General features: G+C 35.0%; 1 protein-coding gene across 2 annotated transcripts; it reads left to right on the top strand.

Annotated features, from left to right (window-relative positions):
• The first annotated feature begins 12,055 nt into the window (after positions 1-12,055).
• On the top strand, positions 12,056-27,517 carry LOC141405778 (uncharacterized). 2 transcript variants are annotated; one of them, XM_073990474.1, is made up of 3 exons: positions 12,083-12,422; positions 26,786-27,201; positions 27,260-27,517. In XM_073990474.1, the coding sequence occupies exons 1-3, from the start codon at positions 12,399-12,401 to the stop codon at positions 27,270-27,272; spliced, it is 453 nt and encodes a 150-aa protein (XP_073846575.1). In that variant the 5' UTR covers positions 12,083-12,398; the 3' UTR covers positions 27,273-27,517. The 2 variants fall into 2 exon arrangements, with proteins under 2 accessions (XP_073846574.1, XP_073846575.1); XM_073990473.1 differs by having other exon boundaries at positions 12,056-12,422; positions 26,786-27,517.
• The last annotated feature ends 44,572 nt before the right edge of the window (positions 27,518-72,089 follow it).

Here is a 72,089-nt window from a genome sequence, read left to right on the forward strand (position 1 = left end):
TTGTAGACAATTATTGAATCTACAACTCTTACTTTAGCCGGCTAAGTCTTACCGTTTTTGAGAAAAATTAAAAAAAAACTGTATAATGCCTCCAAAAATGACCTTTGACCCCGAATAACTTGTTTTGCACACATGGGATCGATGGGGACTTTTAGGACGTTGCTTCTAATGGCTAACCCTAGCTCTCCACCAAAATTCAGGTTTGTGGGAATTTTTGCTATTTCCCCCTTATACGCATGTCTATTTTGACCGGACTATAAATAATATTTTTTGTAATGTTGGTAATTATTTAAGTTTTATGTCCTAGTGGTTTATAGGTATCCAAAATTCGAGCCGACTGAACTTAACGCCTATTCTACATTGTTGTTATACTCATATTGTATTGTTTATTAATAGCAAAAACTAACTTCAATGGATACTATTAAGGTGTAAATAATAATAGGCACGTAATATGATTAATGATGTTAAGAACAATACCCTTTAAACGAATCTTAACTAATTTCATACAAACGTATGTATGTATGAATGTGGAAGCACTGTTAGATTGGCAAAACTTTGCGTTGTTTGTTTTGTTATGGTTTCTTAATGATCCCCAAAATAATAGGCTAGAAACAATTGTATCGTTAAGCATAGATCAATGCTAACATTTAAGAAAAATACTATGTACTACGGATTTAACAATAAAACGGCTCGACCATGACCATTTTTAGCAGAGAACAGAATCAAGGTTCGAGTTCTATTTTCTTAAATTCAAAATAAATTGTGTGATTTCATTCAATAACCCTTCCCAGTTAATGATCATTAATAAATGTTAAGCTTTTATTTGCAAAAAGCTTTATTCATTCAAATTACAAATTTGTTAATTTAAAATTTTAAATTCAAAAGCTTTATTTTAATTTGCATAGAAATTGATGATGAATGATGTTAATGTTTCGTGCAGTTTATAGAGTGTTTTTATAATTTTAACTCAGCTAAAGCTTTCATTGAAGTTTTGTTTTTGGATTTAAATTGGTTACACCGGGCAACTCATTTTTATACCCAGCAGCATCGTACGGAGGGTATATTAAGTTTGTTTTTGTCTGTTTGTAACTCATCGAAATAATCATTTGCGACCCTATAACGTTTTTGTTCAGAATGTTTTCATATCGACACCGCACAGTGGCCAAATCTCCGAAAAACCTGGCCAAAAATCGAAAAAAAAAATATTTTATAAATTTACGCAAAATAGTGTCAAGTACTGTTTATAGGATTGCACTGCGTACTTTTATGAAAAAATATATACGTTTCTAGTTTATGGTCTGTTCCAGTACTGCAAGAATATACTAATTTCTACTATTTTTTTAAAGGAAAAAATGTTATCGTAGTAAAAAGTAGTAGCCTCTTGCAGGTTCTGGAACACAGCATTAGTGTTTATACCCAGGCAGGTCAAAGTGACCCTATTTAGAAAATTTTTTTCTCAATATGTAAGTTGTTTATTAAAATATTATATCCAAAATAAACGGCGGTTTTTAAATATTTTTTGGTGTAACTGTAATGAAAGGTGTGTGAAACAAATTTAAAATGGTCAGTGTTGTCAATAAAGTGCGCATATTTCTGGAGTTTAGGTAAGATATAGAGTTTTGGTGTATTCTAGGACCTATAGTAAAAATTGATGGCCAACATTACTATTTTGATCTGATACGATCACAGTTTAGAGGAGAAGGAACCAAAAAGACACTTTTAATGGCCGTCTGAGGGTTAAAAATATGAAAAATGAAACCAGCGACCCGGAAAACATAAGAACTCAAGGTTTTGTCTAAATCCATTAATTTTTTGAGTTTTGGCTAGGTTTTTCGTAAAATTGGCCACTGTGCAATGCCTAATGTTGCACACAGACAACTTTCAAATTTCAAAAAAATTTAACTACTGATTGGAACTGTAAATTGTAGGTTTGTTTTTTTATTTTATTAGACCAACATCTCACTTAGATTTTTCAAAAAATGTTGGCTGCAATTATTCAATTTGTTTGACATTTAACGGCATTTTATAAAATCACTAAAATATTTCATGTCCAAATTGTACACGACTACTTATACTTAACAAGCGGAAATTCGCCAATCTAGCTATTTATATAAAACTAATTTCCATATTTTTATTCTTGTGAAATCAACTACCGACACCCGTTTAGTATATATAAATATCTCAAACCGTGTGGGAAATACGCATACAGAAACATGCAAAATTGCCCACGGGCAACAAAGGGTTAATAAATGTAGGAACAATTTTTGCTCGGAGTCGGAGTCGAGCAATAACTCTTAGACTCCGGCTCCGACTCCGAAACCCTGGTTCTAACATAAAAAATATGTTGGTACCCAAACAAATAAAATTGAGATATGTAACAAAATGTTGCAAACAAATATAATTTGTTTGGATCCAAACATATGTATATTTGTTTACATCCAGTCCAAAACAAAAATTTGTTTGGATCCAAACATATTTCTAAAATATATTTTTCTTTCTTACTTGTTGTTAAGCTAGAGTGGGTACCGGAAAACGTTCTTACAAAAAAAAAAAACGAAGTCTGTCATATTAAAAAATGCCACAGTAGCTCGCCATTGTTTCCTTGAACAAATTTAATGAGAAATTGGTTTTTTAGGCTACATAAACGTTATTAACATAAACACGTTTGTTTAATTTTCTTCACAAACTCTTTACACACATTCCTGACCTAAAAGCCAAACTAAACCAAGAAAATTAGACAGTCCAACAAAAATAACATTCGACAAACTGCAAAGAATATTATTAATTTTCGAGGAAGTATGTAGACTTCTTTTCTTGGCTATGTTTACACTTTTTTTATTATTTTTGAAGCTCAACTCTTTATTGGAATCTCTACTTGTTTATTTTTATTATTGAGAAATATTGACGTTTTTTAAATAGATTTACGTTTCTTATTCATTCCCTACTCATTTACGAAGAATAAAATATATGTACGTATGTATGTATTTGTATGTATGCACGTTTGCGAGCTATTTATAAGTGGTGTTCATAATTCAAAGACATTTTATTATTAGTTTTATTTTTATTCCTTTTTTCTAACTCATTATGACAATATATAATTTACGTTTCAGAATTATTAACTATGTATGCTCACACGTTTTCAATGAATTTGTTTAAGCTTATGAAGTTAATGTTGTTGGAATTTGTTGCTGTTCTGGTCATGATTATGTATATTACTATTTAATGCAACAGCTTTAGCGTACATAATAGGATTACTAATTATTTTTAATTAGCAATGGGATTAATGTGTTAGTAGGCGACATGATAGTAAAAAATTTAAAATTAAAATGAATATTGTTTTTTTTTATTGAAAGCCTGTTTCTCCAATTCGATAAGAAACTGAGCACGAGCAAAAAACATCCAAACATTAGTTTTACTAATATTATTTTCATCATTTTTTGTTTTACTATAATACTAATAACAATGTTGAAAACACAGAGGAATTTGGAAGTTTTCCTTTTTTCGCATTTATTTTCGAATCGATATACAGAAAAGATTTGCAGAGTTTTAATTAAATCTATAAACAGTAAATAGTTGTACGGAAAGTCTGATCTACAGGATTTCTTTAGTGTAAAAAACATGGTTTAGTATTAGAAGACGTTGAGAGGTCTAAAAATTAAAAAATATATACATATGTATATTATTTCGATGAGTTGGAAATGGAATTTTAAACTCATAGTGGAGTTATAAAAATAATTATAGTCTTGTTTCTATAGTTTAAACATTTTCTATTCTTACATTCTTTTTGTTATTCTTTCCCCATATCTTCTCTTCTATTCTTACATTTACTGTTTTTGTATTTCTTTGGCATGTGTTTTCTAGAATGACGTTGATATTTTATGAGCCAGGTATTTCGACGTGATTGTATTGCCGTTGTTGTTGTTTTAATTAAGCATCCAATAATATGTTTGAACCATTCCAGACCGACAATTGTGATGTTTTTGATGATGATGTAATCATTATTTTTGGTGAGTGTATTTACAAATTTGTAATTTTTGTTATTGATGTCAGAACATCATAACTTTGTGTTATGATAAATGAAGATGGTAATTTTTCGGTATAACTACTTTATTAACGGAGAAAAAGGTAATTTGGATAAAGTAAAAAAGTAAGAATGTTGTATATTCCAAACAAAGACTATTTACCGAATTTTACCGATTTCTGTAGGATAATGTGGCTAAAAATTTGAAAACACCGAAAATCGGGAGGTACCGTTTTATAGGGGATACATCAGAACGTGAACCGATATAGCCCATTTTCAACACCAGACATCCTAGGAGTAATAGAAATTCGTTACCAAATTATAAAGATCAATCTTTAATATTGCGAGCTTATATCGACTTAGAATTTTATGCTGATCAAGAATATGTATACTTTTAGGTTGTTCGACGTACAAAGATTGAGGCCACCACCTTTAAACATCCTACCGAAATGGATGAAATGTTGGTATTTATTCATCGTTTGGGGAAGGTTTTCCACTAGAAATTCGTCGGTATAAATTTGTTCTCATATAACCCCCATAGAATGGTACATCCCAACTTTCAGTATTTTGAAGGTTGAGCCACAACCTTCAACAACACCCCACCGAAATGGCGGAAATTTGTTATTTAGTCTTTCCACCTGAAATTTCTCGGTATAGGTCCACGTCCTCGTATAGACGCCATAGAACGGTACCTTCCGATTTTCGGTATTTATATCCCATCGAAATGGCTGTGGCCTTCATATCCCACCGAAATGGCTGACATTTTTATTTGGACTTCCATGTCGGTATAAAATAGTCCAGAAGAGAATTATCAGTATAGGTCCACTATCAATGGGAAGTTCTTTTTAAGGATTAGTCTACTGTACACGGTGCGCCTTAACTAACTTTAAATGAAAGGTGCTTACGGCTGGGAAGTTTTTGAGGATTCTGACACTACAATGTTCATAGATGAGAAAAATCAAAAAACAAAAACAAGTGAGCAAGGGCTATAGTCGGGACGTGGCCGACCATGTGATACCCTACACCACTACCCCTGTGCATAAGCTTTTCACTGGAAAACATTTCTTTTTGGAAATATAATCCGACTGCCACCAAACATAATATGCCGATCAAAATTGCGAACTCTAGCGCGATTTCGAAAAAAAAAAAATTGAAAAATGGGATGTATTACCGACTATTGCTATATCTCCATTATCTGGCCACCTACGCCAACCTACTTTGCAATATTGTAAAAGTGGGATATTCTACTTTCAGAGTCAGGCTTTGCTTTTGGAAGTTCCCCATCCAAAGCCGTGATATTCGTCATTATAACTGAAATCGCAAAAATGAAAAGTTGGGTTGTATTAGCGACTATTGCGTTATCTTCGTTGTTTGACAACCTACGACAACCTACTATATATCGTTGTAAAGGTAATATTTCCTTTCATTGGCAGGTTTCGCTTCTGATATATCCCTTATATATGAGGAGATATTAGCTTTGAAATAAAACGTTTTTGCCCATTCGGACCCCTGAATATAATCCGACCATCAACCAACCAAAATTTAGTGACGATCGGATCAAAATTGCGACCTGTAGCGTGATTACAAGATTTAGATGGACAGACGGACGGACGGACGCACATAGCCAGATCGACTCAACTCATCGAGACATTCATTTTGGTATATGTAAGTATATGGGTGACCATTATTTCGATGCGTTACAAACTTTTTGGCCAAAACCATCTTTTAATACCCTCCCCACATAGAGCTTGAGTTTTCCAAGAAAAATCTTGAAAACCTAAAATAACCCTAAAAATGTGAAATTTGTCCGCGATTTATTTGAAAATCCCTCCGATTTTTCTCATTTATGAACATTGTAGTTTCAGAATCCGCAAAAACTTCCCAGGTGTAAACACCTTTCATTTAAAATTAGTTAAGGCGCACCGTGTGTACTGACTGTAACTTAGTATTACGGATTCTCAATGTGTAGAAAAGCTCCACGAAGGAAATGTTCAGATATGTTAATTTTTGAAGGTAACTCCAGATTTTAAGTATTTTACAGATTCTACACACATTGGCCCAATTGAATGACTGTAACGTGGTATTTCGGTATTAAACAATTTTTAAAAGAAAGCGATATTCTTCCGTTATTGTGGCGAACGAGCTTAGTACTTTCATAAACGAAAGGAAACAAATTGTTCCATTTTACCTCAATACAACTCATTTCTATTTGAATTTAGGCATCCATGGTCATAATATATTTCCACCTAAAATTGTGGTCAGGTAAGCAAACTAATTACATATTCCATTTTAGTTCTGAATATTTTATGGTGGAGGGTATAAAAAGTTCGGCCCGGCCGAACTGAAGACTGTAATTCACAGCTCAGAACTTATTCGAAGCAACATACATTATTAAAATACTAATTAAAAGATGAGCACAAATCTTCCTATTTAAAAACTGGAGCTATAATTCTATTTATATTTTTAAAATGAGATATTAGTACTTATTTTACTTCGTTGTGTTCTACGTAGTACAGAATTGCGTTTTCAGCACATCAATAAACAATTCAATAAATACTAATTACATCAAATTATTTATCACTTTGAATAATGAATGAACAATCTATAAATTGCTATTTAACCAATGAAGGCAATAACACCAAATAAAATATCTTAATAACCCTTAATGAATTTTACAATTAATCAATTATTTGTAAAAAAGCGATCATAAGACGTATATTTTAATAAGCACAATAACGTTATTAATTAGGTCAAGGACTTTTCTAGATAAAGTGTTTAGAAAACAGTAAGGTAATGAGGTAACCCTGGGTTTGCACACGAGAAGACAGTGGAATTCACGTTTAATTGTCAAAAAACTGAAAAATTGTTCTTGTGACGTAAAGAATTTAGTTTGATATTAGTTTCCAAAGGATTCAATGTTTAATCCATGTTTGTCGTCTTTTTTTTATACCGTTCCACCATGCTATGGGGGGTATATTAAGTTTGTCATTCCGTTTGTAACTACTCGAAATAATAACTTTAAACCGCCCAAACTATGTATATTCTTCATCAGCGTGTAATTCTATATCGATATAGGCATGTCTGTCCGTCTGTGGAAATCACTCTAGCGTCCGTACGGATTGAAGTAGGTCGATAAAATTTTGCTAAAATCTGTTGTATGTACGAAGGACTTTTGACATTGAAAACGCGCTATGTAGGTCCACGTTTTCGTATAGCCACCATACAAAGTGACGCGTAGTCGTTTTAGGAAGTTTTTAAGATATTTGTCCCATTTGACCACCAAATTGGTTGTAGTTTTGTGTCTCCAGAGGCTAAAAAACATTTCTACTAAAATTTGTTTATATACATAGGTCCACATTTTGGTATATATAGTACGCGTCACTTTAAGATATTTTGAATTTGACCACAGAATCGGTTGTAATTTAGTATTTTTTGTTTCAAGAGGCTAAGAAACATTATACAGGTCCACGATTTAATATAGCCCCCATAGGACGATATATCCCGATTTTCGGTATTTTATAGGTTTTAGCTATATTATCCTACCAAAGTGGCTGAAATTTCGTTCTTAGTCCTCCTTTGGGATACAAAACATTTTTACAAAAATTTATCGATATCGGTCTACGTCTTGATGTAGCCCCATAGAACGGTACATCCAAATTTTCTGTATTTTGAAGGTTTTAGCCTCATTATAACACCAAAACGGCTGGAATTTGGTATTTAGTCTTCGTTGAGAGTATACAACTTTCCACCTGAAAATTATCGGTATAGGTCCACGTCTTCATATAGCCCTTATAGACGGTGCCTCCCGATTTTTCGGTATTTAGAAGGATTTAGCCTCATAATCACAACAGAGTGGCTGAAATTGAGTATTTAGCCTTTTTCGGGGCTTCAAAACTTTTCCCCCAGAGATATATCGGTATAGGTCCACGTTTTGATATACCCCCATAGAACGGTACCACCCGATTTTCTGTATATTGAAGGTTTTGGCCTCATTATCACACCGAAGTGGTTGAAATTTTGTACTTAGTCTTCGTTGGAGGTATAAAACATTCTCCCAGAAATTTGTCGGTATAGGTCCACTCCTTCATATAGCCTATAGAACGGTACCCCTGATTTTCGGTATTTTGAAGGAAATGCCTGAAATTTGGTATTTATTCTTTGTTGGATGTAAAAGCTTTTCTGGCTGAAATTCGTCGGTATACATAGGTTCACGTTTCGATATAGCCCCCATAGAACGGTACCTCCCTATTTTCGTAATTCTGAAGGTTGTGATATCAATATCCCACCTAAAGACTGAAATTTGTTATTTAGTCTTCCATTGGTTATAAAATATTCCAGAAGAGAATTATTAGTATAGCTCCGCGGGTTTATAAAAGCGTACCTCTAGATTTTAGGTTTTTTGAAGGTTTTACCGAAATATCGGAAATTTGGCATTTAGTCTTCTTTGGGCCTAAACACTTTCCGCCAGAAATTTGTAGGTGTGGATCGACGATTTGATATAGCCCCATGGAACGGTACCTCTTGAATTTCGGTATTTTGAAGGTTAGCCACATTGCTTTACCGAACTTACTTATTCAATACAACTCGTGGGGGAGGGTATAACAAGTTCGGCCTGGCCGAACTTAACGCCGTTCTTACTAGTTTGAAATAGTCTTGTTTCCTACATAAAGACGTGGACATGTACAGACAAATTTTGGGTGGCAAGTTGTATATCCCCAATGAAGACTAAGTACCAAATTTCAGCCCTTCCGTTTTATGGGGGCTATATGAAGGCTTGGGCCTATACCGACATAATTTAAGTGGAAAGTTTTATGCCGCCAACGAAGACTAAAAACAAAATTCCAGATATTTGGGTGGGCTATTGAGGCCTCAACCTTCAAAATATATAAAAATGTGGACATATGTATATCGACAATTTTCAGATGTAAAGTTTTATACCCTCAACGAAGGCTAAATACTAAATATAAAAAATCTGAAAGTACCGCTATATCAAAACGTGGACCGTATAGGCCATTTTCAATACCGTACATACCTACATACTTTTGATTTTTTTCAGCAGGTTACCCTTGCTAGTCTATACTTTAGTCTATACTATAATGAAATAAAGGCCTAAAAGCTCCATGAAACGTCACCAACTAAAATAGCAAATCCGCAAAATAGCTCTCGCAGGGAGTTTCTGATTGATCCAAACTTTGTACATCGTATTTTTTTATTCAGTCATGTATAAGTTTGGAACATGGACTATAGCGGTTCCGTCCTTCGGGTACCATCTGGTAAAAGTGCAGTTTGAGATCTCGTCTCGTATCTGTTTGATAATTTTTGCAGCAGCTTGTTTTTACGGTCCCTATTACAATGGTGAATTCTTCTTTTCGCAGTAAGTTCATACTTCCCAAAAGCTTAAAAAACCTGCCGGCGCACAATGGTCCAGGAATCGATTTTCCTGGCCAAAAATTAAAATTTTGTTTTGTCAAAGATATTAAATTTCTACCCCTTTTTCAGATGTAATTCGAATTATTTTAATTGTAATTCGAGAATTCTATTTGTAATTTGTAACATTTCATTTGTAATTCGAGAATTCCATTTGTAATTCGAATTATTTCATTTGTAATTCGAATTATTGCATTTGTAATTCGAAATATTCCATTTGTAATTCGAATTATTCCATTTGAAATTTGAATTATTCCATATGTAATTCGAATTATTCCATTTGTAATTCGAATTATTCCATTTGATATTCGAATTATTCCATTTGTAATTCGAATTATACCATTTGTAATTTTTGAGGATTTAAGCTATATTTTTAGACCATTTATCAGCAGGAGTTGCAGCTAGTGGCAGCCAAAATTTGGTTATTCGGAATCTAGGAAGTCCAACTTAATTTGTTAAAAAAGACAAATGTATATAACATCTAACAAATGTATATAACACTAAAAACACAAGAGAAATAACAACTTTTGAAAATGTATTGCTATATAACTATGTATCTCCATGGCCAGTCTGCAAGATAGCTCTCAGAATTTTCTAAAAATTTCTTCCAAGCTAAGTTTAACGTAATTTAATATTTCATGCTACCAATGAATCAGAAGTTTGCTTACCAAAAATTGTTGGTATATGTCAATGACTGGGTATAACCCCACATTACGGTAACTACAGATTCCACGTATTTTAAAGCAAACTCTTGATACAATATCAATATATTTTATATACGACATAATTATTGTGTTTGTGTCTGTTTTGTTGTGCAGACGCTAAGGGTATATCTCCGTCAACATTGCTGACTGATACTTTCTTACTTGTAGTCCGGTCAAAATAGACATGCGTATAAGGGGGAAATAGCAAAAATTCCCACAAAGCTGAATTTTGGTGGAGAGCTAGGGTTGGCCATTAGAAGCAACGTCCTAAAAGTCCCCATCGATCCCATGTGTGCAAAACAAGTTATTCGAGGTCAAAGGTCATTTTTGGAGGCATTATTCAGTTTTTTAATTTTTATCAAAAACGGTAAGACCTAGCAAAAGCCGGCTAAAGTAAAAGTTGTAGATTCAATAATTGTCTACAAGAGTGTTCTTTATGATTCTTAAAAAGACTTACCATTTTCGAGATATCGCGCTCTAAAGGTCAAATAAAAAATTAGCCGCGTAAGTACATTGTGAGGCGAACCGGTTAAAGTAACGACACTGTGTGTTAGATACTTCCGTAAGCTTTTAAACGATATCCACTTTGCAGAAATTGGTTCAGTAGAACCGGGTCTAACCCGGTTTTTAAATTTGGCTTTTCTGGTCGAATAACCGGCGAACCGGATCCGCAACCGTTGAAAATTATACATTTCCGTAATCAGCGCAACAATCTCTACCTTCGCACAAAACTTGAAAAAATCGAATAACTCTACTAAACACGCTCCGATTTTGTAGGAATTTTTTTAGAAGATAGCTATAATTTCGCTCTTCAAGAAAATATATATTTTTTGGGGGACAGACCCGATTACTTCGCTTATTTTAGCCGGTTCGTCTGAATATGTGCATATTTCCCTTATAAGTGCATAAAACTTATGTGTCTTTCAGAACAACTATATCTCAAGAATGGTTCCTTCTAGGAAACAATTATAAAGCTCAAACTTGTAGGTAATTTTTCTGTCTACAATATTTACTTTAGTCACTTTTTGATTAAATCAACCGTTTTCAAAAAATAAATCCGAAAACCTAAAAACACTTAAAATTTGACCTTTGACCCCGAATAATTTTTTTTGCACACATGGGATCGATGGGGACTTTTAGGACATTGCTTCTAATGGCAAACCCTAGCTCTCCACCAAAATTCAGCTGTGTGGGAATTTTTGCTATTTCAATGTCTATTTTGACCGGACTATTGGTTTTGTTGAACAGTTAAGGAAAATCATATTGCTTGGAAATTAATTTTACAAAATATCACTTCGGACAGTTTCTGCAGTTTTTCAGTGCTAAAAAATAATTGTCAATTATAGCCATATTTTTCTTGTTAATATATCATTTGTATTGATTTTAATGACATTTCCTGATAATTTAAATGATTTATTTTGTGTACAAAAAGACAACAACAAAAGCGTCTTCATTTGAATTTGTTTTTAAAAAGCAAAAGTGGTTTTTACCATAAATTCGTATGACCCATTTGCAATGAGATATTGTCATCATTTGGTAAGTTTATTTTCGATTTCGCACTTTTTTGCGTTCTATTGAGAGAATTAGAAATGGTTGGAGATTACAAACAAAAACTATTAGCCACGCATTTTTCTAAAAAATTCTGGCGTATATAATTAATAATTTCTTTTTTTTTTGTGGTAACACATCCCCCCACTCCTCCCTTTTTGTGTTATTGTTAATGTTTTGGCTGTAATTTCGATTGTGTGTCAGTCAAGAAGTGGAATCTCAACAAACAACTGTGAGAACAACAATAGAAACGTTACAAACACCACATCGACTGCTACCGCTTTTATTGACGCAAAAAAGAACGGAGTATCTTAATAAAAAATATGTGTATGGCAAAATTGTATATTTTGTTTTCAGACAAAACTCATTATTTGTCATCGTTGACAAACGATAACAAAGTCGTCGTCGTCGTCGCTTTGATCAGATCAAAACGGCACATAAAACTTTATTTAGTGACTCGCAATCTGATCAGTCGTTAGTTAACTTTTCACTATTGATGTTGCTGCTGCTGGGCTGTTAAGAAGAAAATAATAAACCTTAAATTTCTAATAAAAGTTCTTAAAATACAATCTGTGTTATTTTAATTGACTGTGGCGGCGAAGGTGTTCATCCGTGTAACACGAAATTTATTAAGAAATTAAAAATAAAATAATCTTTCAAAATAATTGAAATTACTGCTTAACAAAAATCCCCCAATCATGTTCAACTGTCGAAAAATACGGGTGAGCTCATTATAACTAGGAACAAAAACCAATGGATATAAAATAAATATGAATGGAGAAGGTGGATTTGATATTTTTGTGATAAGCAAAAAACATCAATTAATGATGCAGGCCAGTACAGTTTCGAGTGTATTTGTGCTTCATGTGGATAACTAAAATTTATACGCTATGATATGGTTGAACTAACCAAGACTTCTTTGGTTGTATTGAAATGTACAGTACAAAGCAAAAGATGGCTACAATTTGTGAAATATAAGTTCTAAAAACATCAAATCCAGTATGCGGAAACTTCTTTGTCATTATTGAAAATACATTTTTTTGAGGCGACCGATTTTTTTAATGATTTGGGTACAAGTGTCTGCGGGAAATAATTTTCTTTAATTGTCTATAACAAAAATGCCTCTTTTGAGTTCTAGGTAAGGACTGCTGTGGAAATTTGGAGGACATCTCATAAAAGTTTTTTTTTTTAGAAATTGTTCACTAATAGAATTGTCACGTTACAAGAAGGTACTCGATTATTTTTCTATGAAAATGTGAAACGAAAAATATTGTTTGATAAATTTTTCATTTGTCTCCTTTAAATTATTTTTAAGCTGCATAGAATGGCTGGTGTCAATTAAAAAATTTAATTCTTCAAAATTGTCGTGTACTAATTAAAAGTGCATAAAAATCATTATTGATATTGGCTTTATACAAGAAATACCGTGTTCAATAACCCTTTTAGACCTTCAATCAATAGTTTATTTCTCATGATTAGGGATTCCGATCTTGTATGATTTCTGCCATACACTGATTCAATTTTTTTGCTGATAAAACCATTTTTGCAATTAGATATGCGATTCAACAATGGATTAAATTATTTGAAGGTGTGGGTGTGACGTGCTGCTGAATACAAATATTTTGTGTTATTTCATAAAGAACGTCGTTTGTGTAAATTTCAATAGAAAGAAATATTCAATTTTTGGGAAATTATTATAGCTCCCAGAACAAATGTATAAAGGAAAAAATAAAAAATAATTAAAAACAAGTGAGCCAAGGCTATAGTCGGGTCGGGGCCGACTATGTGATACCCTACACCATTACCCCTGTTCATAAGCTTTTGACTAATAAAATTCAAAATATTAAAATTGGTATAGCTTAGCGCCTTTGCTCTGAATGTCTTCATTAACACAGGTCATTTTTTTTGAAACGCATTAAGTGCATTCACAGTACAACCCAAATAAAAAATGGAAAAGTGGGATGTATGCCAACCATCAATAGGCTTCTTTCTCTGTTAGACCCCCATCAACCCCCAAAATTTCGTGAGGATCCGATCAAAATTTCGTAGTGTGATTGCACAAAAATGGAAAAAGATATGCATTACCGACTATAGCGATATCTCTGTTGCTTGACCACCAATGACAACCTACTTCACATCGTTGTAAAGGTGATATTTTCTACTTTCCTTGCCAGGTTTTGCTTTCGATATACCTCCTACAGAAGGGAGATATTAACTTTGAAATAAAACGTTGGTCTTTTTTCCAAATATTTTTTTGTCACATTCCGACCCCTGAATACTATCCGACCATTATCAAAAATCAAAAGGTTTTTTCCTCTGTGGGACCCCCAATAACACCCAAAATTTCGTGACGATCAAATTAAAATAGCGACCTGTAGCATGATTACAAAAAAAAAAAAATGAAAAAATGGGATGTATTGCCGACTATTGTGATATCTCCGTTATGTGGCCAACTACGCCAACCTACTTTGCATCATTGTAAAGAAGGGATTTTCTACTTTCATACTCAGACTTTGTTTTTGGAAGATCCCCAACCGAAGCTGTGATATTCGTCATTATTATTAAAATCGCAAAAATAAAAAGTTGGGTTCTATTAGCGGCTATTACGATATATTCGTTGTTTGATCACCTACGAGAACCCACTTCACATCGTTAGAAAGACGATATTTTCTACTTTCATGGCCAGGTTCTGCTTTTGGTATACTCCATATTGAAGCTGAGATATTCGCTTAGGAAAAAAACGCTGTCTTTTTCTCCAAATAAGTTTTTTGCGCATAAGGACCCCTAAATATTATCCGACCATCACCAAAATCAATAACCTTCTTCATCTGTGTGACCCCCATTAACCCTCAAAATTTCGTGACGATCCGATCAAAATTGAGACCTGTAGCGTGATTTCCAAAAAAGTGGAAAAATGGGATGTATTACCGGCTATTGCGATATCTCCGTTATTTGGTCACCTACGCCGACCTAGTTTACAACATTGTTAAGACGGGATCTTCTACTTTCATAGCCAGGCCATCACCAAATATTATCCGACCATCACCATCACCAAAATCAATAGGCTTCTTCCCCTCCGGGACCCCCATCAACACCCAAAATTTCGTGACGATCCGATCAAAATTGCGACCTGTAGCGTGATTACAAGGTTTAGATGGACAGACGGACGGACGGACGGACTGACGGACGGACACACATAGCCAGATCGGCTCAGCTCGTCGAACCAACTTATAATACCCTCCCCACATAGTGGTGTAGGGTATAAAAAGATACAGTGTTAAATTAAATTTTGTCAGCATTTTTAATTTAAATACGTTTTATTTGAGAGATTCCATCATGAAGAAGAATTTACTACTTGATGCTAAGCGAAAAATTATTTTCTAGCTTTTACTGCATTTATAAATAAAACATTGTATCTTCATTTTTTTAAATTATTTTTTTATTTTCCATAAACAAATTACAGACAATGTTGGCTGAAAGTGTGGATAAAAACTTTATAATGCCTGAAATCGGGTGGTGCCGTTAAATGGGGGCTATACAATAACCTTAGCCTATGTCGACAATTTTTGGTGGGGAAATATATTGGGAACTCCAAAAGCCAACTTACAGTCAATTCGGGCTGAGATAAAATCCTCAAAATACCTGAAATAATCGAGGATTTAAAAAAATAATATTTCAATTGTCATGAATTTTTGTAAAAAATAGTTTTCAATAATCGTGAATTTTTAAAAAACATTTTTTAATAATCGTGGATTTTTTAAAAATATTTTTCAATCATCGTGGATTAAAAAAACAACATTTTGTAATTATCACGGATTTTTTAATATAACTTTGTACTAATCGCGAATTTTTCAAACAAATATTTATCAATAAATATTTTTCAATGATCATCGTTTTTTTTTAATATTTTTCAATAATCGTGAATTTTTTAAAAAACATTTTTCAATAATCGTGGATTTTTAGAGAAATATTTTTTCAATAATTGTTGAGTTTTTAAAAAATATTTTTCAATAATCGTGGATTTTTTAAAAAAATATTTTGTAATTATCATGGATTTTTTAATATAACTTTGCAATAATCGCGAATTTTTCAAACAAATATTTATATATTTATATTTTTCAATGATCATCGGTTTTTAAAAATTTTTTTCACTAATCGTGGATTCTTTTAAAAAATATTTTTCAGTAATCGTTGATTTTTTAAAAAATATTTTTCAACAATCGTGAATTTTTTAGAACATATTTTTCAATAATCGTGGATTTTTTAAAAAATATTTTTTAATGAACGAGGATTTTTTAAATTTTTTTATCGTCGATTTTTCAAAATATGTTTTTTAACAACTGTGGATTTTTTAATAATCGTGAATTTTTTAAAAAATGTTTTTTAATAATCGTGTATATAAAAAAAAATTATAGTCGTGGATTTAAAAAAAAAGATTTTTTAATAATCGTGAATTTAAAAAAAAATATTTTTTTAATAGTGGATTTTTTAAAAAATGTTGTCTTTTATCGCGGATTTTTAAAAAAAATATTTTAATAATCGTGGAATTTTTAACAAAAAATTTAATAATCGTGGACTTTTTAAAAAATATTTTTTAATAAACGTGGATTTTTTAAAAAAAAATTGTTTTTAATGATTGTGGATTTTTTAAATTTTTTTATCGTGGATTTTTTAGTAAATAAATTTTTTTGACCACTGTGAACTCCATAAACAAATTATAGACAATGTTGGCCGAAAGTGTAGATAAAAACTTTATAATGCCTGAAATCGGGTGGTGCCGTTAAATGGGGGCTATACAATAACCTTAGCCTATGTCGACAATTTTTGGTGGGGAAATATATTGGGAACTCCAAAAGCCAACTTACAGTCAATTCGGGCTAAGATAAAATCCTCAAAATACCTGAAATAATCGAGGATTTGAAAAAATAATATTTCAATTGTCATGAATTTTTGTAAAAAATAGTTTTCAATAATCGTGAATTTTTAAAAAACATTTTTTAATAATCGTGGATTTTTTAAAAATATTTTTCAATCATCGTGGATTAAAAAAAAAACAACATTTTGTAATTATCACGAATTTTTTAATATAACTTTGTACTAATCGCGAATTTTTCAAACAAATATTTATCAATTTTAAATATTTTTCAATAATCGTGAATTTTTTAAAAAACATTTTTCAATAATCGCGGATTTTTAGAGAAATATTTTTTCAATAATTGTGGAGTTTTTAAAAAATATTTTTCAATCATAGTGGATTTTTTAAAAAAATATTTTGTAATTATCATGGATTTTTTAAAATAACTTTGCAATAATCGCGAATTTTTCAAACAAATATTTATCGATAAATATTTTTCAATGATCATCGGTTTTTAAAAAATTTTTTCACTAATCGTGGATTTTTTTAAAAAATATTTTTCAGTAATCGTTGATTTTTAAATGGTTTTAATTAGCTCACCCCGTTTGTTATACCCTCAGCCTTTAGGCTAAGGAGGGTATATACACTTTGATACGATGAAAATGTGCCTCATCGAAATAATGGTTTTAGACCCCAAGTATGTTTGGACGAAATGTGTTTCAGACAATTTGGAGTCGATCTAGCCATGTCCGTCCGTCTGTCTGTCCTGCTGGCTGGAGCGCACGATAACTCTCGAACGGATGAACCGATTCGGTTAAAAATTTGGCTTTCGTATTATTTTGGCCAAACTTAGTTTAAGTTCGAAGATGAGCTACATCGGTTCACTCCTTCCGGTACCTCCCCCACAAAAGTTCGAAAATGTTCGGAAAGTTTGTGCGCGCGATAACTCTTGAAGGGAGTGACCGATTTTGTCCATACTTTGTATAGCGTAAATTTTCTACCAGAGTAATATGAGGTTCCAATATGGTCTCAATACGTCCGCTCCTTCGGGTACCTCCCACACAAAATTTCGGAAAAGTTCAGTTTAGGGCCATCTCTCGAATCGTTTTGATTTTTGTTTTAGCAACTTGTATTCACTGCCCTCCATACTACGGTACAAGTTTCATCAGGGTCAAGTCCATACTTCCTGAGAAAATAGCATGAAACTTGCAAAAAAAACCCTATGACACCGTGTGAGTTGGTTGGATCGAAAGATAACTCTCAAACGGATCTGCCGATTCGGTCCAAAATATGTACTTAGTAATATTTTGTCCAAACATAGTTTAAGTTTGAACAGAACTCATATCGGTCCACTCCTTCAGGTACCTCCCCCACAAAATTTCAAACATGTTCGGAAAAATTGTTCGTACGGTAACTCTTGAAGGGAGTGGCCGAATTGGTCTATACTTTACACATCCTAATATATCTACCAGATATAGATCAGGTTGAAATATGGGCTATATTTGTCCACTCCATCCGTTACCTCCCACACAAAATTTCGGATAAGTTCACTTTAAGACCTGATATCGAATCACTTTGATTTTTGTTCAAGCAACTTGCATTCACTGCCTCAATTACGATGGCAAAAGTTTTTTAGTGGCAAGTCCATACTTCTTGAGCAAACAGCCCGAAGAGTGTAAAAACCCCCTATGGCGCCATATGTTTTGGCTGGAGATCCACCTCCTCCGCAAAACTTTTGATCTTTAATCCTAATCAACATTTTCGTCGGTTCAGACGCCCAAAATTTTTAAAACCCCCTAAATACATACGTATTTTTGGAAAATTTTTTTTTCAATATACACAGGCTGAGGGTATATCTCTGTCGGCAAAGCCGACTGATACTTTTTACTTGTTTTATTTATTATTTATTCTTGGGTCAAATTTAGTAATTCAAATTTCACCCTCTTCCTGTCAACCGATTAATCTGAAATTTTGTATACACTTTGGATTTTGGTGACAATACAATTATATTTATTCATTATCATTATAAATTCAAGATGGCGGCCGCTACAAAATCGGTATCAAATGAAACAGGCTCAACAACAATATACTATAAATATTTAAATCCAAGATGGCGGCCGCTACAAAATGGCGGATAACGTAGGTTTTATCAATACCATCAATATGGGTATCAAATGAAAGTGCTCAGCAAGCAGAATACAATATACTATAAAAAATTGTAATCCAAGATGGCGGCCGCTACAAAATGGCGGATAACGTAGGTTTTATCAATCCCATCAATATGGGTATCAAATGAAAGGGCTTAACAAGCAGAATACAATATACTATAAAAAATTTAAATCCAAGATGGCGGCCGCTACAAAATGGCGGATAACGTAGGTTTTATCAATACCATTAATATGGGTATCAAATGAAAGTGCTCAGCAAGCAGAATACAATATACTATAAAAAATTGTAATCCAAGATGGCGGCCGCTACAAAATGGCGGATAACGTAGGTTTTACCAATCCCATCAACATGGGTATCAAATGAAAGGGCTCAACAAGCAGAATACAATATACTATAAAAAATTTAAATCCAAGATGGCGGCCTCTACAAAATGGCGGATAACGTAGGTTTTATCAATCCCATCAATATGGGTATCAAATGAAAGGGCTCAACAAGCAGAATACAATATACTATAAAAAATTGTAAAAAACGTAGGTTTTATCAATCCCATCAATATGGGTGTCAAATGAAAGTGCTCAACCAGTAGAATACAATGTACTATATAAAATTAAAATCTAAGATGGCGGCCTCTACAAAATGGCGTATAACTTAGGTTTTATCAATCCCCTCACAATGGGTATCAAATGAAAGGTCTCAACAAGTAGAATACAATTTACTATGCAAAATTGAAATCTAAGATGGCCGCCGCTACCAAATGGCTGATAACAATTTTTTATCAATCCCACCAATATGGGTATCAAATAAAAGGGCTTGACAAGAAGAATACAGTGCACTATACAGTACATCTTATACACCCGAAAGCCATACAGTTTCCAGCTAAGTACAATTACGGGACGGCTGAAAGAAGAATGTTGCCTTTAATACTATCATGGGCTTCTACTATACATAAAATGCAGGGCAGCAATGTGGATCACGCAGTCGTATACTTAGGTGCGAAACTGTTTGAAGAAGGTCAAGCCTACGTGGCTCTTAGTGGAGTAAGATCTTTGCAGGGACTACGTATAGAGGAGTTGGACTGCAATAAACTAACGGGCAAGAAACCTTGCAATAATGAAGCACTAAACGAATTAAACAGAATGCGAAATAAAAACTAAAAACTAGAAAATAAAAATAGGTAAAAAAACTTTTTAAGTTAAACGGTTTTATGTTAAACATACATTGCAATGTTTAAGATAAATGTACTAAAAACCAAAAAATAATAAAATAGATACAGTCGTGAGAATTATAAACATATGCATAGACTAGACTAAAATAAAACCGTGGGGCACGTCAATTTTCAACAAATTATCGGCTTAATGTTCGATAGAAGAATCGTTTAATTCGTCGTTAGGCAGTTGGCCCGCAGACGGTGAGGAAATTACTTACTATTTTCTTGCTCATGGAAATTCCAATAGTTATACACTCCATGTAAATAAAAGAGATGTTGGAACTAGTTTATCGATGGACATTCACACTGCTGGCTGGCGAGGAATCGTTTCACTGTTCGTAGTTTGTCTTTAATCGACAAAGTACTACTCGATCACCACTATGAAACCCTAAAACTCGCTTATAATCGAGCTTGCTACCTTGTTTCCACATTCTAGCCCTACTTATCACACGTCCATCGTTGTCGGTTGAACAACTGCCTAATTATAGTGTAACATTACAAAACGAACATTTTAATCAACGATTGAAGACAATTGACGTACCCCACGGTTTTATTTTAGTCTAGTCTATGCATATGTTTATAATTCCCACGACTGTATCTATTTTATTATTTTTTGGTTTTTAGTACATTTATCTTAAACATTGCAATGTATGTTTAACATAAAACCGTTTAACTTCAATTTTTTTTACCTATTTTTATTAAAAAATATTTTTCAATCATTGTGGATTTAAAAAAAAAATACTTTTCAATTATCATGGATTTTTTAATATTATTTTGCAATAATCGCAAATTTTTCAAACAAATATTTATCAATAAATATTTTTCAATGTTCATCTTTTTTTTAAATATTTTTCAATAATCGTGAATTAAAAAAAAAAAACATTTTTCAATAATCGTGGATTTTTTAAAAAATATTTTGCAATAATCGTGAAGTTTTTAAAAAAATATTTTTCAATAATCGTGGATTTAAAAAAAAAAATATTTTTCAGTTATCATGGATTTTTTTCAAACAAATATTTATCAATAAATATTTTTTTTAAATAAGGTTAAATAATAATCGTGGTTTTTTCAATTTTTTAGTAATCGTAGAGTTCAAAAAAAAAAAAATATTTTTTTAAAATTCGTAGATTTTTTAACAAAATATTTGTTTAAAATTCGTGAATTTTTTAAAAATATTGTTTAATAATCGTGGTTTAAAAAACCTTTGTTTTAATAATCGTGAATTTTTTAAAAAATATTTTTTTAATAATTTTGATTTTGTAAAAATAATTTTTAATGACACTGTACAACAAAATTTAACTTTTTTTAAAATTACAAGAAACCCCGCACAGATTATGAAAGAGGACCGAAAAAAAAGAAGACACGTGTATCAGCGTTTTGAAAGTTTACGTCGAGAAGTAACCTAAATAGGCGTAGCAAGTTTCGCCCATTTCTACAGATTTTGAAATATTGGAATCCTTGCATTTTAGGTACAAAGTGTCTTTGGCAATATAACTGACAACAATGCGGGGTATCTTTTTATGAAAAAAATTAACCCTCATGTGAGTCACTAAAGGGGTCTTTTTGGTCCATTTTTCAAAAACGTTTAAAAACTCCTTTAATCTGATATCATATCAGATCAAAATATTCTACAAAATTATTTGTCATGAAATTTTACTATAGGCCCCCGAATACACCAAAACTCTAAATCGTACCTAAACGCCAGGAATATGCCAAAAGTAAAATCACGTTTTAGGGTTAATGTTGTACTTTATCTGAGTTTATTAAGTTTTGTCCCACAAAACTTCTTTCTAGATAGAAGACGTCATAGACAAAAATATTCTCCATCAAATTTCAATATAAGTCGCCGAATAAATGAAATATCTATTTGCAATATATATCAAGAAAATATATACATACATCAAATTTGCCAACAAAACACCCAAATACTTTTTTGAATAAATTAGTTTTGTTCTTTTTTCGGGTTGATGCATGAAAGTAACACGAAATTTAGTTTTAGACAAAAGTCTTTAAAAGAAGAAATATTCTACACAAAATTTCACTATAAGTCCCAGAGCAAACTATATATCTAAGTAAAACACTTTGTTAAGAAAATGACGTTACAAAATTAGATATTATAGGTAGAAATTATTTGTTAAACTTTTAGACTCTTAATTAAAATGTATTCCATACTGAGTCAAAATCTCCTAAAATATTTTACTTTTTGGGGATTGTGTCAAAAGAAGAAATGTTCCAAATCAAATTTCATTATGATTCTCTGAACAAAAGAAATTAGTAGCTATAATATTTATCATCTCCAGAAGCTTTCGATTTTTATATATGATTTAGGAACATATTCTACCGTTTTTGTTCACATTTTGGTTATCTGCGGTCACAAAATATATTTTATTGATGTTTTTTTCGTAATAAATTCTTTCAGAAGATTATTTGTGCTAGATCCAAACTGTTTTTGAATTTTTCTATGGTGACTACATCGTTGTTTTTGAACGTAGAAGATTGAAATTTTGCCAGAGCATGTATTTTAACATTATGTATCAGATTACGTCAAAAACCCAATTTCGATTTTCATATCGGTTACGTCTTCTGGCATTTATGGTGACGATATATAGGGAAAATATTGATAACCAGATAGAACTTTGAAAAATTACGTATTTTAGTACTATAAACTAAAATAACGTCATCATTAGTGATCAATTATAATTGATCACTAGTCACTAAAATAATTTAAAAATAATAGTGAATTAAAAAATACTTTTTGAACATCATTTTATATTAATAGTGGATTTAAAAACAAATAGTTTTTTATTAATAGTAAAGTTTCAAAATATCTTGTTTAAATTCGTGATTTTAAAATTGTTTTTTCAATAGTCGTAATTTTTTAAATAGTAATTGTGTATTATTTCTTTAGATATTTTCTCGATAATCGTGGATTTTTTAAATATATTTCAATAATCGTGGATTTTTTAAATATATTTCAATAATCGTGGATTTTTTAAATATATTTCAATAATCGTGGATTTTTTTAAATATAATTCAATAATCGTGGATTTTTTTTAATAATTTTTATAAACGTGGATATTTTTAATAATTTTTATAAACGTGGATTTTTTCAAAAATCTTTTTTAATAATCGTGAATTTTTAAAAAATTTTTTTAATAATCATGGATTATAATATTATTTAAAAAATATATATTATTAACTAGCGGACCCGGCGAACTTCGTCTCGCTATTAAGGAATAAAATTTCATACAAAAACTCAATTTTCGATTTTTCCAATTTTACGACTTTTCCAGAGAGATTTTCCAAAATTTTCTTCCGTAAAGACCTTCTCCTCGAAAATACGAATAACTGACAAAAAATTTTACAGAAATCGGCCTAGCCGTTCTCATTTTATGAATTACTATACATTTTTTACACCATTTTTATATATGTATATAGAAGATTGTGGACTATAACATTATTTAAAAATTATTTTTATACCCTCCACCATATGGAGGGTATAATTAAATTTGTCATTCCGTTTGTAACACATCGAAATATTCGTCGGAGACCCTATAAAGTATATATATTATTGATCAGCATAAAATTCTATGTCGATTTGACCATGTCCGTCTGTCCGTCCGTCCGTCCGTCTGTCTGTCTGTTGAAATCAAGATACAGCTCGCAATTTAAAAGATAGAGAGTCAAAATTTGGTACAGAAGTTTTTATTACTTGCAGGATGGTTGGTATTGAAACTGGGATATATCGGTCCACGTTTTGATATAGCCCCCATAGAACGGTACCTCCCGATTTTCGGTATTTTTAAGGTTTTAGCTTCATTATCCTACCAAAATGGCTGAAATTTGGTACGTAGTCTTCTTTAGGGGTATAAAACTTTCCCCCAGAATTTTGTCGGTATCGGTCCACACCTTCATATAGCCCCCATAGAACGGTACCTCCCGATTTTCGGTATTTTTAAGGTTTTAGCTTCATTATCCTACCAAAATGGCTAAAATTTGGTACGTAGTCTTCTTTAGGGGTATAAAACTTTCCCCCAGAATTTTGTCGGTATCGGTCCACACCTTCATATAGCCCCCATAGAACGGTACCTCCCGATTTTCGGTATTTTTAAGGTTTTATCTTCATTATCCTACCAAAATGGCTGAAATTTGGTACGTAGTCTTCTTTAGGGGTATAAAACTTTCCCTTAGAATTTTGTCGGTATCGGTCCACACCTTCATATAGCCACCATAGAACGGTACCTCCCGATTTTCGGTATTTTTAAGGTTTTATCTTCATTATCCTACCAAAATGGCTGAAATTTGGTACGCAGTCTTCTTTAGGTGTACAAAACTATTCCCCAGAATTTCGGTATCGGTCCACACCTTCATATAGCCCCCATAGAACGGTACCTCCCGATTTTCGGTATTTTGAAGGTTTTAGCTACATTATCACACCGAAATGGCTGAAATTTGGTACTTAGTCTACGTTGGTGGTATAAAACTTTCCCCCGGAACTTCATATAGCCCCCATAGAAGGGTACCTCCCGATTTTCGGTATTTTGAACGTTGTGACCTGAATATTCCACCGAAATGTCTGAAACTTGGTATTTAGACTTCGTTGGGGGTACTCAAACTTCCCCTTTATATTTGTCGGTATCGGTCTACGCCTATATATAGCCCCCATGGAAAGGTATCTCCCGATTTTTCGTATTTTGAAGGTTATGTCTTTAATATTCCACATAAGATGGCTGAAATTTGGTATTTAGTCTTCAATGTATATCGGTCCACGTTTTGATATAGCCCCCATAGAACGGTACCTCCCGATTTTCGGTATTTTTAAGGTTTTAGCTTCATTATCCTACCAAAATGGCTGAAATTTGGTACGTAGTCTTCTTTAGGGGTATAAAACTTTCCCCCAGAATTTTGTCGGTATCGGTCCACACCTTCATATAGCCCCCATAGAACGGTACCTCCCGATTTTCGGTACTTTTAAGGTTTTAGCTTCATTATCCTACCAAAATGGCTAAAATTTGGTACGTAGTCTTCTTTAGGGGTATAAAACTTTCCCCCAGAATTTTGTCGGTATCGGTCCACACCTTCATATAGCCCCCATAGAACGGTACCTCCCGATTTTCGGTATTTTTAAGGTTTTAGCTTCATTATCCTACCAAAATGGCTGAAATTTGGTACGTAGTCTTCTTTAGGGGTATAAAACTTTCCCTTAGAATTTTGTCGGTATCGGTCCACACCTTCATATAGCCACCATAGAACGGTACCTCCCGATTTTCGGTATTTTAAAGGTTTTAGCTTAATTATCCTACCAAAATGGCTGAAATTTGGTACGCAGTCTTCTTTAGGTGTACAAAACTATTCCCCAGAATTTCGGTATCGGTCCACACCTTCATATAGCCCCCATAGAACGGTACCTCCCGATTTTCGGTATTTTGAAGGTTTTAGCTACATTATCACACCGAAATGGCTGAAATTTGGTACTTAGTCTACGTTGGTGGTATAAAACTTTCCCCCGGAACTTCATATAGCCCCCATAGAAGGGTACCTCCCGATTTTCGGTATTTTGAACGTTGTGACCTGAATATTCCACCGAAATGTCTGAAACTTGGTATTTAGACTTCGTTGGGGGTACTCAAACTTCCCCTTTACATTTGTCGGTATCGGTCTACGCCTATATATAGCCCCCATGGAAAGGTATCTCCCGATTTTTCGTATTTTGAAGGTTGTGTCTTTAATATTCCACATAAAATGGCTGAAATTTGGTATTTAGTCTTCAATGTGATATAAAACTGTTCACCAGAAATATGTCTGCACAGGTCCACGCTTTCATATTGCCCCATTTCTGACTACAATTCGTCGGTATAGGTCCACGTTTCGATATAGCCCCCATATAACGGTACATCCCGATTTTCGTAATACTGAAGAGTGTGACGTCAATATCCAACCGAAATGGCTGAAATTCGTTATTTCTTCTTCCAAGAGTTATAAAATATTCCAGAAGAGTATTATCAGTATAGGTCCACGTCTTCCTATATCCCCATAGAAGCGTACTTCTTGATTCTCTTACCGAAATATAGGAAATTTGGTATTTAGTGTTCTTTGAGCCATAGAATGGTGCATCACATTGTTTTACCGAAATTGCTGAAATTTAGTATTAAGCCTTCTTCATACACGAAAGGAAACTAGTTATTCCATTTTACTTCAATACAACTTGTGGTGGAGGGTATAACACGTTCGGCCCGGCCGAACTTAACGCCGTTCTTACTTGTTTAATAATCTTATTTTTTAGTATTCGTGGATTATTACAAATACTTTTTAATTATTAATAGTGGATTATAAAAAGATATATTTTAATTTATTTTAGGAAAGAATCGGTTCAGATTTTGATATTGGTCACATATATGTTTTCGCTCGATTTTAGCATTTGGTGCACGAATCACGCTACGTATGTGTAATTTTGATGAAATTTGAAATGTGTAACGGAATTTTTTCTAGAAACAAATTTTGACAAATTATATTGAAATCAGTTCTGACTTGGATGTAGTTCCCTTGTGTATTTTTTTGGAAACACAAGGTTACAGTCAAAATATAATGCTAAATTCCATTATACTCTGGGCATTCTGGGAAAATGTGTTTCAAAACAATAGTTTTATGCCACTAGTTTCTATGAAATTAAAAATCAAAATAACCTGAAACTCGTTTGAAAACCTCACATAACATTTCTCCATTAGAAGTTTACATTCTTCTGCAATAGACTGTAGATAATTACCAAATGATTTATTACTTTACCCCCTACCAGACCAAAGAACAACCCAAAAATAACCATCTGTGTTTTTTTTTTCATCTCCATTTTGTTACAGCCACTGTTCATGCTTGTGTTGCTTAGCATCACCATTCAAAATCACAAGTCATTGGCATTGCCGGTAGCTGAGGCAGAAGCAGAAGTTGTAGCTTCTAAAAACATCAATGATCCCGCCAAGCTGTTGGTCATAACAGAAGATGTGATACCCGATAAAGTAGAAATGGATCAAAAGAAGGTGATACGTGTGAATCCCCTTGACTTGCCGCCCATCAGAGAAGATCCCAATAAAATGAGCGAAGATTCCTCACTGTACAAAATCCAATCGATAAAACCCTACAAGGGAAAACGTAAATATGCCAATTCGCAAAATATGCGTAAAACTAAAGAACCCAATAGTGAAGCGACGCCAAATAATGGTCCATTGGCTGGAGGAGATTCACCCATAATACGAGGATTGCCATCCACCGAACAAAAGTTTGTAAAACCAAAACATCAGCCAAAAAAGAAACACTTACATTTTCTTTACAATCAGGACGATTTGTTAGGTGACATAGTGTCGAAGTCAATGCGTGTCCATACAGCACCGGGAGCCTATCCAGTGTTTTATGCCGTGGCCAAGACTAATGGACATTTTGGTAAATATCCATTGAAGAATTTCAGTAGTCCCCAGGAATTTAGAAAGTATTTGCAAAAGAATAAAGTTGAAGATGTAGCTTTAGTAGAAACTGTTTATGATAAGGAATTAATTTGAATAAATTCATCCGGCTTCTCTGTAGTCTTAAGCTGTAAATAAGGATATTTAGTTGTATGTATGTAATTCTTGTAAGTATTTAAATATTTATCTTAGTCCGTAATATTCTTTTCTACATTTTTATACATTTATTTTGTGTATTTTTTCTTTGTTTGTGAAATGTACAAAACAATTCTACGAAACGAACAATAAAACATAATGAGAAAAAATTTATTTTTATTTTTTTCTGGCACTGTTTGTTGATGATGTTCTTAGCTTTGTGTTAACTTTCAAAAGCCTCTTTGTTGTTGGTGCGATTTACAAAAATGATTTTTTTTTGCATTTCTTCTAATGAAGTTTTCTTTGTTTAAGTATTCCTTTTATCTTAGCTGTTTTTTTTTTTTTTTGAGAAATTTTAATCGTGTTGCTGTTGTTGTTAGCTATTGATTTATGTTTTTGTTAAACAATTTTCACAGATAATCGATTATTAACATTTTAAAGCAAAGCGTTTAGCTTCTCCCTTTCCTTTCCTTCTCGAAAGAATCGCGTATATGTTTTGGACATAATTAGAAATCTGTGTTTAAAAAAAAATTTAAAAAATATTAAGAAGTATTTTTATATAATTCTTAATGACGCTAATTGGACATCTGTTTAGTTTGTTAATTTAAAACATGTTTATAGTGAATAAAATCACATTGACTAATTACAGAATAAAAATATCGAAAGGTAATAAATCAGAATGTAATTATCGTTGACACAAAATCAACGTTAATGACAGTTGGAATTTCAAAATCCATAGTTGTCTATAACGAATTAAAATATATAATTAATTAACGTTGTTTCTTCATGTTAATAAGCGCTAAAATTCTAAAATTATATTAAATATTAATTTGATTGTTTAGAACATATACATTTTGTGTCTTCTTATTATTGGCAATATATTAATTATAATTAATTAATTAGTTACATAATTATGTAATCAATGTAATTGTAATTGTAATTGATCTCCTCCGCCGCACAATGCACACTGGTCCCAACCTCCGACAAAAATCGAAAAATCGATATCAGCAATTCTCTGCGACAATTCAGCAAATTGTCTCTAAACAATTATATTTTAATATTCCAGCACTGTTTTTGTAATTTATAACGGTACTTAACAAAACAAAACAGAAGAAGTTGACATTTACTTATGATCTCTTAAAAACTTTAAAAATATCAGTAAGGTTGTGACTTCTTACAAGGCAAGTAACTCAAAATTGAAAGGATAATTTTTTTCGAAATGGAAGTTTTAGTACAAGGTTTTCTAATTACTTTTACATAAAAATTTTTACACATTATTCGCATAAAATGTGCTGGAAATCACATTTTTATAATACTTTTTTGTGGATTTTTTTCCAAGTCCTAAAAATTGAAGTTGAGTCTTACTAACTTCGCCATCCTTCGCCACTCTCCAAATTTTTTGAAAAATTTTCGAAATTGTGTCAAGTTTACAAAACATTTGGTTCCAGCTGCATATATTTGCATTTCCGTGTGTGACATTAAAAATACTGACGATGCCTCTGGTCGTTTCCGTGAATATGCCATATTACTGTATTCTCAATTTCTTCTTAATTTTGTGTTTTAATTGTTTGTTTTGGTTTTTTTATTTAAAGATTTGGACATTTTTGTTTTGGGATCTACTTATGAGTGTATTTCTTACATTTGTATATTTTTGATATATGTATGATGCTACATATAATATGAAAAACAAGTAAAAACTTCAAGTTCGGTCGCACCGAGCTTTATTATATCCTCTACCATGAAATATTCTGACCCCAAATGGAATAATTTGTTTCCTTTCCTGTCCACGATACAAGTCGGAGACGTTTTTTGACCTCTAAGAACTCCAAATAGCAAATTACAACCAATTCGAACCGAAAATATAGATAACAAGTAAAAAGTCGTTAAGTTCGGCCGGGCCGAACTTTTTATACCCTCCACCATAAAATAGTCTTAATTAAAATGGAATAATTAGGGTCCTTTCACAATTTTAGGTGGAAAAACTTTTCGACAATGGATAGACTCCTACTGCCTCCCACTATTGCTTAAATTACACTGTGAAGACAAATGTTGGGGCAGAGATAATTCCTTTTGGAGATGAAAGCCCTTGGTGTGTGTATATTAAAAACCCCGAAGGACAGATGCGCCGTGAGTCGAACTTCCGAGTTATGGCGTGATGAAGTTTTTGCAAGAGACCGTGTAAGCCATCATGAATTAGCATTATATCTTTGTTTGATGTTTTTGTAGAGCACTTAAGCAACTGTGAACAAAGATATAACGCTAATTCCTGATGGCCCACAGGGTCTCTAACAAAAATTTCATCACGCCATAACGCGGAAGTTGGACTCACGGCGGATCTGTCCTTCGGGGTTCATAATATACTCACAAAGGCCTTTCTTCCCGAGAGGAATTTTCCGTGCCCCAGACTTTTACCTCCATTTTGTTGCACAGTGTTATGTAATCTAATCTTAAATTACACTGTGAAGACAAATGTTGGGGCAGAGATAATTCCTTTTGGAGATGAAAGCCCTTGGTGTGTGTATATTAAAAACCCCGAAGGACAGATGCGCCGTGAGTCGAACTTCCGAGTTATGGCGTGATGAAGTTTTTGCAAGAGACCGTGTAAGCCATCATGAATTAGCATTATATCTTTGTTTGATGTTTTTGTAGAGCACTTAAGCAACTGTGAACAAAGATATAACGCTAATTCCTGATGGCCCACAGGGTCTCTAACAAAAATTTCATCACGCCATAACGCGGAAGTTGGACTCACGGCGGATCTGTCCTTCGGGGTTCATAATATACTCACAAAGGCCTTTCTTCCCGAGAGGAATTTTCCGTGCCCCAGACTTTTACCTCCATTTTGTTGCACAGTGTTATGTAATCTAATCTAAAAAATGTATTCAGCTAGGTGAAAGGTACCACCTACGGGGCTATATCAACCTATCTTTAAATTTTTTGGCGGAAAAGTTTTATAGCTGCAGGGAACTTCAAGAGTCAAATTGAGGGCAGTTTCATCAAAACAATGTAGACGCTCAAAAATGGACCCATGTTGTCGAATTTTAGTGAAGAAATTTTGCGACCACTGAAAATTCCCGAAAATCGGGAGGTATAGTTATATGGGGGGATATACCAAAACATTGACCTACATATATTGGCGATTATTTTTGAATAGACAAATTGTAGCTAAAATTCTCAAAGTACCGATCATTACAGCAAGTTCGGTTAAAAACTGCAGCTAAAATTCTCAAAATACCGAAAATCGGGAGATACCGTTATATGGGGGCTATACCAAAACATGGACCTGTGTTGACGATGTTTGGTGGAGATGTTTTATGACCACTGAGAACTTCAAATGTCAAATTACAGCTATTTCGGTTAAAATTGTAACTAAAATGCTCAAAATACCGAAAATCGGGAGGTACGGTTATAAGGGGGCCATACCAAAACATGGACCTATGTTGACGATATTTGGTAGAGATGTTTCATGATTACTGAGAATCTCAAATGTCAAATTGCAGATAGTTCGGCTACAAATTGTGGCTAAAATTCTCAAAATACCGAAAATCGGGAGGTACCGTTATATGGGGGCTATACCAAAACATGGACCTATGTTGACGATGTTTGGTGGAGATATTTCTTGACCACTAAGAACCTCAAATGGCAAATTACAGCTAGTTCTGTTAAAAATTGTAGCTACAATTCTCAAATACCGAAAATCGCGAGGTACCGATATATGGGGCTATACCAAAACATGGACCTATGTTGGCGATGTTTCGTGGAGATGTTTCATGACCACTGAGAACGTCAAATGTCAAATTGCAGATAGTTCGGTAAAAAATTTTGGCTGAAATTCTCAAAATACCGAAAATCGGGAGGTACCGTTATATGGGGACTATACCAATGCCCATATCTTTTAAGATATAAGTTTGTTGATCACTAGGAACCCTAAGTGCCAAATTATAGCTAATTCAGTCTGCAAATGTGGCGAAGAACGTCAAAATACCTCAAATCTGGAGGTACCGTTATATGGGGGCTATACCAATGAGTGGACCGATATAGCCCATCTTCGAACTTGGCCTGCCTATGGAAAAAAGACCCTCGGGTGCAAAATTTCAGCACTCTATCTCAATTATTGCGGACGCTAGAGTGATTACAAAAGACGGACGGACGGACAGACGGACATGGCTAGATCGTCTTAGAATTTTATCCTGATCAAGAATATATATACGTTATAGGGTCGCAAATGATTAGTTCGATGCGTTACAAACGGAATGACAAACTTAATATACCCTCCATACTATGGTGGAGGGTATAAAAATCTCAAAATATCTGAAATAGGGAGGTACCGTAATATGAGGCCTATACCGAAACCTGGACCTAAGACTACAAGTTTTGGCGCAGAAGGTTTTTGATCATTGAGAACTCCAAATGGAAAATTACAACCAAGTCGGGCCGAAAATGAACCCCATTGGGAACCCCAAATACCAAGCTTTAAATACCAGAAATCGGGTGGTACCGCTACATGGGGGCTATAGGAAAAACTGGACCAATATTGATGATTTTTTGGCTAAAGTATTTTTTACTTATTTTTAGCATATACTAACAAAATCAGATTGATCCGATGATTATAAATATTTTTGCCGCACCTTCTCATACAAGTGAGACCACTGTGCAATAGTCCAACAAAAACAACGCTTTACAAAACACTGATACTACCCGTACTGATGTATGGTTCCGAAGCCTGGGTACTTGCGCAAGCAGACGAGGCTGTGCTTGGCGTGTTCTTCGAAAGACCAAACTGCGGTGAACATCGACGTCGTATGAACCACGAGCTGTATCTGCTATACAACGACATCAGTATCATAAGAATAAGCGATGATGAACCCGCTAAAAAGGCGTATAAATACGTGCCACATGGCGGTGCACGCAGAATTGGCAGGCCTAAGGTTAGATGGAGCAAACAAATGGATGAAGAGATTAAAAGGTGCGTTATTCCAGAAAGCGAAGCAGTAAACAGAGAGAATTGGAGATCTTTTATAAGTTCGGCGTATAGAATAAATGTTCTGTAATGTGCCAGCTAAATAAGTATGTAATATTTCTACCAGACATAGATAAAGTCCGAATATTGACTATATGGGTTAACTCCATTGGGTTCCCACCACACAAAATTTCAGAAAATTGCAGTTTAAGACCTTCTCTCGAATCCTTTTTATACCCTCAGCATTTATGCTAACGAGGGTATATACACTTTCATATGGGCAAAATGTGCCTCATCGAAATAATGGTTTTAGACCCCAAGTATGTTTGGACGAAATGTGTTTCAGACAATTTGAAGTCGATTTAACAATGTCCGTCCGTCTGTCTGTCTATCTGGCAGCCTGGTGCGCACGATAACTCTCCTTCAAAAATTTGACTTTCGCAATATTTTGTCCAAACTTAGTTTATGTTCGAAGATGGGTTATATCGGTCCACTTCTTCCGGTACCTCCCCCACACAAGTTCGAAAATGTTCGGATAATTTGTGCGCACAATAACTCTTGAAGGGAATAAACGATTTGGTCCATACTTTGCACATCGTGAAATTTCTACCAAACTTAGATGAGGTTCCACTATGGACTGAACCGGTCTACTCCTTCGGGTACCTCCCACACAAAATTTCGGAAAAGTTCAGTTTAATCGAATAGCTTTGATTTTTATTTCAGCAAGTTGTATTCGCTGTCCTCTATACGACAGTACAAGTTTCATCAGGGGCAAGTCCACACTTCCTGAGCAAATAGCCTGAAAGATGAAAAACCGTGTGTAGTGGTTGGAGCGCAAGATAACTCTCGAACGGATCTGTCGATTCGATCCAAAATTTGGCATTCACAATACTTTGTTCAAACTTAGTTTAAGTTCGAAGATAAGCCATATCGGTTCACTCCTCCAGGTACCTCCCCCACAAAAGTTAAAAAATTTTCGGAACAATTGTGCGCACGATAACCCTTGAAGGGAAAGACCTATTTGGTCCATACTTTACGCATCCTAATATATCTACCAGATATAGATCAGGTTCAAATATGGACTATATTTGTCAACTCCTTCGGGTACCTCCCACACAAAATTTCGGATAAGTTCACTCTGTGGCACCATGTGTAGTAGCTGGAAAGCACAATAACTCTCGAACTGGTAAACCGATTTGGTCAAAAATTGGCCTTCGTCATATTTTGTCCAAACTTAGTTTAACTTCTAAAATGGCCCATATCGGCCCTCTCATTAGGATACCTCCCCCACAAAAGTTCAACATTTGCGTCCAAGTGCAGTTTAGGGTCTGTTCGGAGATCCTTTGCAAATTTATACCGATGATGTTTTTTGTTGTCCTGTTTACAGCCATATATGTTTTCCGTGGACATTTCCATGCTTCCTGGCATACTGGTCCAAAAGGTGTACGATAACCCACTGAAATGACTGGTGGCCGCGACATCTATCGAAAATATATGACTCTCAAAATAAGATCCACTTCCGTAATGCACTATGTCGGTACCTTCCCTCCTTCGCAAGACTTTTGACCTTTAATCCTAATCCACATTTTTGTCGGCAAGTTCAAATGCCCAAAAAGTGCCACAAAATTCCGAAAAGAACCTAAATACATTCGATCTGTCCGTAGATGAAAGTTCCAATTCACATAGGCTGAGGGTATATCTCTGTCGACAAAGCCAACTGATACTTTTTTACTTGTTATTATTGTTGTAACAACTTGTTTTCGATGCCCCCATTACGACGGCGCAAGTTTTTTTTTCAGGGGGCAAGTTCATACTTCCTGAGAAAATGGCTTGATAGCTATAAAAACCCGCTATGGCACAATGTATTGTGGATGCAGCGCTCGGTAACTGTCTAACGGATAAGCCGATTCGATCCAACATTTGGAAATCGTTATATTTTGCCCGAAGTTAAATCAAGTTCTAAGATGAGCCTTGTCGGTCCACTCCTTTGGGTACCTCCCCCATAAAAGTTCAAAACTTTTCGCTAAAATGGTGCGCACGATAACTCTTGAAGGCAGTAACCAATTTGGTCTATACTTTGAACATCGTAATAATTCTACGAGACATAGATCAGGTTATAATATGGACTATATATGTCAACTGTTTCGGATACCTCCCACATAACATTTCGGAAAAGTGCAGTTTAAGACCTCCTCGCGAATCGTTTTGTTTTTTCCTTGCAACAGGGTGCACTCAAAGCGCCTAATACGACGGTACAAGTTTTTTTCAGTAGCAAGTCCATACTTCTTGAGAAAATGACCCGAAAACTGTAGTGGCTGGTGCGCAAGTTTAATACCCTTTAATACCCGAAACATGTTTATTTTTTAGATGTGGTCTTAAGACTAACTTACAAATTATAGTTTGCATACAATTTTGCTTACGCTGCATTGAATGTGGGAACGAAAACAAAAGTTTTAAATGAAATTTAATACTTTTGTTTTCGCAGACATAAATGCAGTTGATTTAATTTTAATCAAGGGGGAAGGGTTGGGACTTAAATCGCACGACAACTCCTGAACCGAATACTGCGTTGGTCCACACTTTGTATATCGTAATATTTCTTCGAATATTAGATGAAATTTGAAGATGGTGCTTATAGGTCCACTCCTTCCGGTACTTTCTCAACAAAAGTTCGAAAATATTCTCTAAAATGGTAATCGCAATATCTCATAAACGAAGCAACCGATTTGGTCCAAACTTTGAATATCGAAATATTTAGTCGAAACTAAGTCTATTTTTAAAAGTGGGCCCTATCGGTCCATTCCATAGGGTATCACCACTCCGACTGATACTTTTTTAATTGTTTCCATACCGTTTTCTTAATATTGGAAATTATAATTTTTTACTCCGACTGATACTTTTTCAATACCGTTTCTATCATATTGGAAATTATAGTTTTATACTGAAATGTGCATTTTTTTTAAAGATATGAGTTTTATGAATGCGCAAGTATTTTTTCGATTTTGAAAAAATTTTAAATTTTTGGAAAAAAAAATTTTTTTTTGAACAAATTTTTAGGAAAAATGTTTTGAAAATATTTAAAACAAAATAAAATTCCTTTTTAATTTTTTTGTATTTTTACAGTGTTTTACTTAACTTGCTTTGGTGTCCATTTAGTTTAAATCTGGTAACTCATTTTTAACACAGTTGCAGTTGACCAATCGAACTGAATCAAATGAATCAAAACCAATATTGGTCCATTTTTACAGAGTTTTTACGGTGTTCTATTTAATTTGCTTTTCAAACCTGCTAACTCATTTTCCACACAATTGCAGTTGACCAATCGAACTGAAACTTTGCATACTTTTCAGATTTGGATGACAATACATGAATATGGGCCATTTTTTTCCTACAGCCCCCATATAGCGGTACCACACGATTTCAGGTATTTTGAGGATTTTATCTTCATTTTTGCCCGAATTAGCTGTCATTTTGCATTTGAGATTTCCAATGATAAAGACATTTCCCCACCAAAAAATGTGAACATAGGGTATAGCCCCCTTATAGCGGTACCACCCGATTTCAAGTATTAGAGGATTTTATCTTCATTTTTATGCCGAATTGGCTGTAATTTGGCATTTGGGGTTCTCAATGGTACTGAAACTTCGCCACCAAAAATTGTTCAGATAGGCCCGGGTTTTGGTATAGCCCCCATATAATGGTACCACCCGATTTTAAGTGTTTTAAGGATTTTATCTTCATTTTTAGCCAGAATTGGCTGTAACTTGGCATGTGGAGTTCCCAATGGTACAGAAACTTCGCAACCAAAAATTTTGACATAGGTCCAGGTTTTGGTATAGCCCCCATATAGTGGTACCACCCGATTTCAAGTGTTTTAAGGATTTTATCTTCATGTATAGGCCGAATTGGCTGTAACTTGGCATTTGGAGTTCCCAATGGTACAGAAACTTCGCCAACAAAAATGTTTGACATAGTTCCAGGTTTTGGTATAGCCCCCATATAGTAGTACCTACCGATTTTGAACTGTTTTAAGGATTTTATCTTCATTTTTAGCCAGAATTGGCTGCAACTTGGCATTTGGAGTTCCCAATGGTACAGAAACTTCGCAACCAAAAATTTTGACATAGGTCCAGGTTTTGGTATAGCCCCCATATAGTGGTGTCACCCGATTTCAAGTGTTTTAAGGATTTTATCTTCATGTTTAGTCCGACTTGGCTGTAACTTTGTATTTGGAGTTCCCAATGGTACAGAAACTTCGAGACCAAAAATGTTTGACATAGTTCCAGGTTTTGGTATAGCCCCCATATAGTAGTACCAACCGATTTCAACTGTTTTAAGGATTTTATCTTCATTTTTATTTGAGAGATTCCATCATGAGAAAGGATATATTTTTTGAGGCTAAGCGACAAATTATTTTCTAGTTTTAATTGCATTCCTAAATAAAACACTGAAACTTTTTTTTAATTATTTCTTATTTATTTATTGGCGTTTGAACTTTTTTAATAGATTGGAACATATGAAAAACTAAAAACAACTCATATGCAAAATACGAATAATTTCCTCTGCAACTACTAGACCGAATTTGATCTTTTGTTGAAATCAGATTGAGTTATCTCGCGAACAAAAAAAGAAAAAAAAAGAAAAAAAAAATTATGAAAAGTTATATACTTTTGACCAGGAAAAACGATTCTGAGCCACTGCGCGCTCTCGATGCTATATTCAAAGTGGTGTTTGTGTGAAAGACATTAAGACTAATTAGGATTAATTTAATTGGGATGTGTTAATTTGGATTGGGAGGTTTATGAAATTTCAAACATCAACTGGTCTACTCCACAGATCACATCCGGCTGCGGTGCGAATTGCATTATTCTAGGGGAACAACATACGACGACATGATCGAATAATGCTTCATATTGATTGTAGATCTCAAAACTAATTAATAACCGATATGAATATATGCACATAGCAGAACAATTACTTGTTGCATATGGGTCAATTTTGGATCATAGAGGAAAGATCCGTTTCGTTTGACTTATTTTATTCAACGAAGACCAAATCACAATTCATCTGCAAATGAATTAATAAAAAGAACAAATTTTAACTGACAGTGACAAGAGCAAATATTGGTTGTTGTCAACATTAATAACAATGACAATAACAACAAAGATAATGCATCGCAATATAATTATGTACATACTGCTATGTGCAGATTAAATATTCAAATTATTTATGAGCAAATATTCAATGGCGTCATTGTGATATACAAAAAAACAATTATAGAAAATAAATTCAATCAAAGTGAATCATGTGTTAATAAAATGTTAATATTGTATTTTTTTCTCATATAAAAACAGTGGTTCCATTTAGGGTTGAGACATAAGCCGCTCAGTTAACTTAACAGATTAACTCCACTTTATGAAAGATTTTAAAGTTAGGTTTCAAAGCCCTTGATATAGTCATAACTTTTTATATTTATAATTATTTTCTTGATTGAAAAAGATTAGCGCCGTTAAATGAAAAATACACAATGCACATATACATTACATAATCGCGTCTCCCAAATTTTCGTTTTATGGAGTTAATCGATATGTGCACTGAGCGGCTAATGTATTAAATTTTCAAAATATCCGTGGTTTGCAGGCAATTGACGTTGTTCCTATGCCGTCAGTGATTGCTGAGAGTTTTAGCTTAAACATCTGAAATTATTTAATTGAATTAATCGAGCTAACGTGGCCTAAGGAGTTTTAATGAAAAATTAATTTTAGCGAAGTACCACACACCCAACCAATATGCTACGATCGTTTCGCTGGTGGTTTAAGTCAGCTCATCAGTCATATTTGAATGTGAATTGGCTAGAAGACAAAGGCTGAGAATGTTTCTTTCAACAAAGTCTCATATCATAGACAACAAAACCACAGTTCAATCTTTTAACAATAAATACTAATTTGCATAATTGTTTATACCCTACAATATTCAATATATTTCCAAAGCTGAATTTTAACACCTACCCAACAATGAATAATTTGAATATGCAATGAAGTTCATACGTTTACTTCACACAGTCTACTCCAAAATAAGTATGCACCCCTGCAACCAAGTGATAAAATTCGGTAAAATAGCTCTACTCTACGCTACTCTACTGTATAGCGACGCAAGACAGTAGTGATGGCAGCGGATGAGCCCATATAGGCCAACGGTTTATGGTGTTAGACGCTGTTTGAGTACCAGGCTCTCAAAGCTCTTCCTAGTGTTGACAAGCAAATAAGAAAACCTGACGAATTTTGTCATTAAAACCGGTTAACCATTTTTTTAACATTTGTACAAAGTTGATTATAATTGATAAATATTTGGTTAAAAATGGGCGGCAAGATGTGAAATAAGTATAAACGACTTTGTTATCCTTAATAAAATCCTTAATATTACACATTCGACTTCGAAGTCAACTAAAATTACGACTGAAGTTATGTTTAAGCAAGATGAATTTAACAGGTCATGCAACACAACAACAACTCTATTTTGACCAGAATTTCTTCAAGCTGTTCAAATGTTTGGTTACGGTTTGATACAATTAATTCACAATCACAAAAAAATTTGACAGATTGAAACCAATTAACTGGCTGGTTTACGCCACATTTTTGTTTCATCATGGTTTTAAGGATAGTATAAGTTCTTGCTAAAATATAATTTTGTACCAAAAGAATTTTCCTGCTCTGCCACCTAAAATTTTCAAAGAATGCCTGAACCAAAAATAAATTTTATTATGATTCATTGCACTTTACAAACTGTCAGTCGATAGATTAATTAATTCGAATAATAAGTCTGATCATAGTGAAGGCTAAACAGCATCGGAAAAACTTTCGACGGTCTGTTGAACAAGAGGTTGTTTTTATACCCTGGGGTGGTATATTAAGTTTGTCATTCCGTTTGTAACTACTCGAAATAATCATTGTAGACCCCACAAACTATATACATATATTTTTGATCATCGTGCAATTCTACATCGATGTAGCCATGTCCGTCCGTCTGTCCGTCTGGGGAAATCACTCTAGCGTCCGAACGGATTGAAGTATGTGGATAACATTTTGGTAAAATCTATTATATGTACGTAGGACTTTTGGTATTGAAAGCGTGCTATGTAGGCCCACGTTTTCGTAAAGCCCCCATACAAAGTGACGCGTCGTCGTTTTAAGGAATTTTTAAGATATTTGTCCCATTGGTTGTAATTTTGTATCTTCAGAGACTAAAAAAACATTTCTACCAAAGTTTGTTTATATAGGTCCACGTTTTGGTATAGCCCCCATATAACGCCCCGTATATAGTATATATTTTCAATGTATTAGTCCCATATGATCAGAGAATCGGTTGTAACTTTGTATTTTGTGTTTCCAGAGGCTACGAAATTTTTCCACCATCAAATGTTTATATAGGTCCACATTGTCACGAGCCCAGGGGGTGGACTGAATACTCCAAAGTTCACCTTGGGACGAGCGACATATATAAACACTTTTAGGATCAAGGTAGTGGGAGTTGTGCTGAGGATCTGAATGGCCGACAAGTGTCTAAAGAAGTCTGGTCGCTAGCAATTGCCCCTCGACGCCGGGGCACGGGTCGAGTTGTACTTATTAATAGCCTAGTCTGCGCACGCCGTCACTGCGTACGATGGTCCATTCCCTTACGGCACACTCGTGGGAACAATACATGGAGAAAAATACAATAAAAACACACAAACCCAAAAACAAAACTCCTCGGTTGCAGTCTGGCAACTCTTCCGAGGATGAACTCTTAGCCTCCAGCCAGGAGCTGGTAGCCAGCCAACTAAGTGTTGTCAGCTCTGCAAACAGCTCTGACTCACTTCAGCAACAAAATACACAAAAAGTAACGCCTCTGTCCGTCACGAAAGATGGACAATCCACTGACTCCAACCAAAGAAAGAAAAGTCCGTCCGACGTTCGGAAGGCCCTGTACCAAAAGGCAAAGTTTATTCTCGGCAAGATAGCCAAGAATGCTGCTAACGGTACAGTGCATGAACGGGATGAGGCGGACAAGCTCAAATACACAAAAAATGTTGAGGATTATGAGAAAGCCAAAATCTCACAAATCAGCGATCGCCCATCTTCTTCGAAGCGAGAGCGTTCTCGGACGGAGGACACAAAGCCCGCAAAGCGAAAGAAGTCAAAACACCACACCACAGCCTCATCTACAACAAAACGACCCTTCAATGAAGTTGTTAAGGACAACATGTTGGTTGCCGTAGCCAACGAAAAGGAGGGTAAGCTGTCCCCTATCACCACTGGGAATGGGGTACTGTAGAAACCAAATTGTCGGAACTTGTTATAGAACACGTTCTAGCAAACGAGGATTCTCCTGTACCCCATTTCGACTCTAGCGAGGTACATCGTGGTTACAGGGTGATCAAATGTATGGATGAGTACTCGAAGGAATTTCTAGAAAAAAGCCTAGCTAAGCTTAGCGATGATTGGGACGGCATCGGCCTGAGGCTGATCCCGGCCCAAGAAATCCCGATGAGACCTCGTGCCAGAGTTTGGTTGCCCAAGATAGAGTGCGACGGAACCAAGCTGCTGAAATGTCTGGCGAAGATGAACAAAGATGTTCCGATGGACGAGTGGTCCGTAATCGCCACAGAGCCACCTAACAATAACAGCATGAGCTTAGTTCTCTCAATTACTGAGGCCGGAGTAGAGGCTCTCGAAAGATTGGGGAACAAGTTGTTCTTTGGCATAAGGGAAGCCAAAGTCAAAATACTACGCCCACATGGCCCGAATGGCAAAGACGATGAGGTTGACATTGACGATGCCGGTAAGCTGCTTGACAACATGCAGCTAGAGGGGCCATTCACATCTTCACCCAATAATAATGATGTTTAAGGTCGTGCAGTACTAACAACCTCACAATATGCAACAGAGGTACTAACCCAACTTTTGTATTTCCAAGCTCGGAGAACTTTAGTGGGTGGCAGGAGGTCATCGATCTCACGCTAGTATCAGACAGACGACAAATTGAAATAGATAACTGGATAGTATCCGATAAGAGGTCCTTCTCAGATCACAATTGGATACTATTCAACATATCTGAAAAGGCAACGCCCACTAAATGTTTTCGCAATCCTAAAAGAACGAACTGGGAAAAGTTCAAAAGGGTTCTGAAAGACAAACTTCCAAATATTCCACATGCAGATGAAACCACAGCAGATATAGAAAAAGCTGTATCCATTCTAGAAAAATCCTTAGATACAGCTTTTAAAGTCTCATGCCCACTGACGCGCTCAAAGAAACATTATCCACCATGGTGGACGTCCGAGCTATCAAGGCTAAGAAAACAATCACGAAAAGCATTCAACGTCAGCTACCAAAGCTGATCCTGGCAGCCATATAAGGATATGCTTAAGGAATACAAAAAAGCAATCCTGGATTGAATTCTGTGGATCTCTAGATAGCACCAAAGATACAGCCAGACTAAGCAGAGTTATGGCAAAGGGTCACTCGAATCCCACATACATAAAGAGAAATAACGGTACCTGGTCAGAAAACTCGGCCGAATCTCTTGAAATCCTTCTTACGACGCACTTCCCCGGTTGCACGGATAGAACCATCGAAGAGCAACCCAATCTATATATATAAAAATGGTGTAAAAAATGTATAGTAATTCATAAAATGAGAACGGCTAGGCCGATTTCTGTAATTTTTTTTGTCACTTATTCGTATTTTCGAGGAGAAGGTCTTTACGGAAGAATATTTTGGAAAATCTCTCTGGAAAAGTGGAAAAAATCGAAAATTGAGTTTTTGTATGAAATTTTATTCCTTAATAGCGAGACGAAGTTCGCCGGGTCCGCTAGTACAGCTATAAATAAAGACAACATTGAAGCCGAAAAGATAATAAGTCCGAGTAAAGTCACATGGGCTATTAACAGCTTCTCTCCCTACAAATCTCCGGGGCCAGATGGTATTATACCAAAAATGCTTCAAAGCGCGGAGAGCATAATTAACCCTTGGTTAGTACACATCTACAGTAGATGTCTATCCCTAAACTACGTCGCTACGAGTTGGAGACAGGTAATGGTTGTTTTCATACCCAAAGCTGGAAAACGTAGTCACGAAAATGCTAAAGACTTTAGACCCATAAGTCTCTCATCATTTCTGCTTAAAACACTCGAAAGGCTCATCGACGTGTATATTCGAGAAAAGATGGAGAACTCAAATAACATATCTTCAAGTCAACACGCTTACCTTAAAGGACGCTTGACAGACACAGCCCTACATGAAGTCGTTAGGACTATTGAGATGTCCTTGGAGCACAAACAATACACCTTAGCCGCTTTCTTGGATATAGAAGGCGCTTTCAACAACGTTAGCACCGCAGCAATAGAACAAGCTCTATATAACTTCGGCGTGGAACCATTCATCAGTGGTTGGATTACCACCATGCTGCAGAGTAGAGTCATTAATGCCACACTGGGAAATAGCATGCTGTCGAGGCACGTAAATCGAGGAACCCCACAGGGAGGGGTGATCTCGCCACTGATTTGGCTCCTTGTGATTAATGTAATCCTAAGCAAACTTGACCATATGGGGATTAAGGTGGTTGCTTATGCGGACGATGTGGTAATGCTCGTCTCTGGTTTATTTCCGTCCGTGCTGAGTGACATCATGAGCGGAGCCCTGAAATCACTGGATACTTGGGCCACAAGTAGTGGTCTGGGGGTGAATCCAGGGAAGACTGAGATGGTGCTATTTACTACAAAAACCAAATATGCAATCACCAATCTTCCTCGACTACGAGGTCAAGAAATACCACTATCAGATCACGCCAAATACCTAGGCGTTATCCTAGATTCAAAACTGTCATGGAAACGTAACATGGAACATCGTGCTCATAAAGCAACCTTTGCATACTACACATGTCGCAAAATGTTTGGGAGCCGCTGGGGTCTCAAACCCAAAATGGTGTTATGGATGTACACCAGCATAATAAGACCAATACTCACATATGGAGCACGAGTTTGGTGGCCAACAGTGGGAAAGAAAACAATTCAGAGAAAACTATACATCATACAAAGATTGGCATGCATCGGGGTGACAGGGGCAATGAGAACTTGTCCGGCTGAAGCCCTCAATACAATGATGCATATACTGCCAATAGATCTACACATCAAAGCAACTGCGGCCTGCAATGCTGCAAGGCTACGTGCTCTAGGAACGTGGAGAGACAGAGCTTACGGACATGCCTGTGTGCTTCTCAAACTACCAAGAAAAATAGCAACTAATGCTGATTACTGCGCACCTGCAATAACTTTTGATCAGCCTTTTAAAGTTAAATTTCCAAGCAGGAAAGAATGGAAAAATAGAACTCCACTGACGGGGTACGACATCAGTGTATACACGGACGGCTCTAAGATGAATTGTGGAGTCGGCTCTGGTGTCTACTCGGAAGAAGCAAACATATCTAAATCCACAAAGCTACCTGAAGATTGCAGTGTTTTTCAGGCGGAGATACTGGCTATAAAGGAAGCTTGTAATATACTTCTACAGCACCCCTCACCAAACTCAATAGGAATTTTTGTCGACAGTCAAGCGGCGCTCCTAGCATTGAAGTCAAACATTGTCTCATCAAAACTGGTGAAGGAATGTAAAGAAGAACTTGCTAAGCTAGGGCTTCTGACCAGAGTAGTTCTTACTTGGATCCCAGGTCATAAGGGTCTTGTTGGAAACGAAAAAGCAGACGAACTAGCTAGAGCGGGATCTGCCTCTAACGAACTTCCAAGGGCGTCAGTCACAACACCAATGGGAGTAGTTAAAGGGGATATCTTCAAATACTATCTTTCACAAGCAGAGATCAGATGGGACAAGACTGAAACCTGCAAAATATCAAAATCTACATGGCCACACTACATTATCAAACGTACAAAGTTCCTGATTAGCCAAAATCGGCGGAACCTGGCAAGACTAATTGCGGTGCTAACTGGTCATTGGGCCATTGGTAACCATGCGCTTACATATTCCACACAATGACTACTGTCGCTGCTGCGGAAACGAAGAAGAGGAAGAAACGGTTGAACACCTCCTCTGTTCCTGCCCTGCACAATTGCAAAGAAGATTTAAAACTCTTGGACGACCGTTCCTACACGATCTTGCTGAGACAACCGAACTAGGTCTGGGGGACCTTCTGAGGTTTCTCAATTTATCAGGCTGGATATAATTTACCAACATATAACGGAATAACAATCTCTACCCGAGTGGTGTGGTTTTCAAAACGGTATATTTTAACATACTAATTGAGGCTATGAAGATTATAGCCACCACGTAAACCAACCAACCATATAGGTCCAGGCTGGATATAATTTACCAACATATAACGGAATAACAATCTCTACCCGAGTGGTGTGGTTTTCAAAACGGTATATTTTAACATACTAATTGAGGCTATGAAGATTATAGCCACCACGTAAACCAACCAACCATATAGGTCCACGTTTTGATTTAGCCCCAATAGGACGATATCTCCCGATTTTCGGTATTTTGAAGGGTTTAGCCTCATTATCACACCGAAATGGCTTAAATTTTGTATTTAGTCTTCACTTGGGGTATTAAATGTTCCATATGAAATATGTTGGTATATGTCCACGCTTTATATAGCCCCCATAGAACTTACCTCCCGATTTTCGGTGTTTTGAAGGTTGTGGCCTCCATATTCATCAGAAATGGCTAAAATTTGGTAATTATTCTTCGTTGGATGTATAAATCTTTCCGCCAGAAACTTGTCCGTACAGGTCCATGCCTTAGTATAGCCCCCATAGAACGGTACCTCCCGATTTTCGGGAGGGAATATTTGACTAATATTTTTTGCAGTGAGTATAACTTACAAACTACGTGCAAGTAAATACTGTGTTATCTCGATAATCCGGATACCACATGTTTTGGCGGTGTCCGGATTATCGAATTTTCCCGAATACCGAGTAATAACAAAAACAAATAATTTGAACATTTAAATCATTAATAACGGCTTTTACTTATAATAAAGTGACATGTAAGGTAAACAAATTCACTTATATTCCTCCAGCGTTATTTCGGTGATATTTGCTGATTATTTTTTGTCATTTAAAACTTACCTACAACATTTGTATTTATTCATAGTTTTTTTAAGCATATAAACTTCGTAACCCATGTACATACATATATTGATTTCCCTTGTCCATGGGACAAGAGCCTCTTATGACTCGCGATAGAACTTCAGAATTGAACTGCACTCATCTTATAATGAGGAATATTTTGTCACTTCTATTAACATCAGCAAATGACTTCATCTCTTCGACGAAACCAAAAAAAAAGATATTGTTTTATTATATTATGGCCTACGGATAAGACAAAATCACGAGAATAAGATTATAATGAGGAATATTTTGCCACTTCTACCCAGCAAAAAAGTCCTCCTAAAATCATGGGTTTTGTTTGGGATTTTTGGCAGCCGTAACTACTCGTAAACCTCCTTTCTTCCCCATTATTTTTACAAGGGCATGCCGCACTCAGTTCGTAGTTATTTTATAACCACTGGAATAACTAGTTATTCTGTGGCCACTAGAAGTTAAAAAGTAAGTTGAAAAAATTCTATTTTTAGAACAGTTGATGTAGAGTTTTTTTTTAATTTCATCACACTTCTTACTTTTATTTTACTTTATTTTATTTCGCTCGCTGTGTGAGTGGAACACACGAACCCTCTGATTTCCAGCCAAAGACACTACCTACTATGCCACGCACACGAACATTAAGGGTTGCTTAAGAACTTAAATGTGCAGTGCACATGTGCACCACGAACTGTTATTTTTTAATTAAAAAAACTCGCGTGCCGACAGTGAGCGTTGAACACACAACCCTAGGATTTATAGTCGAACACACACTCACTGTGCCACCGTCATCATTACTTAGTGAGGAGCAAAGTAAGTAGGTTTGCCTTGTAATTTTTTAAGAAGTATCCCATTACTTTTCAGATTACTTGTAATGGGAAAAGAAGCTTGTTTACATTACTTTGTAATGGGTTACGTAATGAGTAATGGATCCGAATTTTTGCTGGGTAGTATTAAGTCACACCGTGCTTTCAATATCCAGGATATTTCTTGAGAGCTGTAATTCCCATCAAAATAACGTAATCCCCGTGTTAGGTTTAAGTTTTTATACATACGGTGACTGCTTTGATGGGCCCTCTGAAGATCTTTAGCTTTATTATTTGATATTACTTGATCAATTAAAGTAGACTCCATAATATTCCACGAATTTTGTGCGATGTATTCTTGTATTGTCTGCATTTGCATGGAATTAAGTAGATCATTTAATGATTGTACCCAAAAAAGATTTTTCCGAACTAGTATTTTACTCAGCTTACATGGTAATCGATCCTGATTACAGCGGAATAAAGTCCGCCAAATATATTTTAAATGCAATTTTAGCATGTGGACATGTCCTGCCTCGAGACCTGTCTCGATCGAGAGGGCATAGTTTGGCGTTGAATCCGGCAGTTTGAAAACCCGTTTGAGAAAAAAGCGCTGCAGTTTGTCTACTTCTTCAAAGTGTAAGTGACCCCATACTTGTGCGGCATGCGATTGGATTGCTCTACAAACTGCTTGATAAACATTCCTTTTCTGAGATAAGCCAACGTCGTTTTTATTTAAAAAGTTCTTCCATGTCACGATTATTGCACTCTTCGCTTGACTATTTCGATTTTGTATGTGTTTTAGAAATGACATTTGCGGGGTTACAATAACTCCCAGATAGTTATATTGAGGAACGATTTCAATCTCTTCCCCAAAATAAAACCATTTTTCCTGTGTGGATAATCTGCCTCCTTTTCGTAAAACCATTATTTTTGATTTGCCCATGTTCACTATTAGGTTCCATTTTAAACAATATTCTTCGAGATTCTTTATCATGGTTTGTAGTATCCTCCTATCATCCGCAACTATAACAATATCATCTGCGTACAGCAATATTCTTATATTCAAACCCTCTATATCAACACCTCCTTTTAAGAAATCATGATGATCATTTATGTACAATGCGAATAGCAGAGGCGACAGCAAACAACCTTGCTTCACACCAGATACTGTATTAAAATAATCAGATCTCACTTCTCCCGTCCAAACCACTGATTTCGTGTTTTGATACATGCTTTCTACAATTTTTGCAAACTTGTAAAAAATTCCGATTTGATGTAGTTTGTAGATTAGTGAGCTTCGGCTGATGTTATCAAATGCGGCCTTAAAGTCAACGAAAAATGCATATAATTTCCTTTTTTCCGATAATTTAATGTTGACTATAGCGGCTAGGTTGTACACATTATCGGCTGTTGAATAGTTTCTCCTGAAGCCAGCCTGCCAACCCATGTTATTAACCTTTCATTGAGAATTCCCATAAAAATTTTGGCCACGCTATTCATAAAAAATATTCCTCTGTAATTCGAAACGTCGTTTATGCTTCCTTTTTTGTGGTTTGGAAATATTATTGAATTCACAAAGGGATCTTCCACTTCTCTAGTTTCATAGACTCTGTTATATGATCGCGCTAATACAGTAAGGAAGTTATCAGTGGCGTTGATAAAAAATTCATAAGGAATTCCGTCTTCACTCGGCGCCTTTCGCAATTTTACCGTCCTTAGCATGTGTTTTTGGTTTCTTCTAATGAAATATGCTTATCCAAAAAACTATCCGTTATGAGCATTGGTGCATTCAATATATTAAAGGCAATCTGTTCAGGGTTCAAAAGGTTTCGGAAATATTCCTTTAAGGTTTCTGCAGATAATTTTTGACTTATTTTTGGTTCCTGATTATTTAGTTCTTTTACAAGTTTCCACCATTCTTTGCCATTTGAAATAATTTTTATTTTTTCATTAATCATGGAATAGTATCTACATTTGCTTGTCTCGCACACCTCTTTATACTTTCTCTTCGCGTTCAGGTAAGCCTGTTTCTGGAATTCGTTGCTATGTTTTTTTTTAAATTTGCGAAGCTGTTCAAAGACCTTTTTCTAGCCCAATGACATGTTTCGTTAAACCATTTAGTTTTGGGGGTATATACTTTTGTTGCGGTTGCCATATCTGCTGCTGAAACAATTATGTCTGCTAAGTCTTTGAGATATAGATTTTCTTTTGTTACCAAAAGTTCTTGAAGCTTGACATTAAGTTTGCTTTAGTACATATTTTTATCAGATTCCTTCCAAAGCAATTTGGGTATCCATTTCATTCTCTTTTCTGATTGGATTGATGAATTTAATTCCAGCGTAAGCACTATTGTTTGATGATCGGACCATATTTTTCGTCCACATGAAAAAAGTCGACATTATGCAATAAAGCATGAGATATTGCACAGATGTCATTTACAGACTCGCCTACTGTGCTTATATATGTAAGATTTCCATCTTCATCACCTACTGTCTGCCCATTTAGAATTATTAGATTATTTTCGTTACAAAAATCAAGATATAAACGGCCCCGTGTATTAATTTCTCTGTCTTTAGACATCCTTTTATCTGTTCCAGCTCGAAAAAGCTCCCTATAGAGTGGGACAATGTCCTGTTGCATATTACCGATACGTATATTCATGTCTCCAATTAGTAAGAAATCGTCGTGGTTTGATTGTTCAACAAAGTTCTTACCTGTAGAGAAGTCGCTGGTCCAGTTTGCTTGTCTCAGGTAGAGTGGTACTATGCGTACTACAGAATGAACAGTTTTAATGATTAGACATGGTGTTTCGTCGACATTCTCAAATACGTGACTGATATTGTTTTCTGATAGTGACCTGTTTACTCCAACCAAATCTGCTAATTTTTGTTGCACTTATCCAATATATATGATGCCCAGGGAAGTACTTCCCTGCTTGTGTTGTGTTCTCAATGGTATGGTGTGTTTCCAGCAGTATAATGACATCAAACCCGTTTAAATACGTAAAAAACAATGGGTATAAATATTTATTTGATAATCCATTTATATTGTACGACATTATTTTAATTATTATATTAGAGTCATTTTCTTTAATAAAGTTTTTTGTATCAATTTTGTCGAAAATATTGTTGAAAGACGTTTATGTATACATTTCTAGGAAAAATATCATTCGAATATATTATATGCCCAAGGGTCTTTCTCACTAATAGGAGGGCTCATGAAATAATTCCTTTAGAGGAAAGGAAAACCCAACATCGATTTTTCAGGGAACTAGGCTACCCAACACTAAGTTTTAAATACTATTGCTTATCATAGCCAGTTATCAATGGTTGAACGATGGAGAAATCATTTGACAGATTCAGATAGTTAATTTTATATTGACTGTATAACAGAGTTAACTGTGGATATCTAGAAAGTCGAGATTTAGAACAAAAACTTTGAAAAACTTAAATTTTCTTATTTATGCGCCAATTGCTATTGCTAAGAACGAAAATGTCAATGAAATAAATAAGAATGTAATGCTCAAGATAGGAAAAACATATTGATGTCCGGATTATCGAGGTAAGAAAAATATGTGCTGTCCGGATTACAGAGCCTACAATGTACAAACTTCTGGTGTCCGGATTACCGCGTTGTTCGGATTAACGAGTGTCCGGATTATCGAGACTATATTGTACATATATTCAAAATATCGCGAAACTAGTACGTATTTCAATATATTGCATTGGATTTTGAAGGAAGAGGTAATAGCTTATAACTTGTTATACCCTACACCACACTGTGGTAAGGACAAAGACATAATACTTTGTGCATTTGTATGTAACATACAAAAGGGAAAGAGATAGACCCATACTTCCTTTTGGGGATATACATAGAATCACTTTTTGAGTCGATTTATACATGTCCGTCCGTCTGTCCATGTATTTTTGTTAGTAACGTACAGGTCGCATTTATTGTTCGATTCAGCTAAAAAATGGGGAATATCAGTTGTTTAGTCAAATCGGATTTGGATATAGCTCCCATATATATTTCACGTATTTGCTGCACCAAATACGCTATATTCGTCCGATTTAGATGAAATTTTGAATGTGAAATTGGTATAGAAATAAATGTGCCAAATTATATCGAAATCGGTTCAGATTTGGATATAGTTCCTATATATATTTCGGCCGATTTCACGTATTTGATGCACCAAACACGTTATATACATACGTCCAATTTTGATGAAATTTGGAATGTTTAACTGAGTTCGGTCTAGAAATATGTATATGTACCAAATTATATAGAAATCGGTTTAAAGTTGGATATAGCTCCCATATATATTTTTGGCCGATTTCACGCACCAAACACGCAATATTCGTCCGATTTAGATGAAATTTAGAATGTGTAACTGAAATTGGTATAGAAATAAATGTGGAATGTGTGACGGAATTTGGTCTAGTTATAAGTGTACCATATTATATCGAAATCAGTTCAGATTTTTGAATATACTAGGGGAACCGGCGAACTTCGTCTCGCAGTTTATTAGGTGCAGAACTTGATGGCTTTGGTTCAAACCTATAATGCTATTATTGCTATCACCTTGTTCAATGGCAAATATTTCTTTGTTTTAAACTATTTAGGACGATATTTGAAGCAGATGCACATTAGACAATTGTACTTTCGACAATTGAGCCGCTCAGTGCACACTTCGACTAACTCCACTTTTTGAAAAATTTGAGATTTTAGTGTCAAAGCCTTTGATATCGCCATATCTATTTATGATTATAATATCTTTCCTGAATAATAAAGATGAACACCTTTAAATAACAAGTTTTTATTGACCACTGAATAATATGCAATTTTTTTCAGTGCACACTTCGATTAACTCCACATTCAAATGTAGCTCTGCTCGCAACGTGTACATGCAATACTCTTTCGGCTTTTGTTGAAACCATAGATGGCCATTAGAAAATTATGACGTATGTATATAACATACATTTTTGACGTATATTACATACGTCGAAAACGTCGTAAACCTAGCCATGAAGAATGACGCTAACATAAAGCTAACATGAATTAATTACAAATATTGTTTTATAACCGAACTGCCAACATTAATTTTTATGTGAAACTTGTAATATACAGTCTGTCGCAAAAGTTAGTATACACCGTTGAAACCAAAATGTATTAGGGATAAATATCACTATAACTTATTGAAAACAACAAACAATTAGTTTTATTTGATAGACAAGAAGGTTGTCTTTCGTAATAACAATTAAAAGTGCGCAAAATTTGCAAACATTAGCAAATGTACGGTTCGAATCCCAAAAAGACCAAAATTTATGTCGCAAAAGTTAGTATACAGCGGAGAATCCTCGTGGAACTGTGTAAAAAATTCTTGATATTTTTGAACAAAATGAAACTAAATCTGTACTTAAGATCATAAAGAGCATATTTATTGGTTTTAATGACAGTTATAGTACTTACAGTGACAAGTCCAACGTACGCTGGATCGTAAAATCCACAAAAATTGGTCATCTACAAATACAAAAACTGTAGCGACAAAATTTCGAGTGTTATGTCCTGTTTATGAATTCTAAAGCCATGAAATGCTCAGAAAAGCCCTAAAGTTTCAATATGGGGTGATCTTGATCGAGTTTCCACTTGTCCTGTTTGAAAAAAACAGGATTTTCTTGAAGGAAACCCGTACTTTTGAGGCCATTGTCCTTTTGAAAAATGTAGTAATCCTTAATCCTTACACATAAGGACTTTCCTTTTGAGTTAATTTTCTCACAAATGTTGCCCCTTTTCATATTCCCACCAAAAGTAAATAGTAGGAGAACCTCAACGTCCGTTGTAAGCCCTACAGTTATACTGTCCTACCGGCCTTGTAGCAGTATCGGACATTCTTCTCGTGTCCCTAGTGTCTAATGTACTACTAATGTCTAATGAACTACTTCTAACTGATCCAGTTAGTTGTATTTTGGTCCTAAGTGAAGCGAACACAGCTTTTCAGAACGTTTTTGCACAATCCATTCGTTATAACAGCAGAAAAAGCTCTGTATTAAAATTTTAAATTAGTTATCATATCCTTCTGTGGTGGTGGAGTATCACTGTAGGGCTTACACCAGAACTTGAGGTTCTCCCACTATTTATTTTTGGTGGGAATGTGAAAAGGGACATAATTTGTGAGAAAATTAACTGAAAAGGAAACTCCTTATGTGTAAGGATTAAGGATTAATACATGTTTCAAAAGGACAATGACATCAAAAGTATGGGTTTCCTTCAAGAATTTCCCGTTTTTTCAAACAGGACAAGTCAAAACTCTATCAAGATCACCCCATATTGAAACTTTAGAGCTTTTCTGAGCATTTCATGGCTTTAGAATTCATAAAAAGGACAAAACACTCGGAATTTTGTCGCTGCAGTTGTTGTATTTGTAGATGACCAATTTTGTGGATTTTACGAACCAGTGTACGTTAGACTTGTCACTATAAGTACTATAACTGCCTTTAAAACCAATAAATATACTCTTTATGATCTTAAGTACAGATTTAGTTTCATTTTGTTCAAAAATATCAAGAATTGTTTACACAGTTCCACGAGGATTCTCCGCTGTATACTAACTTTTGCGACATAAATTTTGGTCTTTTTGGGATTCGAACCGTACATTTGCTAATGTATGCAAATATTGCGCACTTTTAATTGTTATTACGGTAGACAACCTTCATGTCTATCGAATAAAACTAATTGTCTGTTGTTTTCAATAAGTTATTGTGCTTTTTATCCCTGATACATTTTGGTTTCAACGGTGTATACTAACTTTTGCGACAGACTGTATGTGTATAAAACTAAGTTTTTCGTTAATAAAAAAATTCAAAACCTAACTTTATTACTTTTTTCAGTGCACACTTCGATTAACTCCACCATTACCACAACATTACTAACGATTGTTTGTTGACTATTGTTTTTATTTTATTTTATATACCGTTAGATGAAAGCTATATCTGCTATTATGCATTCTACATTATATATTTGAATCCATATTATCAGGGGAATTTTAAAAAACAATATACATTTCATCATTGCTTTTCTCAACTTTTTGTTTTATGGAGTTAGTCGAAGTGTGCTCTGAACGCTTCAATTGTCAGTTTGATGAAGAGAGAAGGTACTGAGAGGCGACGTGTTTCTATTTTCCTTGACTCTCTCTCCTATAAACTGACAATAGCCGCGAAAAAATTAGGCAACTGTAAATCGGGACTAGGATATATATATTTATATCTTTTAAGCAAATAACACGTTTTGCGATGTAAATAAAAATATTTGGTACCTCAGTGAAGCAAAATAATATCATTCGTTTCATAATCGATGGTTTTCTGCAATTCTTGTTTTAACCACTGAACACAACATTTCACTCCAGCAATTGAATACGAAGGAAGGAATGCGATCGTAGGAATTTGAATTTAATGCTGAATATAGTGCTTATTTAAATTTGCGTTTTAATCAATTAACCTATTTTGAGCAGCGGGATCCGATCGTTATCACGTAACCACCTTCGTCTTCCTTTTTTTCTGACTTCTCTGTTTAACGTGATCTCCCGAATTCTACATGCATTGCAATTAGAATGCAATGGCTCTGGTAACACGGACAAATGCGGTAATTAAATTTTGACTGAGACTGTACAATCCAGTACTTGGTACATTGATCCTTGTTAGCAGAGCTATTCTATTAGTTGCAGTTCTTTGTATGTTTCGGATGCTTGAAGTCTTGTCACACTAACACGTGACTGTTGTCGATTACTTGGTCACCCTATATTTAATTTCGACGTAAATAACATAGTCAAATTAATATAACAAACTAATTAACATTTAATAAGTATTTACCTACTTATGTCACCCGATAAAGAAAATTTGTCAGATAATTCGGCCAAAAAAAATCTCCAGTACCTCCGATTTCTTGTTTTTTTTTTCTTTCCAATTTTGAATGTCATCCTTTTTCGATGTACATACATACAGTGTACCAACAGTACCAGTGTACATATGTATGTATTTGACCATTTGTAATTGCCTTCTAGCTCTGCGGGAACTAAACTGATTGAATTTACACTCCTTTTCAGTGGGGAAATCATCTTTTAGTATCATGACAGGATCTGAACAGTATAAATACGTATATATCTGTTACAGCTTAAATTTTATACCGCATAAATCAGAAGTTGATCTTTCGAAGATGTTTTTACTTACAGTTTAAAAGTATACATATACGCCACAACCTCACTTCCAATGAAATTACCTCGGAGCTCTTGATTTTTCAAATAACCCAACAATTTTGTGGATTTCCTTTTTCCTCAAAATTATGAAAACCACTTTCGGCGTTATCATCTTCACCTTATAATCGGAATCTGACCGAAACCACCACTAATCTTTACAAACAATGAACCCTCACAGTCGGTGCGTATACAATTTTCTCCAAAAACTGTCCAAATAAGTGTCAAGGTATACTCCAAACGCGAAGTTCGATAGAAATTTGTAGAAAAACTGACTTTCTTCAAAAAAATAATTTTGCAAATTTTTCGCAAATTTTCGCGATTTTGTTAGGTTTTATCCTTTTCTGCCATGAGACCATTCCGAATTGGTGCGAATTGTCAAAATCTGTTCAGCCGTTCTTGAGTTATAAGCGTAGTAACTAACATCATCCTTTTTATACCCTCAGCCTTTAGGCTAAAGAGGGTATTTACACTTTGATACGACCAAAAATGAGCCTCATCGAAATAATGGTATTAGACCCCAAGTATGTTTGTACGATATCCGTTTCAGACAATTTTGAGTAGATCTAGCAATGTCCGTCCGTCTGTCTGTCGGTCTGTCTGTCTGGGTGGCTGGTGCGCACGATAACTGTCGAACGGATCAATCGATTCGGTTCAAATTTTGGGTATCGAAATATTTTGTCCAGATTCGATTTAAGTTCGAAGATGGGCCATATAGGTCCACTCCTCCCCCACAAATGTTCAAAAATTGTCGCAAAACTTGTGCGCACGATAACTCTTGTAGGGAATAACCGATTTGGTCCATACTTTGCACATCGTTTAATTTCTACCAAACTTAGAGTAGGTTCCAATATGGACTCAATCGGTCCACTCCTTCGGGTACTTCCCACACAAAATTTCGGAAAAGTTCAGTTTAGGACCTGGTCTCGAATCGCTTTGATTTTTGTTTACGCAAGTTGTATTCGCTGTCCTCTATACGACGCTGTAAGTTTCATTAGGGGCAAGTCCATACTTCCTGAGAAAATAGCCTGAAAGTTACAAAAAACCCTATGACACCGTGTGTAGTGGTTGCAGCGCAAGATAACTCTCGAACGGATCTGCCGATTCGGTCCAAAATTTCGTAATATTTTGTCCAAGCTTAGTTCAAGTTCAAAGATGGATTATATCGGTCCACTCCTTCCGGTCCCTCCCCTACAGAAGTTCGAAAATGTTCGGAAATTTTGTAAGTATGATAACTCTTGAAAGGAGTAACCGATTTAGTCCATACTTTGCACATTATGAAATTTGTATAGGTCCGCGTCATCATATAGCCCCCATAGAACGGTAACTTCCGATTTTCGGTATTTTGAAGGTTGTGGCCACATTAATCCATCGAAATGGCTGAAATTTGTGGTGGAGGGTAGAAAAAGTTCGGTCCGACCGAACTTAACGCTTTTCCCACTTGTTTTTTATATATATAGATATCTCCCATATATATTTTACATATTCACATTGGTGTAGGGCATTATATAGCCGGCCCGCCCTAATTTGAATCTTTCCTTACTGGTTTTTAATAGTGTTTACCGTGTCGCTGAATTCCAGTTAGCAGCACGTTTTCTTAGTGTATTTTGTAATGCCAATTCGATCATATACATACTCAAATTTGACCTAAGGTTTTAGTCATTATGCCCACCAGTGCCCACCTAGGGAATAATTTTCCAATGTAGGTCGTGGGTTTAAGATTATCCAGTATTAATATAATCTCTAGTGTCAGGCTTTAAATGGTTTAAATGGTTAGAATATGGTTCTATGGATATATTAGGGTATAACAGTGTCATCCAACAATTTATCTTCCAAATATGACTTACGTGGGCGGTACGTGTCTTGCACAGAAAAACGTTATAAGATCATTATTAAAAATTTTACTAATTTTCAGACAAAAATGTTGGTCTATTCCACCCGCTAATTAATAACATAAAACAATTCATACCGTATACCCCCTCCAGAAAGGAAAGAGGGGAGAATGCTACGCTCATGGTATCTTAAAACAATCTTCGCAGAAGCACAATTAATTAAAAATCGTTCTTATTTTGTTGTAATTAGAACTATAATTTGCATAGAAGGAGAATATAGAGTTCGCGAGGTGTGTGAGCTTTATAAAGAGAATGGAATACTCAAACGTATTAAATGAAACCTATAATCCCAGATAGACCAGTAGAAAAGTTATTTGAATATGAACTTGTCGACCGGTTTTTAAGGGAGTAACATAATACAAAAGAATTTACATATATATGTTTACAGAAGGTCTTTGGTGATATGTAAAAATTGACATACATTTTATTATTTGATGAACAAGTTTTGGGCCAAACCCAACATATAAGGCCCACTTTACGTGAGATTTATTTATTACACATAAGGCAATAAATGTTCGTCTCCGCCCATCAGATTTTTATTAACGTGTTTACGTTTTATTTTAGAAAAAAATGTTTATGGTTTTTTGTTTGATATATTGTTTTAAACACAATTAAATTATTTTAAGCAATTATAGTGATAGACAAACCATACATCGGTCTATCATCCATTCGTCCAATTATGCATAAGTACTTGATGAATAATTGATTTTCGTTTTTTATTTTCTAACTATGAAGGGAGGCTATTAACACACATGACAGTACAAACTAACAATGGCAGGCCGGTTGAATGACAGACAGCAATACTTGGAAATATTGAAATTAATTATTTCTACGTATAGAAAAATTAACAATATTATGTGGTTTGGGTCTCATCAATATTTTATTGATTTTTTGTGAGATTTGTCTTTTTTCTGACTATAGTCATTTTTTGCAATATTTATGTTATTAAATAAATTGATGTTTATTTGAAAGTAGAGAAAAAAGTAAGCAACTCTACATACAAAATTTCGCAATATCCTACACACATACAGACAAACATATTTCCTCATTAATTTCAATAAAAATTGAAACAAAATTCGATATAATGGCCATTGATTTTCATTTGGAATCCATTTTGAATTGACATTTCTGCATTCGTAGCACAGCAACAAAATGTTGGAAACTTTCAATTGAAACTTTTGGGATTCATGAACATTCCATTGGAAAACTTGGAAAAAATGGCCAAACTCCAAACAAAAAGCACAACTCTCGACTTCTTTCTTCTTTTCAAGTATTTTAGAGGAAAAACACATTTTATAGTCTATTTATTGTGGCAACTGAAATTGAGTTTGTGACAATTTTCCACGTTTTTCTTGGCATTTTGTTTTGGTTTATTCTCGTTTTTGTTTGTTCTGCTACATAACTAACCATTTGGTGTGGGCGGTAGGAAAGCAAACTTCCAGATGTTGCCAATATCATTTCTAGAAAGGTTTGCAAGTTGCCGATGCCATCCACGGTTATTGGTATTGTTGTTGTTGTTCGTATTCTTGAGTATTGTAGCAAATGGCATAACAAGAAAACTAACTTCATAATAAGTTGTTAAGGGAACAACGAACGGAATTACGGAAACCCATGCAGCAGAAGTTGGTCAAACGAGAAAAAAAGTTCTAAATCGAATTAAAGCTACACAGTAGTGGAAAATCGTTTGGCGAAAATAAGTCAGACTATTCAAACGAAGACAATGTGGGAATGGAAGGTTTTTATATCTGGACTGCACAATGACTTTTCTCATCGATTGAGAGGCGTTAAAAGTCTTATTAAGGTGCGTTCAAAATCTTACAGATTTAATTACAGGTTTTCAACCGGTCGGGATGATTTCAAATGTGATTGCCTTAAGTAGTTCAAAATTCCGGCTCAATTGGGGATACCGCCTCAATTGAAGGAAATAAGGAGGAGGAGAGTAGAAAAGGCAGAGAGGATTGAAGAAGGGATTAGTTGAACGGATAGTCTAGGATGACCCGCCCATATCCAAATAGGTCTCCTACAATAACATAGTAGGGACATGAGCACCAAACAGCCTGTGGTTTTGATTGGCAGTCTAGGACACCGACAGATTTGAAAAGTTTAAGATAGGACGTAGTTCTACATCCTGATTTCGGTCTGATTGAATTGAATAACTTGCGTCCTGCCAAATCTTTACTAGTTTCTCTACGTAGAATTTATTGAGCTTGTTGGGGAAGAAAAAAAGCGGTATCTGGGGAGGGACGGGGAACGTCGCCTTGCTACATCATCAGCTGTCTCATTCTCTTCAACATTGCACCCACAGTTTATACAGTTGGACACTAAGCCCAGCTGATTGTTATGTTTGCTGTCAAAAATTAAAATACAAAGAAACTTAAATCACAATAATGTAAAATCTATTATGTTTGTTGTCAAACGTTGTTAACAGAACTCTGAATGGCCGACCTTCTATAGGCCTTGATTGTACCCATACCACACTACTAAGTTTTACGATAGACCTACAATGTTGAACACTTTGATTTAATAGAGTAGGACCCTAGTTCCTTTGGAGCATCCTGGTATGTTGTGACTACCCTGCTTACAGATTCTGTCATTCCCACTAGTAGATCTGCGGCAAAGACTTCTGCATGAAAAATACTGCAGTTAAGTTTATACGTGCATCTAAAGCATGGATAGGCAATGTGCGCTTACTGAGAGCAAGTGAGCGAAAACTTCAATGTAAAATGCATTGAAATGCATGGTCGCTCGAAGCGAAGACTCTTGAGGCGTTACTCCTCCCCACCGTCAGAAGTTGCTATCCATTTCCACACATCAAGTCACCAGAGCAAGCCGTACGAGAGAACAGTGATGATGGTGCTTGACTTGTCAAAAGCCTTTGATACTGTCAAGCACTCTACGCTGTTTGAGGACCTCGAGCAGGCTACCCTCAAGCAACGCCATGAAAAAATATTCACACCTCTCAGAAAGCCGCCCTGAAAACTGCAGCAAAATGCCTTCTCATGTCTTCAGAGGACCATCTGCATGAGGAGACAACGATTCTTCCAGTTCAGCAACATAATGGCATGTTCTTGTTGCTGTACTTTCACAAATAATGACCTTCGTCCTAATAAGACAATAATAATTAAAAATTCACAGAATGAGCCCTGTTACTGTTTGTTATAATTTTTTACTTCTTTGTTAAAATTGTTATTTCATACTTCTTCGATAGTGGTCCGAATGTACCATAAACACGATGCAAGTGGAGTTCTTGGTATATAAGAAGAATTATTCTTTTCTAATAACATGCAAATCGATATCAATTAAATTCCGACCTCTAGAGTGATTAAAAGCTTTAGGTCCATACCTGAGGGACGGACAGATCAAAATGTGGAGAAAAATCAATTAATGTATGTATTAAAGAGGGTATATCGTAAATATTTCTTCAGCCAAAAATAATTTTTTATCTTCTACCCACGACCCTTTCCGGATTTTTTTTATACAAATAAATATAGTTACTGTGCATCTCTTTCTTTTCTCCGCTTAACAAATAGAAAATACCGTTAGAATGCGAACGTTATATTATTCGAGTAAGAACATCAATTTTACTATCAACACAATCGCTAATATTTCAAATATTTTGTGTATCAACACACGTACACGGTACAACAGAAATGCATTCTCAAGATATTCAACAACATTCTGCTTCCACTTCCGCACTTATTCCGCTTGACTTGCATACGAGTAACTGTCCAGGGGACATAAACCATTTCTCATACAATAAGTCACAAAAGAATGCAACAGTTGAAAGTTATTTGGGCGAAACAAACAAAGGAGGCGAATCAGAAGAGCAACATAATAGAAGAACAAACATGTAATATTCGTGTCAGGCAACAACCAAACGACTTGTATCGTAAAGAATCGTTTTTAAAAATATTCCTTGAACAAACTTTGTTACAAATTCCAACTATTGTTAGTCATTGACTAAAAGCTCTCTGGAATACTCTTCGCTACTAAAAGAAAACAAAGTAAAAGTTATGTCCTTTTCTTTTGTAGTTTATTTGTATATGAAACAATACTTGAGTAGTTTTCCAAGAAAGACTTGAGTTCAATATTGTTATTGTTAAACAAGAGAAAATATTTACTTTGTTTACACTAACAAATTGATATAGATGAGATGTTGAATCAATTGTTAATGTTAAGATCAATGATATAATATCAATGTACATATAGTATAATGGTTCTACTAGAATCTCAAAAACATATGATCCTAACCAACCTGAACCGAAGAGAACATATCGCTTATTTACTCAAAGAGTGACACATCTCAAAAAATGGAGTTTCGAGAAAAACACGTTTTTAATTCACGATTGAATTTTGACTTCCCCACTTAAAAAGATTATTACACAAAAAAAAACAATAACTACTGGAACAATATTTTGGAAAGTGCTAGCCAGATATCAGTGCTAAATTTCTGTGCAAGATCAAGCATAATTTGAATTATATTAGTGCGTCATAAACTCGAAAAACTGTGTTGCTGAATAATGTCAACCTCCTCGTAAATCTGCTGTAACTCATTGAGTTTTAGAGATATCAACAAGAACATTTGTCACAGGATAAAGTCAAGGTCGTAGAAAAAATGGAAATTTTTAACTCAGAAAACGAATTTTTTTGAGTTATGCCACTCTTTGAGTAAATGAGCGATATGTATATGTATTTTAATTTGGTTATTTCTATCGTAAGTGTAGAATAGCACATTCTTTCATAGAATGATCCACTAACGACAATTTTGTACTTTTGGATGTTCTTATATTAAATATAGTTCACTATATAGTTTCTGGTCGAAAATCTCGAAATTTCGCATAAGCAAATATTGATGATCGACCACAAAACTATATATAAGGCAGACAACAAGCAAACACATTTTACGGAAATTTTATATAATTGTTAAATATTGAATTTTCTTCGAACTTTTTGTTATACAATGTTGTTTTCATTGAGCTTGATTTAATGAAAACAACATTGAAATTTTATATATGTATAATACGTTCATGTTTTTGGAGATATGTTTTTTCAAGTCTAAACAAGTACTCTATAGGAGTTCAGACAAGTCCCATTTAACAAATTCGGTGCAGGTAGAACACCAAAAATTTACTATTTTACCAGAAGTGATAGAGTCCATGAAAGCCAACACAAAATTCAGAAAATTAGATTAAAAAAGAAAAAAATACTTATCAGGAGCCGGGCGATGCAATCTACGATTCATAGACACCGATTCAAACTCGCATTACTGTTTGATACTTCGCAAAAACATGGCCGAAAAAATATCTCTAAAAAAGCTCGGCAACAATTTAGTTATGTCCTGAAAAATAGGTTAAGTCTGATACTTCAATGGTTGTTTTACCTTTATCTTAATTGTACGATTAGACTTTTATGGACTCGATGGCCTTAAACACTTTCCAAAGACCAAATACTTCTGTCGGCACCGCGGAGGTAAACTTATAAAAATTCATAAATTTTGTTTTCTTGAAAACAAGTAAAAAAGTAACAGTCGGGTTTGCCGGAAGAGATATACCCTCAGCCTGTGTGAGTCGAATACGGCCAACATAACCACATTTTTTCTAAATTGTGTAGCCTGGAAGTTTCAGAATTTCGTGTCCTTTTTTGACGTATAAACTTTCCGACAATAATATCGAAAAATTTAGGGTATACAACTTCACGATTGTTGGCGTTGCGAATAAATGCTTATGTTGTGCTCAAAAATGTGACTTCGATGAAATCGCAAAAGTTTGGCGCTTTTGTACAGAAGATACCTGAAAGAATCGACTGACTGGAAGTAGACCTACTTTTGGAAGTCATTCCGTTTGATAGTTATGGTGTCAAGCCGTCAATTTAGTTGGTCGCCGTAAGATTTAGAGCTTTTGGACTAATCCTGGCATAACCATGGACTTACCCACGACAAGAGCCCTTAAACTACACTTATGTTGAAATTTTGTAAGGGATGTATCCGAAGATGTTGTCCCAAATAAAACCTCTTGGTACTTGATATACATATGTACGTTTGGAAGTTATTTTAGGATGTTCAAAGTTTCGGTAAAATCGGATAATTTAATTTTTGTGTTGGAGGTACCTGAAGGAGTGAATCGATATTATCCATATTCGAACCTAAATATCTCTCGAAAAAATCGATTTGGACTTTCGATAGTTATTGTGCTCAAGAGTGGACCGATATGTATTAAAATTTGGACCGAATCTGTTGATCTGTTCGAGAGTTAAAATGCGCTCGAGCCAGACAGACGAATGAACTGGGATAAATCGACTCCAAATCTTTTGACGCGGGTTTCGTCAAAACATATGATTAGTATAACAACATTACATTGATGAGGTAACTTTTTTATCGTTAGCCTAACAGCTGAGGGTACAATATCACGGTCTTCTTGAACCAACATAAAATGAAAAGAGCTTACAACTGGGAAGTTTTTGCAATGTTCATAGATGAGAAAAATCGAAAAACAAGAAAAAATCGCTGCAAGTATTTTTAATAAATCGCGGCCAAAGTTCCCATTTTTAGGTTTATTATACCCTCCACCATAGTATGGAGGGTATATTAAGTTTGTTTTTCCGTTTGTAACCTCCCGATTTTCAGTATTTTGATGATTTTAGCTACAATATTAAACCGAACAAGCAGTAATTTGACATTTGAAGTTCTTAGCGGTCACAACACCTCTCCATCAAAAAATGTCAACATAGGTCCATGCTCGGATATAGCTCCCATGTAACGGTACCTCCCAATTTTCAGTAATTTGGCAATTTTAGCTACAATTTTTAACAGAATTAACTGTAATTTGACATTTGAAGGTTGTAGTGGTCACCACACATCTGCATCAACAATTTTCAACATAGCTCCAATATAACGATACTTCCCTATTTTCGGTACTTTGAGGATTTTACTTAAAATGTTTAACCGAACGTAGGTCCATGTTTTTGTATAGCCCCAAAACAAACCTCCCGATTTTCCGTACCTTAGCTTTATTTTTTGGACGAACTTTCTGTAATTTAAAATTTAAAAGTCAACAAAAATTCTGCAACAAAAATTTTTCATTTAAGTTCATATTTTCGTATAGCCCAGATACCTCCGAACTAGCTGTTAATGACATTTGAAGTTCCCACGTTATGTACCGATTTTTGATATTTTGGGGATTCTAGCTAAATTTTTTAACCTAATTAGGAGTTATTTGACATTAAAGGCTCCCATCAAAATCTGTCAACATAGGCCCATGTTTTATTATAACCCCTATATAACAGTACCTCCCAATTTCTAGCCCACCAAAAATTGTCAACAGTTAGATATAGGCACCATAAAAAAGGGCCTCCCGAATGAAGCATTTTATGTACATTATCTGACATTTTAACGTACTCACTTAAAGTTGGGGACAGGAATGAATATTTTATGGTGGAGGGTATGAAAAGTTCGGCCAGGCCGAACTTAATGCTTTTTTACTTGTTTTATTTTATTTAGGTTTATTTATTATACCCTCAGCCTTTAGGCTAAAGAGGGTATTTACACTTTGATACGACCAAAAATGTGCCTCATCGAAATAATGGTTTTAGACCCCAAGTATGTTTGTAGCAAAGTCCGTCCGTCTGTCTGTCTGTCTGGCTGGTGCGCACGATAACTCTCGAACGGATCAATCGATTCGGTTCAAATTTTGTGTATCGAAATATTTTGTCCAGATTCGATTTAAGTTCGAAGATGGGCCATATAGGTCCACTTCTTCAGGTACCTCCCCCACAAATGTTCAAAAATTGTCGAACAACTTTTGCGCACGATAACTCTTGTAGGGAATAACCGATTTGGTCCATACTTTGCACATAGTGTAATTTCTACCAAACTTAGATGTTCCAATATGGACACAATCGGTCCACTTCTTCGGGTACCACCCACACAAAATTTTATTTCGATGAGGCACACAGTTACAAAAAAACCCTATGACACCGTGTGTAGTGGTTGTAGTGCAAGATAACTCTCGAACGGATCTGCCGATTCGATCCAAAATTTGGCTTTCGTAATATTTTGTCTAAACTTAGTTCAAGTTCAAAGATGGATTATATCGGTCCACTCCTTCCGGTACCTCCCCCACAAAAGTTTGAAAATGTTCGGAAAATTTGTGCGTACGATAACTCTTGAAGGGAGTAACCGATTTGGTCCATACTTTGCACATTATGAAATTTCTACCAGTCTTAGATGAGGTTCCAATATGGACTCAATCGGTAAACTCCTTCGAGTACCTCCCACACAAAATTTCGGAAAAGTTCAGTTTAGGACCTGCTCTCGAATCGCCTTGGTTTTTGTTATAACATCTTGTACTCACTGTCCCCTATACGTAGGTACAAGTTTCCTCAGGGGCAAGTCCATACTTTTTGAAAAAATAGCCTGAAAGTTGAAAAACAAACCCTATGACACCATTTTTATGGGTGGAAGCGCAAGATAATTCTCGAACGGATGCCGATTCCGGCCAAAATTTGGCCTTCGTAATATTGTTTCCAAACTTAGTTTAAGTTCGTAGATAAGCCATATCGGTCCACTCCTTCAGGTACCTACCCCACAAAAGTTCAAAAATATTCGGAAAAATTGTGCGCACGATAACTCATGAAGGGATTGACCGATGAAATCCATACTTTGCACATCCTAATATATCTACCAGATATAGATCAGGTTCGAATATGGACTATATTTGTCCACTCCATCCGGTACCTCCCACACAAAATTTTGGATATGTTCACTTTAAGACCTGCTATTGAATCACTTTGATTTTTGTTGAAGCAACTTACATTCGCTGCCTTAATTACGATGGTAAAAGTTGTTTCAGGGGCAAGTCCATACTTCTTGAGAAAACAGCCCGAAGGGTGTAAAAACGCCCCATGGTCTATGTCGGTCCATTCCTTTAAGCATGGCATAAAGAAGGAATTCAGTTTTTACTGGAAGTTTCTCCCCAAAGTATTGTAACAATTGTAACATGTAGTATTGAAACAATTTTTATACCCTATACCACAATGTGGAAAAGGGTATTATAAGTTTGTTTTGGTAAAAATTCATGTAACACCGCGAAATATTCGTCGGAGACACCCAATGTGGTATACCAATCTTCATATCTCGACGAGATAAAGCGATTTTGAGATGTGTGTCTGTCCGTCCGTCCGTCTGTCCATTATAAATTGTAAACACGCTCCAGGCCGCAATTATGGACCGATCGTCACGAAATTTTGTATGGAGGTCGGGTTCAGATCAGAATAGATCCCTATTCTTATCGGTGATGATAGTGAAATATTTAGCGGGTGAAATGGACCAAAAACATAATTTTTATCCAATTTTCTAGCGGCTCTGTAGGTCTCAATAATAGTCCGATCAACGCGTAATTTTAAATAAGGTAAGAGTAGATCACAAAGAAGATGCTTGCAATTTGAGGTGGCGATCGGATAATATTTAGAGGGTTAAATGGACCAAAACTTTTGTGTGAAAATTGTGAAAATTTTTAATATACAGCTTATATTATAATTCCTGGAAGTGACATTCCGGACAAGTGAGATATACTTGAAAGTGGAACGCTTGACCTTTCAGTTAATGCCAATTATGTTGGTGTGCATGATCAGATAACAGAGTTACAGCCTAATATATTCCGTTATTTGTTTGTAGTGTAATAATAAACTCGCTAGAAGTCGCAATTATATATCAATAGTCACGAAATTTTGCACCGGGTAAGAGTATAGGTCGAAAAATATGCCTACAATTTTGAATGATGATCTGATATTCTTTAGCGGGTGAAATGGACCATTAATTTTGTACGAAAAATATAAAAATTTTATTTTTGTCGATATTTTAATTCCTTGAGGACATATATATTTCGCAAAGTAGCCTACATATGGAAAAAAACTACTGAACTTTCCTCTGATGTAAATTGCAATAATGTGTTTGCTAGATAACGGGCCTACTGACTAATATATAATGGGTTCTGTGTAGAGAACCACATTTTTATCCCATGCTACATATTGTCTCTCCAAAAGTTCGTCCTAGACCCCTTATTTGGTATGCCAAAATTCATATCTCGACGAGATAAAGCGATTTAGCGATGTGTGTCCGTCCATTAAAAATTGTAAACAAGCTTAAGGCCGCAATTGTGGACCGATTGTAACGAATTTTTTAAGGAGGTTGGGTTCAGGCCAGAATAGAAATGATTAGTTTTTAGTGAGGATCGTGAAATGTTCAGGGGATGAAATGGACCAAAAACAAAATTTTAACCAATTTTGTAGCGGCTCTTTAGGTCAAAATAATAACCCGCAAAATTTTAAACAAAGTTTCAGTTTATGATGAAGAAGCGTACAAACCAACGTGAAGATCAGATAATACTTAGCGGGTTAAATGAACTGAAACGTGTGAAATTGGTAAAAATTTCAATAACGTAGCGGTTAAACAACGGAAGTAGTAGTACTACATAAGTGGGTTTCAATACATTTTAGTTTGTGTGAACTAAATTTTCGGCATAAGTTGAGTTTAGGGCCCGGTCCCGGATCTTGATGATATATATACCACAGATAGCCCTTGGGTTCCTGAATATAACGATATAAATTTTGTCTTGCACAATTCCATACTTCCCGAGATATGAGCCTCTGAAATTCTGAAAATTCCCTTGTTAAAGTAAGAAAAAAATTTAAAAAATTAAAAAAATGTTGTTCCCGTGCCCTAGATTGGCTCCTGTCCATAGGAGAAAGTCTTAAATCGCCGGCCAAAGGCCGGCCAATTGGAAAAAACCATATAATTAAAAAAAAAAAATCGGGACCGTGGGGCTTTACGTGGGTATGAGAAATGTCTTTGTTGATTGTGGAAATTTGAAGGCCCATAACTCTGGAAGTATGGACTTGTGCAAGACAATATTTATATCGTTAGATTCAGGAACCCAAGGGCTATCTGTGGTATATATATCATCAAGATCCGGGACCGGGCCCTAAACTCGTCTTGTTCCAAATTTTCCTTTCCTGCTACAAAAATGTCTTTGTCATGCTAGATAACTTTTTGGTTTTGGTCATAAGTATTATACATTACATCTCTGATATTTGATAATTAAATTTTCACAATAATTGAAAAGAAGTTCCTTGGAGAGCGATTGCCCAGGGATAGTGGTATAGGGTATCCCATGGTCGGCTCCGTCCGACTATAGACTTTTCTTACTTGTTTTAATATATCTTAGACAACTTGTTAATAAAGTGCATTTTCAGTACAGAATCTTCAGAACAATATTGTTTATAGAAAATTATTATTTTATAGAAAAAAAAACGTAATAATTTTTTAAAGTACATATCTCGAAAAATTTTGTCGGACCAAACCTTTTCGGTATTTTGAAGGTTGTGACTCCAATATTCAACAAAAATGGCTGAAATTTGGCATTGTTCTTCATTGTGGGTAGAAAACCTTCCACCAAAAATTTGTCGGTATAGGTTCACGTTTTCATATAGCTCCCATAGAACGGTACTTCCCGATTTTCGGTACTTCGAAGTTCTCAGCAGCATTATCAAACCGAAATGGATGAAATCTGGTATTTAGCCTTTGAAGAGAATATAAAATATCCCAGAAGAAAATTATGAGTATAAGTTGAATGTTGTTGCCTCAATATCTCACCGAAATGGATGACTCTCTGGTGGGGTATAAAACTTCCGACCAGAAATTTGTCAGTATAGGTCCAAGGGCGTAGCCAGGATCAAAATTAAGGAGGGGGGGTATAACTTTTTTTTTTGATGGTGAGTATAGTTTTTACCAGAGGTCCGCAAAATGCCACTCGCTTTTAATGCATATTCGCGTTTTCGTGCCTTTTTCATTGCTTGCTATTGACATCACAGTTTATTGCTATTGCTTGTTTTGTCTTTTCTTTTGTGAGAGTGTGCAATTGGCACATTCTCTCGAAGTGGTAGCAGTTACAGTCACCGCACTAAAAGAGCTCATTGCCTTTTTGTTTTTATAATGCATTCGCACAGGCACGCTGCAGTAAAATAAGCAGTAAAATACTTCTAATCGGATTTAGATGTTAATATACAAATAAAAATGAATATTGAGACAATAAAAACAAATATTAACGATGGAGTTTATCGTATTGAAACTAAAAAAGAAACTAAAAAAAGTAGCAAAATTTGGAAAATGTATTCATTTATTCAAACAGAAAATGATACAATAATTGAAAATGTTGTTATTTGTGTATACTGTAAACGCATTTTAAAATATAATGGGAGGCAGACATCAAACGTAGTTCGCCAAAAATGCTACGTTCGACAACAACAAAGTGCTCCTTTAAACGTCGCTAGCAACGTGGTTATTGAGGATGAGGATTGCCGTCCGTTTTCAGTTGTTGACTTATAAAATATTAATATTTAAAGTATCCAGTTTTCAATAATTTTGAAGAAAAATAGTTTTACTTGGTATTATATATTTATATATTTGATTTGATGTATTAGCTAAATAATGTGACGAAAAATGAAACAAACAACATTTATCAACGCATTTAATTTGTTTAATTTATCATTTTATGATGGCCAGCAAAGCAGCCAGCCATTTGTGCGCGCTTATGTGGTGGTGGTTTTGTTGGTGACGATAATTTTAAAAGCAGTACTGTGCATACTGCATTTGCGAATCAAGCGAATACAAATGTAAAAGCAAGCACTGCACGCACTAAAGCAGTGAATCTTTTTTAGGTGTGAATCTGCTTTTTGGCACAATCATATTTTTATGGGCAAGGCACTGCACTATTCGCTTTTTGGAAAAAGCATGAGAGTGTGCATTTTATATGCATTTTGCGGATCTCTGGTTTTTACATACAAAATTTTAAAACCTTTATTTAGGTACTTTCCTAATGAAAAACGAGTAAAAACGTACACCATGAAATATTCTGAACTAATATGGAATAATTAGTTTTCTTTCCGTTACGGAAGTAACAATGCCCACAATTTTAGGTGAATTTTCTTGACCACTGCGTAAACCAATTACCTATCACCTAACCAAATCCGGTCAGCTAAAATGTTGTACAATACTTGTAACTGGGCGGTATCGTTGTTTAAGGGATATACCAAAACGTGGACCTATGTCCACAACTATTGTCTTCTAAGAAGCCTTCAGCACGAGGAATAGGAATTTTCCTGTTTTTAATGCTTTTTTTACACTTTAACCACTATAACATATCCATTTGTTAACCGCTTTTAAAAAAATTATAGCTTATAGAAAGATATTAGTCGCCCATTTGCCGTTATAAAATAAAAAAAGTAGTACATCAGAAGACCTGAAAAAATTTGTTCAACTTTTGTATCACATTATAATTTTCTAAAACTGATGGCTCTAGGGTGGGGCAGCTGTAGTAGTCACACAACTTCTTCACTAAAAATTGTAAACCTTGGTCCATGTTTTGGTACAGCCCCCCATATAACGGTACTTTCCGATTTTCGGTATATTAAAGGTTTTACCCTAATTTTCACACCGAAATGGCTGAAGTTTAGTATATTGTAAATTGTATCTAATTTTTTACCAATATTTACTTGTGTTATTACACATTAAGATTTATAATTTTTTATAATTTGGCTGCCGAATGAATAAGGCGTATGTGTCAGCTAATTATCACCATCAGACTTGAGGAACGCATACCCGATGACTGCCTTCAAACCATGTATTTCAAGCCACTATTCATGAAGTTTGTATTCCCCCAAAACTCATATGTGTTTGTAAGATGACCTTAAATTTTAAATTATCTCCAAAATTATAATTCTAATTATTTCGCATAGCGAACAATTCAAAAAAATAATTCAATCAATATCTTTCCCAAAATATTGAATACAAACTTGTTAAAAAAGTTTAACACTACTCCGCCAAAAGCATGTTCCTATGAAGTAACGTCTTCTATTTTATTGTGTAGAATAACATTGGCATCCTTGACATCCATCCAACTACGCCTGCCTTTTCAGGACATATACACAGACAACATCTAATATCCTTTAACAATATTATCAACGACATAAACTTTTTTGGCCAATGTCATGAAATGCCATGTAATTCGCAAAAAAACAAAGTTTTGTACACGAAACGATGGACAGGCAGAAGAAAAAAATTAACTGGAGCTCCAAAACGAAAGAAAACCGATCTAAGAATGGAAAATGGAATCAATATAGAAAAGTTTTAAGCCGGAAAATTTTTTTCAGGAGAAAAGAACAGTTAAGGAGAAACAAGTAAAAAAGCGTTAAGTTCGGCCGGGCCGAACTTTTCATACCCTCCACCATAAAATATTCTGAACTAAAATGGAATAATTAGTTTTCATTCCTGTCCCCAACTTTAAGTGGGTACGTTACAATGTCAGATAATGTACATAAAATGTCTCATTCGGTAGGCCCTTTTTATGTTGCTTATATCTAACTATGTATGTTGAAAATTTTTGGTGGGCTAGAAATTGGGAGGTACCGTTATATAGGGGTTATATTAAAACATGGACCTATGTTGACAGTTTTTGATGGGAACCTTTAATGTCAAATAACTTCTAATTCGGTTAAAAATTGTAGCTGGAATCCTCAAAATACCGAAAATCGGTACATAACTTGGGAACTTCAAATGTCATTAACAGCTAGTTCGGAGGTATGTGGGCTATTGTATTGTATTTTTGTAGGCTTTTAAATTTCAAATTACAGAAAGTTCGTCCAAAAAATAAAGCTAAGGTACGGCAAATCGGGAGGTTTGTTTTGGGGCTATACCAAAACATGGTATCATCAAATTACTGGAAATCGGGAGGTACTTTTATATGGGAGCTTTATCAATACATCGACCTTTCTTGACAATTTTTGGTGGAGAGGTGTGGTGACCACTAAGAACTTCAAATGTCAAATGTTCAAATTACAGCTAATTCGGTTAAAACTTGTAGGTAAAAATCTCAAAATACCGAAAATCAGGAGGTACCGTTTTATGGGGCTATACCAAAACATGTTCATAATTTTTTCGAATATAAGTTTTTTGGTCACTAAGAACCCTAAATATCAAATTATAGCTAATTCGGTCTAGAAATGCGACTTAAATCGTCAAAATACCTGAAATCGGGCGGTAACGTTATATGGGGGATATTCCAAAACATTGATCTATGTCCACTAGTTTTGTTATATACGTTTATTGACACTTAAGAACCTTAAATGTCAATTTATAGCTAAATCGGTCTGAAAATGTAGCTAAAAGCGTCAAAATACCGTAAATGGGGGTACCGTTATATGGGGGCTATACCAAAACGTGAACCTATGTCCACAACTTTTGTTATATAAGTTTATTGACACTTAAGAACCTAAATGTCAAATAAGAGCTAAATCGGTCTGAAAATGTAGCTAAAAACGTCAAAATACCGTAAATCGGGGGGTACCGTTATATGGGGGCTATACCAAAACGTGGACCTATGTCCACAACTATTGCTATATAAGTTTATTGACACTTAAGAACCCTAAATGTCAAATTATAGCTACATCGGTCTGAAAATGTAGCTAAAAACGTCAAAATACCGT

This window comes from Musca autumnalis, unplaced genomic scaffold, assembly GCF_047663935.1.
Source record: "Musca autumnalis isolate F117 unplaced genomic scaffold, ASM4766393v1 scaffold_5, whole genome shotgun sequence".
Classification (NCBI taxonomy): Eukaryota; Metazoa; Arthropoda; class Insecta; order Diptera; family Muscidae; genus Musca; species Musca autumnalis.

What these genes read in the sequence shown, in the direction of transcription:
- LOC141405778 (XM_073990473.1), top strand. Translation starts at nt 12,399, where the DNA reads ATGTTCAACTGTCGAAAAATACGG. An exon ending in TCAACTGTCGAAAAATACGG is followed by an intron (nt 12,423 to 26,785) that starts GTGAGCTCATTA and finishes ATTTTGTTACAG; the next exon opens with CCACTGTTCATGCTTGTGTT.